General features: G+C 32.8%; 5 protein-coding genes across 5 annotated transcripts; 3 read left to right on the top strand and 2 right to left on the bottom strand.

Annotated features, from left to right (window-relative positions):
- Positions 1 to 6,257: 6,257 nt before the first annotated feature.
- On the bottom strand, positions 6,258 to 6,539 carry LOTGIDRAFT_111378 (hypothetical protein; the record flags this gene model as incomplete). The annotated part of the gene is made up of 1 exon (XM_009049079.1): positions 6,258 to 6,539. A coding segment is annotated over one exon (282 nt), but the record flags the coding sequence as incomplete, so codon positions are not given.
- Positions 6,540 to 20,781: 14,242 nt separating this feature from the next.
- LOTGIDRAFT_157322 (hypothetical protein) lies at positions 20,782 to 26,549 on the top strand (the record flags this gene model as incomplete). Its single annotated transcript, XM_009049080.1, has 5 exons — positions 20,782 to 20,841; positions 22,744 to 22,831; positions 23,964 to 24,212; positions 25,530 to 25,636; positions 26,454 to 26,549. 5 exons carry the CDS (start codon positions 20,782 to 20,784, stop codon positions 26,547 to 26,549), a joined length of 600 nt encoding a protein of 199 aa, XP_009047328.1.
- Positions 26,550 to 30,932: 4,383 nt separating this feature from the next.
- LOTGIDRAFT_157323 (hypothetical protein) lies at positions 30,933 to 33,325 on the top strand (the record flags this gene model as incomplete). The annotated part of the gene is made up of 3 exons (XM_009049081.1): positions 30,933 to 31,047; positions 32,535 to 32,709; positions 33,133 to 33,325. 3 exons carry the CDS (start codon positions 30,933 to 30,935, stop codon positions 33,323 to 33,325), a joined length of 483 nt encoding a protein of 160 aa, XP_009047329.1.
- A 6,434-nt stretch (positions 33,326 to 39,759) lies between these two features.
- LOTGIDRAFT_185973 (hypothetical protein) lies at positions 39,760 to 47,639 on the bottom strand. Its single transcript, XM_009049082.1, has 8 exons — positions 47,517 to 47,639; positions 45,778 to 45,851; positions 45,025 to 45,179; positions 43,841 to 43,928; positions 43,277 to 43,444; positions 42,169 to 42,345; positions 41,332 to 41,376; positions 39,760 to 40,446 (listed from the first exon to the last, which is right to left on the bottom strand). The coding sequence occupies exons 3-8, from the start codon at positions 45,120 to 45,122 to the stop codon at positions 40,372 to 40,374; spliced, it is 651 nt and encodes a 216-aa protein (XP_009047330.1). The 5' UTR covers positions 45,123 to 45,179; positions 45,778 to 45,851; positions 47,517 to 47,639; the 3' UTR covers positions 39,760 to 40,371.
- Positions 47,640 to 47,991: 352 nt separating this feature from the next.
- LOTGIDRAFT_64187 (hypothetical protein) lies at positions 47,992 to 50,750 on the top strand (the record flags this gene model as incomplete). Its single annotated transcript, XM_009049083.1, has 3 exons — positions 47,992 to 48,565; positions 49,555 to 49,737; positions 50,161 to 50,750. Coding segments are annotated over 3 exons (1,347 nt in total), but the record flags the coding sequence as incomplete, so codon positions are not given.
- Positions 50,751 to 51,163: the final 413 nt, after the last annotated feature.

Below are 51,163 nucleotides of genomic sequence, written 5' to 3' on the forward strand. Positions count from 1 at the left end.
TACACAATTAAGTTGACACTGAAATATAGGAGTATTTCAGTAAGGTAATGAGGACACGATACATATTTAAACAATCCACCAGTAGGAAGATAATGACCACTAGTACTGCTCTTAGAGTCTGAAAGAAAGAAAAGGCAACTATTTATCATGTCCATGATCCTATCTGGATTTTAAAAATTTTCCAGCATTTTTGGGTTTGGGCTCTAATTGCTACTGCATTTCAATTTTTTGTCTGATAATTTTCATAACTTCCAAATACCATTAACCCAAAACAACGTTTGAATCCTACAGTAAAGTGTCCAAGTTGCTAAGAGATTAAAGTCAGTTGCTTTGAAATTGAGGTATCAAATAGATAATTGTTTGATTTTTATCAGTAACTCTCTAATCAGCAAACTGGATTTTTTGAAAACCTCTCTGTAAAATCCAAGCTTAAGTTATAATTCTTCTAATATTATAGCTTCATCGGGTAATAATGCGCATTTGAAATTACAAAAACGTTCAGGTCTTTGACGGAACTTACCTTTGATATTGATTCTTAGCTGAGCTAAAATTTGGAATGTACGATGTTGTTGTAGCCACGCCCAACAGAACAAACATACTGCTGGTACTACAACAACCAACTCATTGTGAAAACCTGAAGAAAAAACAAATTTATGCCCTTAGCTTTTCTGCATTTCATTTTGTTTCTGAATACAGCTGCCTACCTAGTGTGCATAGATGCAAGACCAGTGAAGCTTCCAGTGCTAGGTATAACTTTTGTGTATAGCCAGTAACAATGGTGTCTCAATGCTTGCTCTTTTCGTATTAAAACCTTAATTTAACCTGGAACTTGGTTTAAAGATTTGATGAATACTTTTGATCTGCTTAATACTTATTTGGGTACTGGGTTACCATTAAGTAGAAACCAACACGATGTGAGTTTAGTCTTTAAAGTTTTAATTTCAGTACAATTTATACTTATGGCCGGGCTTGCCGGCCCGCTTTCTATTTAAATATGTTTCAGTAAATCCATAGAAATTGATTATAGTAATAGCACACCGGGACATCTCGCCTAGCCAGGCTGGCCCGACACATATAACCAGCCAGGACGGTTACATGTAAGAAATGCCTAAGAACAAAAATTATAGTAATATTAATTACCCGTGAAATCTAAATTTTTGAAGTTGACTTCTGCTAATACTGATACAGCAAATAAAAGGTAAAATACAACACCCATTATATAGTGGACAATACTCATTTTACTCTTAGAGAAATTATGAACATAGATACATTCATATAGTCTTCTTAATACTTGTACCTCTTCCATAAGTAATACCATCAATATTGAGACTCCACTGTATTTAACTGTAAAACAAGCAGAGAAAAAAATCAGGACCCAATTTCGTGGAGTCGGAAAGGCCTGAGATGAGTCGCCCTAAAAAAATCTCATCAACAAGAGAAACTTTGTCCCATGTGTGGTTTCACTAAATATTAGTTTTAGGCCACCTTCGACTCCTCAACCTGCGATTTTTTGTTTATGACCACATTGTTTCAGAATCGCATTTTGCTTATAATTTTTCATATGAAGTTAAATAATTGTTTTATATACAGTCAAGTAACCTAATTTCGTGCTAACCTATTCTTCGTGAATTTCCGGAAATGATTAATAATTTACATGTGCGACCTCGCGTGACCTTCGCATTTGCTTGTTTTGATAAACATGGATTATCTCTACAGTATCGGCTAGCAGAATGAATCCAGTAGTTTCAAGCAAGGTAAAATGTATTCATGTATACTTTGACAAATACAAAATGGCGCCTTTCAGTTATTACCAAACGTCACTATTTTTATCGGTCGAATTTCCTTATAATCCCAAGTGGTAATCGGAATTCCATGTGTAGTCTGCTAGAATGTATTCCAACGAATGACGTCACGTGATCAACTAGCGGATTCCGTGTCAGAACAAAATTTCTATGGAACACAAAGTGGGCCATATTCTTATGTTGTTTCAGTGACTTTTAGCATTAAATCACGCTACGTATCTTATTTTGTCAGTCACTATTCTTTTTAAAATCGTGGTTCTTTGAGGAATTGTCACTAGTTATAATGAATTGATATTAAAGATAAATACTAAGAGAAGTTAATTATACCACCGGTATCCATACAACGAGTTTTTCTCGACTTATTTATAGATCAAACATTGTACACGAAAATAGGTGACGCATTTTGCCGCCGTTGCCGAGTTGGTTGTTCATGAAATATGAAGGATTCATAAAGAAAATCGAAACAAACCAATTTTAATTATTTTGTAGAATATCCGAGGAAAAATCTAAGTCATAAAAAAAAAAATTTCGTTTTTTAATCTTTGACGCAATTCGGTGTTGAATCCTTATATGCACGAAAATAGGTTACACCACTGTATATATTAATATGGTATTTTGTTAGGGTTTATAGAAATTCCATTGGTAAAAAAAAAATAATAAGTGAATTTGATTTTACAGAGGGCAATATTGAATTCAATGTTTTACTGTTAATGACTAGTTCGACTAACTAAATGCAAAATTCTACTTAACGCACCATTCTCTGGCGGTTTATTGGGATAATTTAAAATTGTGAAGATGATTTCGGAAAGTCTTGGCCAATCTGCATCCAAATACATCACATTTATAAAGAGCACCAATACCATTGTCGTGCAAAATACACCAATAATATAGAAATGGAGGAACCATCTGAAAAATGACAAGAAACATACAAGCACATTTTAACATAATTGACCTTGTTATTGATGCAGACATTTGAAAAGTATCTAGTATTTTGGATATAACAATTAATCCCTATGGTATAGACTGTGAACGTTAGAGATCCCTCAACAGTTAGAAATCGTCAAAGGGTAGGCAATTGTTAATGCAGCAATGCATGGCGGTGTCCGTCTTCATTGGCCGATTAGGTGCAGAAAAGAAATAGGAAGTAAAAACATTTTTTTCTCAAACTCAAGAAAACAACATGCTAACGTCTAGATATTGTCAAGCGTTTACAAAACAGATTAGCCTACAGTATTATGCTGTTTAACACCATAACAATAAAAGGCTTTCGTTGCCCACGTCAAAAGCAAACGAGTCTACAAATGTATGAGTAGTTGGGAAGTTTCCACTGAAGAGATATTTTTTTAGATGTAAAAAAATTAAGAGGAAAATCATTTATTCAGTCCTCTTTCTCTCGCCCTTTATGAATTTTTACATGCCTAGTTTTGACTAATTTTTAGTCTACATTTGGAATTTGATGTCTGATATTGCGTTTTATTTCAGATTTTGTGAAATAATGAGAAATTTACATGCGGAAGGATAATTTAAAAAAAAATCGTTTTGTGTCGTAGTGACAGTCTAGGATGACAGTGACAGGATGTTGATAAAGTGTATTGGACTACTTTCTTTTTGATTAGCTCAAGATTTTCATAGTCATGAATTTTGTCCAAATACTAAATATTGGCCAGGCTTTCGTGTGAAACATTGGAAGGTTAATAACAGGATTTGTGGAAAAACTTATAAAAGGATGAATTTCTTAATTTAACATGGAAACAGATGGCAAATGAATTACTGGAGTAAGTCCATAAAGAATTCAATTAACAAAGTACTTAAAGGGAGCTAACTCCAGATTAAAATATAACGAACCTTTTTGGTACGTCTGTTTGAAATGATTTTATAGCAATTTTGGAGTTCCTTAGCTTTCCAAAATAAAACAAAGTATGTAAATACTTGTGAAGTGTCTCCGAAATTTGAAGATTCAATAATATTAACCACGCTACAATTGCAGTCGAAGTTAAAATCCATAATAAACAGCAAACTGATATCGCCATGTTTACATATTAACCCCCTTTATACTTTAGATAAGACTATCCAGTACGTACAAACTGTTGTCGAGTTCATCCAGACTTAACCAAGCATTACCAATGCAAAAACGAAAATCATATTGAAATAGTTCATAATAAGAAAAGAATTTCAGAACTGATTGTATGGGTAAAAAATCTTATAAAGCAAACTCGTCAAAACTGCATAATTGGGATTTTTCTTCGACGCTCTTACAGCCCCGTCGCCAGGAACGAATTGGTGCTGGGGCTCAGATATGCACTCAGAAATTTGAAGAATTAAAGGCCCAGAGAACTCATTTTGATAATTTTGAGATACCAAAAACATATCAAAAATATTTCTTTTTTATTTTGTACAAATACACTGTTGCAAATCGTTTCTTTCTAAAACAAAACATTGTAAATTGTACGTGAAAAGCTTTCATAAATATGTTTTTCGCTTTTATGTATACACTTGATCAACCTGTTTTAAAAGGGGCGTACTAATTGTTATTTTAGTTGAAACCTCAAGTAAAATATGGAAATTTGGCGTGGGTTTGCCATAGAAAACGGACGTTCAGATCAAAGTTGTACATAAGTTTTCCAACAAAATTCATGCTTACGTAAACTTTTTATCGCGTTTTGTTGTTCTAAAATTAATGGCAGGATACATTAAGGTTAAACTTTATTTGCTGTAATTATGGACACCCAGTTTGAACATAAGGTTTATCAAAATGGTGACATCCCCTCTTCGGACCACAGAAAAATGTATTCTACTGTCACTGCCAAAGTCGCGTTCAATGTATTCTCCACCTTCCTAAATTAGAAAATTTCCCAGGGTAAGACCCCCTAACCCTCTAAAATCACAAAGTTGGCGATGGGATGAGCTCAGTCAAGAAAATCCTTGCTACGTCACTGTTAAGTAGATAACAATGGGGAATTAACTAGGGATTACAATATTATTATAATAATTGTAGTTTCGAGGTCAACGATTTCTTCAGTTGTAGGTATAGCAAAATTAAATTTATATAAAACTGCCGGTTTTGATAATAACGATATTAAAATAAGATTAAGATAATGACCCGGCGAATAATTCCTATTTCCGGAAACGTTTCCAGAGCATTGTTGTCTATTCCCATATAACTCAAGTTGTTTACGTGGTTTTCCTGCTCTGGCCGATTATTTTTATACTCTATAACCTATGGTACCTTTGAATCAACATTCTATTATCGTAAAGGAATACTACATCTTAGAATTGACATAAAAGTGTCAGACTTGCTTCATTATAGTTATGCAACTTATGTCCAATTCCTTTGTGTTGCATTACATTTATTTTAATAACAATAAGACATGTTCAATTCAAGCATGCAAGACGTTGCTGGGAATCAGTGACAAGAATATGAATTACTTTGTACTGCCCGAGCGTGTGTGTGGTAATTAAAAAACAGTTAAATACAAAGATGATTATTATTAATGTACGATATAGATTGATCGACATTCAATACAGACATCGTCATGCATTAGAACAAAGGAACATATTATTCAAATATTCAAATGGAATTATATACTATTTTTCTGCCTGCGAGGAATGATGTTTGTGCATCAGAATGGAAATTGGTTTCAGCTAAATATTGACTTACACAATAATCTCCCCTAAATCCTGATGTACTCAACTCTTAACGGAGCTCATTCGATTTCTTTCATTTTTTAAAAGTGAAATAAAGTCCTTTGACTAATTTTGGACACTTTCAAACCACCACTGTACATGCTTAGTTTCGGAGATGAAACGTTGCCTTGGATGCCCGGTTTGAATATCGCGTGACAATATTTACTACCTACCGAAGAGGGTATCTAGTAAAGCGAAGCACGGTAGAACTATGTAATAGTTTCGGCCACGTTTAAGAGTCGATGCCCCCAAAGCACTTTTTAAAAGAATTACTTGTTAAACAGTAATTAATGAGTCGTGTGGATCGGTTATCTGAATATCGAAGATTGTCATTTTATAATATCTTTTTTTAATGTGTGATGCAAGTGTTAGGAAATCGTCCTTTTAAGCTATGGTAATTAGCACGGACTATTATGTGGCATTTAGTATGACCATGTGCGTACTTACTAAAACGTGAAACGACCAAGAACCGAGCAGGAAAACGACAGGGAACGATCTCAAACATTTTTGCGATATATTCTAAGAAAGCTAAGTAGGCCAAACAATTAATTAATTAACTTAATAACTCACAAAAACATGAAAACTTTAATTGACCCATTCTTGATATTTTTAATTCAATTATCATTATGCTTTTTTGTCTCTTTAACATCCATGTTTTTAAAACAGGTGCCGTTTATAATCTTCGCTACTATGTGTCTTAGACGAAATATGGTATAATATTTGTTGGTTTTTGAAAATTAATGTTATATACACCAAACTGGGTTATGTGCGTTATGTGTAACAGTGTTTGGAATTAGAGTAATACGGCTCTAGATCTGTGTAACAGTGTTTGGTAGTAGAGTAACATCGTTCTAGCCCTGTGTAACAGTGTTTGGAATTAGAGTAATACGGCTCTAGCTCTGTGTAACAGTGTTTGGTAGTAGAGTAACATCGTTCTAGCCCTGTGTAACAGTGTTTGGAATTAAAGTAATACCGCTCTAGCTCTGTGTAACAGTGTTTGGAATTAGAGTAATATCGTTCTAGCTCTGTGTAACAGCATTTGGAATTAGAGTAATATCGTTTTAGCTCTGTGTAACTGCGTTTGGAATTAGAGTAATACCTATCTAGTTATGTGTAACAGTGTTTGAAATTAGAGTAATATCGTTCTAGCTCTAACAGTGTTAGAAGGTATGAAGGTATTATCTTGACCTAAGCCGGAATTGAACCTTGGTTCTAGAGGAATTAAAATTGAGTTTTACGTCCATTATTTTCAAATTCAAACGGGCAACGCTTTGCACGCATTATTTATTGATCGATTATGCGATTCCCTCGGGAAATTTGAGACAAGAAATTTTCTGGTGAAATATCGTGATTTGTAAGTGATAAATCCTTATTTTTCCGATCAAAATCAATATATAGGCCTACTTGATCCATGCCATTTCCCTCGAGAGGTGTCTGAGAATTAGTATGAATGAAAAGCTCACGAACGGTATTTCTTGCATGAGACAAAATGTTTTCTGATGAATTATAACGTACTATAAATATTTGGCTGAACCACTGTTTAAGTGTAGGTTTTCCATTGAACCCTCTTCCACCACATGCCCTACAACACTCTTGGGGATTCTAGAATTTATTGTAAACCCAAAATTACGTTGTCCTGTGGAACTGCAAGATTATGGAATTACGGAACCCAAATCAGAGAATCTAAATGTAAAGAAAAAATTAACATATATAGCGAAAAATATAAACTTAAGCAATCTTGATAATTGTATTGTCATTATATTTACACCGACGCTCTGGTGTTTTTTTTAAATTTTCAATTAAAAGCTTCAGGGCCAAAATTAATGATGTAAGCTTACCGATGCTACAGAAATACCATTGCGGTGCTAAAAATATACATGCACCTTCATTTCAATAATTCAGTTTCACTTTTTGAGACAAAAATGTCTGTGTTTTAACACTTTACAAAAATTGTGATTGTTTATTATTTTAGGAATTCAATTGTGTGACGTAATTTCCTATAAGTCTAGTATTAGTTGCCATTTTGCAATAGGGATGTTGTGTTGAAATATAATCGTATACTGAACTGTTAAAATAACCACATGCAATCCAACCACCCCTGCTGACAAAGTAGGTTGGTCCAAATAAGGGGCACTACTCTTGTCGGATATGACAATCATGTAATGGAATCCTTCTTCTCAATTTTGTAAAGTGTTAAAACACCGACGTGAAAAAAAAAGTGAAATTAGAAATATTAGAATGTGGATATATGTATATTTTTAAGCTTACATCATTGATTTTACGGCTGTTAAGCATATATAAGAAAACAATCAAAAAACTTTTTACTTTGTTTATACAATAGGTTTAAAAATAGTTGGGTGTTATTTTGGCTCGGAAGTAAAATTACAATTCTTTTTAATATATTGATAATGTCAAAGAGACATTTCCTTTTAATAATAGATAAACACCATTACATAATTTTGAACCAAAGCATTGATTAAAATCTTGACGTTCTGAAGTGGAATTAAAGAGAATGTAAAGAAGATTTCAAATTTATTATGCTTATCGGGGACAATGATGGCATCAATTTGCACTATTCCAATTTACAATCAGGCTTCTGCAAATCCGCTTAAACTAAGTGTATTATGACGTCACACCTCAAAATTTGCTTATATCACATAAGACCTTTGTGGAGTTAACGTCATAAAACACTTAGTTTTAGTACAATTCCTAGAACCACAAATGTCTGATTGTAAATTGGAATGGTGCATGATGCTATCAATGTCCCCGATACACATGCAAAATTTAGAAAACCCCTTTACAATCCCTTTAACCATTAATTATATAGCATAAGTACGATATTTCTTTTCTTTTGAATTCATCTTGCAAATCAAATCCAAAGCACTTTAAAATAAAGTAACATCAGAAAAAAATGGAAAATTACCCCTTTTGGTGTTTTAAAACTTAATGTGTCTGTATGAAATAAGCTTTTATCTTCACAATGATTGAACTGCTCAATAATTGCTAGTAAACTCATTAACTTCAATAATAACGCTTTTATAATGGGCATAGTTTGGAGTCGGGTGTGGGGAGGTCTCTCGGTTTAGTTTGCTAGAATATGTACTTTGTTTTCAACACCAACCAAACATTCTAGCGACGTTGTTTACTTTTAATGGCTCGATAGTTTTAGTTGAAACCTTTAGAATAAGTAGGAGACATATTTCTCTACAATTATGCGTTTGTTTCGTTATTTTTCATTATTTTTGTATTTTTTGATATTCCATCACAAACAAACAAAAATAGTGACATTTAAAGAAGGATTTTCTTATTTTTTAGTGTCAAATTAACTGTTTGATTAATTGGTGTTTCTAATGAATTACTCTCTACTCTCAATCATATCATTATTTTCTTGCATGTAATTAAGAGTTTTAACCAATCATAAAAGTCATAAAAGTATGTATTGTCTGGATAAACTAAAAAAGGTTTTTTGACCTTTCTTGATTGGTCACTCAATGGAATTCTGCTGGTATAGCTGATTATGAATTAATTATGGACATGTGAGACAAAGTGGAATTTTTCCAAGTCATTAGAACACCTCTACTTTCTATATATATATTACTCTCTATATATATATATACTTTATTATTATATTACATGAAACATACATGAAAACATGAGAACACCTCTACTTTCTTTTCATATAAGTATTAGCATTTTCATTTTCATGAATTAAAATAAGGGAACCCATCTTTAAATGTTTACTTAAATCTTTTAACAAGTTTTAGATACTGGAAATTAAAACTTTCAGATAAGTTAAAGGTAACATTTCTCACATTTTCATAAATTTGAGCTAAAAAAAATTCCCACTTACTTTAAAAAAATCCGACTGCCTCTTAAGCCATGAATTATCATTTGTCACCCATTCCTTACATTCAGTCGTTTTAGGATGTATTTCTGAAACTTCTGATACTAACCGACATGGATAGATCCGACCATTCTCTTTAAAGCGATGCACGAAGCTTTATTATCTTTTAACACCAGTAATTGAACAACCCATGAGTTTTCTACTCTTACTCTTCAAGTCTGTAGTCTATGGATGTCACTGTGGTTATTATCAATTTAAACAACATGTATATTCCTGGAGACATCAGGTTCACTGCGTGTAAAAGACATGATGTTTTTTTCGTAGTTGGAATTTTTTTTGGCTCAAACTTATGAAAACTACACACGAAAATCTGGAGAAACTTGACCTTTAACTTATCTTACCTTTAATATTTTATCGTCAAAACTATTTAAAAGATTTAGGTCGATGTAAACTTTTTAAGCTCGTTAAGCATTTTCGTAAAAATGAAATGAATGGAGTTTTACGTCCTACTTTTCTGCACCTTGTGGGCTAATGAAGACCGGTGGGTTCGTTTTGCCGTATTGCCCAACTTGCCGCATCGTGCCCAACTGAACAAAAACGACTTCTAAAAAGAAACTAAAGGTTTCTTAACGAGTTGTTTTTGTGCAGTTAGTCACAATGCGGCATGTTGGGCAATGCGGCAAAACGAACCCACCGAATGAAGACGGGCAACGCCAAGCAGGGTGCCATGAGGGAAATTTTGCCAGGACAGCGGCATTTTTTTTATTTCCAACTGTCGAGGGATCTTTAACGTGCACAGCCTGTAGCACACGGGGCCTCGGTTTATTGTCCCATCAGAACGACTAGACGCTTTATCCATGTCAGTGCCTCTCACTTGCATTACTGACAGGGGGAAACCGGGTTGAAAAATCCGAAGGTATTATCTCGACCTATGCGGGGATTGATCCTTGGCCTTCAGGTTCATTGTAGAGAAATGTGTCTCCTACGTATTCTAAAGATCACCTAAAAATATCTTTATGAGTTCCAACACCAAAATCAGTTTAATCTGCTTACATAAAAAATAATATTCACTCCGTTTTTAATTAACCCTTTTAAAACAAAATTCAGTTTGATCAAAAAAAATACATAGATATAAATAGCATAGAATAGAAATATTTTCAGGTTTATTTTAATAGTGTTTGATAATGAAAATTTTGCATACTGCCCATCTAATTAATTAAGTTATACAACAATCTCTAAGAATCTGGTAACGACTGGACGACTGATTCGCGTGCATTATATCCTCATAAGACTTTTTCCGTCTGCTTCTTTATTTAGACTTTAAGAAACTGTTAAAATCGATACACAAGATGATATAAGGCAGTGACTGATTAGCATTGTTTTTATCAATGTGAAGATTACCCCGAGTTAATTTTCTGATTAAAATTAATGAAACTGTAAACTAAAATCTAGAGAAATGTGCCTCTTACCTTGTCGGTAAGTTTTAATTAAAAATATCTTGAAGATCTTGACGTTTACGTAAACCTTTAAAATCTATCATTGTAAAATCAATAATGTTTTCATGCAATCTCTGCTGTTGACCTATTCCAAAGACTACAATAACTGCATCAACAACATCGTATACGGAATTTGGAAACTTAATCAATTTACGTTACCTATTTGCGCAAAGAAATAATTATTTTGATTATTTTTGACGATACTTCATAATCGAAAAGCTGACAGAAATAAAGACAAAATCTCTTTTTAATAAATGTTCGAGAAAGTTGTTGCAATTGATCCCAGACGTCAGTAATCAATAAATGAACAATCTGCCTTTCTTCAGTAAAAACTATTCGTATTTCAAATTGAATGCCTATTGAGTTGTGATTTTATTTTTAAATAACATTGTGTAAATGCTGAAATTCCGATAAATTTAACATTTCGATAATGCATTAGCTTTGTGTTAAATCAACTTGCTGTAAGCAATTGATACTTCTTATCTTTTAAAGCCTTCAGAATCGATTCAGCTGAAGACATATTCATGTTTATACTGAGCACTTATTTTTGTATTTTTATATAAAATGCACAATAGTCTTCTTAAGAGACATTTTGTTTCTGTTAACTTAAACTTCTATCATGTTTTCCATATGACCGAATTTCGAATTAAAGAGGACACCAAAGACGTCGACAATTATCAAAATCATGACATGATAAAGCTTTTAATTATCTAATAGTTATAAGAAAAACAACGAACTATTGTACTGATAGTAGTTTTGAGTAAATTATAGCCGAGAGAAAATATCGACACGACGTGTAACTAACAAATTTTTCTTGAAAATCGAGGTTAACTATTTTCCAAGGTTAATATGGGCTTCAAATAGTCATGTACCAGAGCTGAACAAAACCCCATAATGTTTCATTTGCCCTACTATGGCTGATTTCAGGGGCACAGATCGCTTTTTCAATGCGGGGGGAGGAGGAGCGGGGCGGTGGCGTACGCAGGATTTATTCAAAGGGGGTAGGACCGATGGTGCGAATTCGATTGCAGAGTATAGCGGCATGAGAACGTTTCAGATGAGCTGGTGACACCGTATCTTTATAGCCTTCAGAAATATTATGGAACGTAAAAAACCTTCTTTTATGTTACTGAATTTTCCAGTCATCCAGCGGGTGCCCACGACCTAGGAGAAAATTAATTTTGATACGAAATATCACAGGATCTATAATTTCTATTGCAATTTTATGTTTTTTCATGCGGTCTGAAAACTTTTACCAAAATGGAAACAAACCCGACAAATTGGCGCAAAATTATGCATAGATCCCTCGCGTCAGTTAGTCCCCCAACTCCGTAAACGTGACACTATATTAAATGTTTGTACCTACTATTAATAACATTTACAATGTCTTATCAATGCCTGGAATGTTAAAATGTGCAACCTGCTTTTAAGAAATTATTTTATACGGAAACCCATGACTGCTATACATAAGTGTGTCATTGCATCATGCTCTTAAATTCCATCCACTTTCTTATGCCTTTACTATTTTATTATTTTCAATTTATAATTTCTTTTTCTGTTTTTTTACATCCTTGCTCATTTTTGTACTTTCAGCCTTTTACGGTTATGATTGCACCACAGTACAAGATACAAGGAATGAGAATTCTGTCATATTAATCTTCTTGCCAATAAACTTTAACCAATCAGCCGTTTACACTCAATGTTAGGACCCACCACGTGGGCGAGGCATTACATAAACTCTCTTAGCTACTTTGGTTGGTATGACATGTACTATGAGTTGCCTTCAAAATCTACTCGATTTGGTTATATATGATTTAAATTTTTTATATTTCACCGTTTCAAACATTATTCGCCTGTTCAGCAAGACTTTATTTATGCGCCAATTTAATGCCTTAAGTTGTTATATTAAATATTTAAACACATATTCAAGTTAATTTAATTATAAGGAATGACCTGAACATTATTCCAGTTTATTGATGTATAAACCGAAAAAAACCCAGGTACACTTATGTAGAAACCAATTTAAACAGTGTACACAGGTTTCTTCTGTTTATACATCGATAAACTGAAAAAATGTTCAAGTCATTCCTCAATTGTTTTGTTTTTTACTTTCAACACATTCAATAGTTTTAAATTTGATTAAAGATTTAAAGGGATTGTAAACAGGTTTTATAATTTTGTTTAATGTGTATCAGGGTCACTGCATCAATTTGCACCATTCTAATTGTCAATCAGACGTCTGTAGTTCCTATACTTCCACTTAAACTAAGCGTTTTATAACGTCACTAATCGCGAAATTCGCTTTATCACTTAAAACTCTCCGCGATTAGTGACGGCATGAAACATGTTGTTTAAGTAGAATTGCTGGAATCACAGTCTTCTTATGGAAAATTGAAATGGTGCAAATTGATGCTAAAAGTGTCACCGATACACACGGATTTTTCTTTAGAAAACCTCTTTACAATCTCTTTAAGTCGTCACTGTTTTGTATCTAAATTTGTACTTGTTTTTATGGAGACGAATTTAAATATTTTTCTGAACTTTGCAAGCGGATTTGAAATCATTTTAGATAGGAGAGAGCAGCAAAAAAGACATGCTGCATTATGTGTGTATGTCTTTCTATCGTTTTCAACACACGATTTATGGCTCTGGCGCCAATATTGATGTTTCTAGAAAATAGATTTCGGGGTAGGGACTGTTTGATTTGTACAGGCCTCGGCTGGAACACATACTTAATAAAGGAAATGGAATAAACGGTCTGGAACTGGTCTGAAATACATAAAATAAGAACTAGCTCAATGGGCGAGAAGTCAGTTTGTTACATACGAATGGGCTTTACTTTGCTATGAACAAGGTTGTCATTTAAGTTCCTGTTTTTAGAACACGCGACAATTATCCTTTGATTATACACATAGGGGATTTCTCTTGTGGATTCGCGTAATGGGCATTAACAATCTTACTTGCTCGATTGCTGATGCTTTTGAACGTGAACACAAAGTGTGATGTGCCTTCATAATAATGAATATTTAATTCGGTTGATCTTGCTTTGTTTAGTGTCTTAATCCAATGGGCTTCCCAAGCTTGACGGAATTGTGTGCTTTCATCTTTTGGCATGTCAATTACCATTCGCTCAATGGTGGTTAGGATAAGATCATCTAATAAATAGTCGTCCAGGATGAAATGATTATATTTCGGGGAAGGGAGGGTTTTTAGTCTCCCCTACATATTGTTTGGGACATTCCCTACAGCAAATTAAGTATATCAAATTCGAGGTTTCACATGTTAGATGCTCCTGAATTAGGTACCTTTTCTACGTAGAGTAAAAAATGCTTTGAGTGTCTGCGCTCTTTCAGTTTTGAGGAAATCGGTTGATCTTGTGAACATTCGATTTAATCGTAAAACCTGTCACTTAATTAAAACAGAAAAGGTATGCTTTGTGCAAGAGTTGGTGAGCATCAGTTTCCCTAAAATATAAAGGTAATTTGTTTCTGCTATAGAATCTCATTTGTAGACAGTGATATCTAGAAAATTTCTTTTTTTGAGACTAACGTTCTATGGATGGATGGTGATTGTTGAGAATGTTTTCTCGTGAACTATTTTTAACCCTACGAATATATACGAATAATAATCAGAGTCAACAAGCGACTTTTGGTAAGACGAACGGGGGAAACTGTTTATAAGCTAGCTTTAATGATACGTGCCAACTGACAGTGAACTAATGTACACGATTGAGCAGGTTTTTAACCTCTCTTCGTTTTAAAGTTTTTGCCATCATCATGACGAAGACGCAAACTCTGCGTGCCAGCGCAATTAAAAATGTCACAGGCTAGTTCGAATTTGATAATGTTTCTATAGACAATTTTTGAGTTCTTACCCTTGATTATTTGAAAATGCGCGAAAATGAACAGCTTGTGAACATGATAGAGGATAGAGGTTTCATATATTTGGGCGAATCTTGGTACGCTTATTTGAATTTATGATACTGGGCGTGATGATATGAAATGATGAGAAAATCGATTGGAAAACGTTGGTGACTTTTAAATTTGTGTTCGTAAGTCTACATTAACTATCCAATGGTTCATTAGAATTTTCAGACTTCCAAGTTTTTAAATAGATTTTTTTAGTCAATAATTTGAATTTTGAGACAAAATAAACAAAGCATTGCCCACAGGACGATTAACGAGTACTGTCTAGTTTTTGTTTATTGTTATTATTCTCCTTTTCTAAATTATTGTAATTCTAAATCTTTAGGGTCCAATGTTAGAATTTATTATTGTACTTATCCACCTCTTTTGTTATCAGAAAATCTTCAATTTATACTTAAATGATGCTCTGTTGGGTTGTTTGTTTTTGTAAAATGCATTTTAAATCAATTGCTGTAGTCCAGGTTAAAAAGTTATGTTTGAAATAACGACGTTCTTTTTACGGCTTTAGCTCCATCAATATTTTATCAACGGGTATCAGATCTTAATAGTGTTTGTTTTTTCGTGTGAAAAATTTGACATAAATCTGATAATGGCTAAGAGTGATAAAAAGCTGCTTACTAAAAGACTGTCCAGAGAAAACTATCCTCAATGCATACAGCATGGCTTCGTTAACCAAATCCGAGATCCAAAAATCCTTACTTTAATAAAAGAAAAAAAGGAAAGAAGAAAAGCTAGGCAACGTTATGCTACCTGAACACAATTAGCTATGTAACGTAGCATCTACTAAACAAGTCTCTCTGATACTAAAAGCATAATATCAAAACAACACACATTGCAGATCTTAATCCGAAACATCTGACTCTATTTCAGCCTCTGATAGATAATTTGACAGTTATCGACTGGAGTAGAGTCAGAAAAAAACAAGGCCCTGTCTTATGGGAATTGTCCATACCCATGAAAATGCGTTCTTTGTGACATGATATTAATTTTACCTTCAGATCATCGTAACTTTCGTTTAGTTAATATAACGCAAAAGTGTAACCCCCGAACTTTTGGTTGAGCACGCAGTTTTAAATGGAGAGGAGAAATCAATTTCAAATAAAACTTTGATGGAACCGGAAACGTGGCATAAATAGGAAGGTATGATTGTACTACAAAAATATTCATCTTTTGCTCAGTTTTGCGAAACCTTCCGGTTGCGGAAAACTATAATAAAGGGGCCTAGATTTTCTGTCTTTACACCAGCCTACAACTCAAAATAGACATTAGGGTAGATGTTTCGGTTTATGCAAATATGAAATTTAACCTTACTCTGAAGACTGCTAATCAAGTGTAAGAAATGTAACATTGTTTTTGTTGCCAAAAAAATTAAGATTAATATCAAAATCTCTTGCGTCAACAAAATTGAAATTAAATTCCCTCTATTGAGATGTGTTAGAATTTTAAATGGTTACAATACATTATATTATAAAGAAATCAATAAGATGAAATACGACGAATACTAACAGCTATTCTTTGATAGCACTGTAACTATGCAGTCGAACTTTGAAATAATGGCTTGTCTTGTTCTCTGGAATTTGAAGTTCTTGGAACTGAAGGATACCTGTTCTGTGCCAGGTGATTTTCCCGAACTTGACCAGGGTGTATATTTTAAATTCAACAGTTTTAAGGTTCTCGAATCTATTTCCATATTGGTATGTGTTCAAAACTGTCAAATACGAACTGCTTGTGAATCATTCAACTTCAACAGGACAACCTCTGATTGTGAACTGCTTTCAACAACAGCTGCTGGGTCTATGACCACTCTAACTTCAGATTCTAATATGTTATATTCTGAAATATCAGCATGGCCGACAGTAAGTATATTTTCAAGCATCACGATGCTGTTATTATATCTATATATCAGCATGGCCGATAGTAAGTATATTTTTAAGCATCACGGTGCTGTTATTATATCTATATATCAGCTTGGCAGACAGTAAGTATATTTTTAAGCATCACGGTGCTGTTATTATATCTATATATCAGCATGGCCGATAGTAAGTATATTTTTAAGAATCACGGTGCTGTTATTATATCTATATATCAGCATGGTCGATAGTAAGTATATTTTTAAGAATCACGGTGCTGTTATTATATCTATATATCAGCATGGCCGATAGTAAGTATATTTTTAAGAATCACGGTGCTGTTATTATATCTATATATCAGCATGACCGATAGTAAGTATATTTTTAAGAATCACGGTGCCGTTATTATATCTATATATCAGCATGGCCGATAGTAAGTATATTTTTAAGCATCACGGTGCTGTTATTATATCTATATATCAGCATGGCCGATAGTTAGTATATTTTTAAGCATCACGATGCTGTTATTATATCTATATATCAGCATGACCGATAGTAAGTATATTTTGAAGAATCACGGTGCTGTTATTATATCTAAATATCAGCATGGCCGAAAGTAAGTATATTTTGAAGCATCACGATGCGGTTATTATATCTATATATCAGCATGGCCGATAGTAAGTATATTTTTAAGCATCACGGTGCTGTTATTATATCTATATATCAGCATGGCCGATAGTAAGTATATTTTTAAGAATCACGGTGCTGTTATTATATCTATATATCAGCATGGCCGATAGTAAGTATATTTTTAAGAATCACGGTGCTGTTATTATATCTATATATCAGCATGGCCGATAGTAAGTATATTTTAAGAATCACGGTGCTGTTATTATATCTATATATCAGCATGGCCGATAGTAAGTATATTTTTAAGAATCACGGTGCTGTTATTATATCTATATATCAGCATGGCCGATAGTAAGTATATTTTTAAGAATCACGGTGCTGTTATTATATCTGAATATCAGCATGGCCGATAGTAAGTATATTTTGAAGCATCACGATGCGGTTATTATATCTATATATCAGCATGGCCGATAGTAAGTATACTTTGAAGCATCACGGTGCTGTTATTATATCTATATATCCGCATGGCCGACAGTAAGTATATTTTCAAGCATCACGATGCGGTTATTATATCTGTATATCACCATGGCAGACAGTAAGTATATTTTGAAGCATCACGGTGCTGTTATTATATCTAAATATCAGCATGGCCGATAGTAAGTATATTTTTACGCATCACGGTGCTGTTATTATATCTATATATCAGCATGGCAGACAGTAAGTATATTTTGAAGCACCACGGTGCTGTTATTATATCTATATATTAGCATGGCAGACAGTAAGTATATTTTTAAGCATCACGGTGCTGTTATTATATCTATAAATCAGCATGGCCGATAGTAAGTATATTTTTAAGCATCACGGTGCTGTTATTATATCTAGATATCAGCATAGCCGATAGTAAGTATATTTTTAAGAATGGCCGATAGTAAGTATATTTTTAAGCATCACGGTGCTGTTATTATATCTATATATCAGCATGGCCGATAGTAAGTATATTTTTAAGCATCACGGTGCTGTTATTATATCTAGATATTAGCATAGCCGATAGTAAGTATATTTTTAAGAATGGCCGATAGTAAGTATATTTTTAAGCATCACGGTGCTGTTATTATATCTATATATCAGCATGGCCGATAGTAGGTATATTTTTAAGCATCACGATGCTGTTATTATATCTATATATCAGCATAGCCGATAGTAAGTATATTTTTAAGCATCACGTTGCTGTTATAATATCTGTGTGTCTTGTTAGCAAAAAAACATCCTTGCATTCATTTAAAACTTGTGTAATAAATCGTACATGCACGAAATTATATATATATAATAATCATATTTTTGCCAGGACAGTGGCATTAGCCTGCTCTTTTTCGATTTCAAACTGTCTTGGGATCTTTAACGTGTACAGCCTGTAGCACACGTGCGTCACTGTACCACTGTATTATTTCTTTGTGGAGTATAAATAATTGATAACTTGCAACCGCCTCGGGACTTACTCTTTAGAATAATATTGAGGCAACCATAATCTCTAAAATCTTGATTGTGTCAAATATTTTAGCTAATAAACACAGGCAAATTCAATATAATGTCAACAAATTTAAAAAAATAAATAGCTATAAATAATTATTTATGGGTCGACTGTAACTGTATGAAATATATTTTTTGTTAAAGAGCGAAAGATAAAAACTTCATTGCTTTGTTTTGAACAGTATGTATGAAGCAGCTTTATTACTGCACATCCTTCAACAATAAAAACAATAACGTTTCCACAAGTTTATTGTTCCAATTTTACATCAATGATCGATTAAAGGGACAGATTTGAGTTTTGAACTAAAATGTACTAATACCAAATAATTCCTCCGTCACAAATAGTTCAAATTAGGAATTGCTTCAACTAAATAACATATCCCATTGCCCCTCCGGATATATTACGATCTATGTATTACGGTTTGCTTTTAAAAATATTTATTTTTACACAGTGTATATAATATTTTATTATTGTTATAATATATTCAATAATCCTTATCTTTGTCGTGGTCTTTATCGACCGTGTATAGGTCTCTACACAAAATAATATACAATTTTGTTGTTATGTTTTTTTTAGCTAAGCTGATCAGTAATAATGTCAACAGCTTTCGAAACTATGAATGGTTCTTACATTGAAATAACACACGCCTATGAAGTTCACAACCACTTTGAATCATTTCCTCGACTTAATAAGTCGAATTTTGAAAAAGGCTTTAATATTCCATCTAAACCTTCAATCATTAAGTCGAGGAGGTGATTTAAAATGGCTGTGAACTATGTTATTTCTATGTAAGAACCGTATACAGTTTCGTATGGTGTTGACAGCTCTCCGCCAAAATTTGAGCCTTCAAATCCACGTGTGTCCAGAATTATCTGCGTTTGAAGGTTAAAATGACGACTGTTTTTCCTCGAGACTGCGCCATATGTAGAACAGACATATTCAGAAATAGTGAGAGAAATTCCTAGTTTGAAGTATTTTTGAAGTGCAGGTCCAGTACTTCTGAAGACTATTTACACATATTCAAGACCCAAATCTACCTCTGGAAATGACAAAGCGTGGCCTCTGAGAATTGATGGTAGATATTCACTGCAGGTTGATACCTTACTTTCAGTTGTTGGTGTAAATAAGGTAGTGTGAAAGATCTTGACAGTAGAGTGGCTTTAAGAGCGAAAAGAAAAACTTTATTGCTTTGTTTTGAATTAATGTATGAATAAGCTTTAGTACCTCCACAATGAAATAAATGTCTCAACCACTTATTGTTTAAATGAAAACAAAACAAATTCGAAACAATTTACATCAATGATTCATAATAGGTCGACTGTATACTGTATAGATATCTTCTATAGGTTAATGTCTAATAGCCGCAGTATCCAAAGGCTGTTCCCTTGTGATCTCGTGGACCACAAAGACAATGAACCTTTGTTTGCTTAGAGCCTGTTCCCATAATATGGACTCTCGAGGTTGTGGCCTCATACATGGAACATGTGGTCTTGTGACCCGGAACATAAACAATGACCTTGTCCATTCTTTTGCAACTGCCTAAGAGGGAACACACAATTACGAATACGATATTGCATCTAAATTGTTGAAATTCGTTGTGGTTGTTATCAATATCATCAATATAACTGTAGATAACTGTAGCTTATTTTATTGATTTAATGGCCGGATCCAGCAGAGCGGGCTTTATCTGAAGACATGTTATATTTTTGGATGAAGGGTTAGGGAGGTTAGAAAGAACTTTATAAAATATATGCTTTAAGAGTGATAGTTCAGAAATTTTAAAGTCCTTCTGGTGGCATATTCGAGGGTTGATTTTGGCCTTGAATAAATTGTAAATGATCTTCAGAAGTACCAGAACTGAAAATCGCATAATTCCTTCAAAAATACCACAAATTTGTAATTGGGGTACGCGAAAATCGTCTTGTTGATAACGTCTATAATTGGAAATATGGTTTACGGATAATTTTCGATTATCCATTCCTTAACTGTTCTATGTGATGATTATGGCGGAGTCTTGAAAAATGTATTTTCAAACACGGATTATTATCGACGCATTTGGATTTGAAGCTAAAATTTCGGCGGTAAGCTGTAAACACTATTACTGATCATCTTAGCAGATTAAAACCAGTTTTTAACAAGGTACGATTGACCTACGAAAATGATGATCTTGCATGAACATAAGAGTGAGCGCATGACCATCATGTCCAGACGGAGGAGCTATACATCTACAGTTTCATTAGAGTTGAGCTTCATTATGTTTGATGTCATTGTCATCCACAGCTGTGTATATGATTTAAAACATTAGTTTATTGCTGTAAAAATAAAACATAGACTATTCACAAATTATTATCATGACCGATACAATTACAGAAACAATACCACACTCTATCTTGGAGGAAGGGGTGTGGTAGCTCAGTAAGGTGAAGATTGCTTCCTCTCCAAATTTCCGTTTTTTAAGGAAGGTATCCCTCGAAGAATTGCATTGGTAGGGTAGATGTATTAAAACAAAACCTGAAATAGTGCAAATATTTTGTTATTGTAGGTAGCAGGCTATAGTGTGCAGAAATACATTACCATATGGGACAGTTTAAAAAAAAAAAAATATTTCCCTCAAGTGTTTTGTTGACTTACAGTGACATTTCTTCAGTGGTACATAAGTTGCCACATTGGAATTTAACAACAACTTTTGCACATTTAGAAATAGTACATCAATACAGGCTATTTTGTTCTATACAATATGTCATAGAAGATAAATTAAGTGAAAGCACTTTCTATCTCTCAAGGGGAGGGAAGCGACCAATTAGCCAATCAATTATTATAAGCTATTATTTTATGTTTCTATATCATTTTAAATAATTCAGGTAATTGAAACTGAAATCAAGCGAATAAAATATCTTTACAAACCATTGATTTATATTAAGGATAACAAGTCATCATCTATTTTACCTTTTGAATAAATCGCTATCGTTTATAATTAATGTTGCGAATAGTATATTTATTTGTCAGATCAATTTAAGACTTAGGTAGGGGTTTATTATGTATTAAAGACAGTATTAGGCTAGCTAGATTCATGATAACTTTGATCAAATCACCTCCATAATTCTATTGTGTACAATCTGTATTTTGACCAATTTTCCACTTGGCACAATAACTGTGACCAATCCGTCAGGCATCATTACTATTACCAATTATCTATTTTACAAATAACTATGACCAATTTTTTTTTTAAGTAAATTAACCTGTAATATTGTGATCAAATGCTTGAGGATCAAAATCCCTGTTTTTAATTTGTGCTGGCCAAATTCCCTCTAAGCAAATTTCTGCTATCAAATTCCCCATGACTGAATGCCTGCTTGCTAATTTCGCTGTCACCAAATGTCTTTTTTCCATTAATATAAAGTCTGCTTGTCGAATTTTCTGTAATTTCTAGTTACCGAATTCTCAAAGACCAAATATCTTGTTGCCCAATTTTCTGTAATTTCTAGTTACCCAATTCCCAAAGACCAAATATCTTGTTGCCCAATTTTCTGTAATTTCTAGTTACCCAATTCCCAAAGACCAAATATCTTGATGCCCAATTTTCTGTAATTTCTACTTACTGAATTCCCAAAAACCAAATATCTTGTTGCCCAATTTTCTGTTATTTCTATTTACCCGATTCCCAAAGACCAAATATCTTGTTGCCCAATTTTCTGTAATTTCTAGTTACCCAATTCTCAAAAACCAAATATCTTGTTGCCCAATTTTCTGTAAGTTCTACTTACCCAATTCCCAAAGACTAAATATCTTGTCGCCAATTCAGTTATGGTCTAAAGATTGACCGATAGGGAAGACAATGTTCAAGAGACCCGTCTTTAGATTCTAAGTGAAGTGACTAAATTATAAATTAAAGCTAATAAAAAAAAAGGATACGAAAGTTTGGTCTAATTTTGATTAAACTTTCCTTATTGTGTATCATGATTAATTGTATTATTATTTTCTAGAGATTAGCAGGAGACTGTTCTCATCATACCTGTCCAGATGAAACATACTGTGTTATAATTAAACCAGGAGAGACAGCGTGTCATACAGGTTGGTATCATAATATTTGGATCTCTCAATTTGACTTCAGTGAAATTTTCAACGTCAACTATCTTGTGATTTGACTGCTTCAAATTTAAAACATACATAAATTTGGTATACATGTACATACAGTCAATAAATGCAATTTGAAGGCTTAGTTGAAATATAATAGCCTTTTTAAAAATTCAATCACAACTTCTCAAATTGTTGTGAACTAAGTTTGTGTGTATTATTTCCATGTAAGACCTTTATATATGCGGTTTTTTTTGACAGCTTAAATAATCAATTTTGTTTATTAAAGATGGGTTTCCTTATTTTTTAGTGTCAATTAAGCAAACTAATTGATTAACAAATTAAATTACATAAGGAAATAAATTTCATTACTTAAAAAGGCATTCCGTTTTTTATTGTGTAGGTCGAAACATCAAAATCTCGAGAAATGTATCCCTTAACTTATCTGAAAGTTTTAACTAAAAAATCCAGCCGTTAATTTTTTTAAGTTTACGTAAACTGTTTAACTTTTAAGTTCATTATGCATTTTCGAAGCTGGTAGAAAACTAAATAAACGCCAAATTGTAGAAAATATGCATTCAACTTGTTATGAAGGTTTCAACTAATAATATCGATCAATTATATAGCCAAACACCAAAACTAGATCAAACTGATTAAATAACAATTTACAATTAAACCTTTTAAAACAAATTAAGATACATAGATATAAATAGCCTTATACTTTAATATAATTAAAGCCGTTTTTGATATTGAATTTTAAACTTTAGTTGTAAGACAGTTTGAATTCATTGTCTTTGACTAAACCTGATTAGGTTATTTGGTTGGGTCATTTTCGATACATAACATTTGACCAAATGTGAGAGTTCTTCCATTCGTGTAACTATAAAACATAGAATATATTGAACAAGTAATTTGTACACCGTATGGCTATTTTGTTCAAAAATCCCAAAATTGGTGTCATACTACACTAGGGATCAATGGTCGCGTCTGTTACAATCTGTTAGCTAGTTGGACACGATACTTTATTTGGTTTATGATGGAAATGGCAGGTATCCAGTATACAAAATATACCGCTTTTTGTGCAAGTCATTTAATTTATTTCCTATTTCCATATGCTTCGATCTTTCAGAGACATGGCAGATGGTCACAGATACAACATCAACTACGCCCACAACCACAGTCCCAACAACTACCACAACATCATCGTACACGTTTGTAGAAAGGTCGGTACCACAAGGCGACGGTTCTTTTGTTCTAGTCAATGAATTAGTTGCATCACAGACTCTCTCTCTAGCGGAAGTAGAAAATCTTATCATCGATCACCGAGCATGCGTAGCCACCTGTGGTCATATACCCGGGGGAACGTACCAATCGTGTGGTGGGTGTGATCATTATGTTAGCTGTTCAAATGGAAACCTTATCTCTCAACCTTGTTACAGTAATCTGAAGTGGGATCAAAAAATACGTAATTGTAACTTCGAATCTAACACTTGCAACTATTAGATTGGGTTCTTTAAATTGTCAAATTCTGGTGGTATTTACGGTTTAATACACCTTGTTTAATTTTACACAACGTTTCAACAATTTACAATGTCACCATCAGGTGGAAATTATATATGAGATTCCAAATTGAAGAAAGACAAGCGTGTATCTAATCATTCCAACTTGGACGCTCATAATGTGTATTGTGTTTTATCCACTAAATTCTGTTTCTTTGAACATCAAGTTTTACTCCTCCCCACATAGACCTTCAGGTCAGCGAGCAAGCGTCTAAACCATCGAGCTGAAATATTACAAAGGTTCTTGTGAGACTCAGAAACAATTGCTAGTTTGTTTCATGTATGTTTTAAAGCATGTGGTATGTTAGATACTATCTTCAATACTATATATTTTATCAAATTCTGTTGGGATATGTAATAAATTAATTTAATTCAGCTGTAAATACTTTTATACATTATACTTAATTCTGTTGTATATTATACTTAATTTTGTTGTACAATATACCTAATTCTGTTGTACAATATACTTAATTCTGTTATATAATATTCTTAGTTCTGTTATACAATATACTTTATTCTGTTATACAATATACTTAATTCTGTTACACATTATACTCATTTTTTTATAACGTAATTCTGTTATAAATTGTACTTAATTCTGTTATACATTATACTCATTCTTTTATAAAGTAATTCTGTTATACATTATACTTAATTCTTTCATAACTTAATTCTTTTATACATTATACTCATTATTTTATAACGTAATTCCGTTATACATTATACTTAATTCTTTCATAACTTTATTCTGTTATACATTTTACTTAATTCTTTTATAACTTTATTCTGTTATACATTATACTTAATTCTGTTATACATTATACTTAATTCTTTTATAACTTTATTCTCTTATACATTATACTTAATTATTTCATAACTTTATTCTGTTATACATTATACTTAATTCTGTTATACATTATACTTAATTCTTTTATAACTTTATTCTGTTATACATTATACTTAATTCTTTTATAACTTAATTCTGTTATACATTATACTTATAATTATACTCGAAGACTCGGTGTTAATTAAGTGTAGTGATTCCCCCACACCCCAGAGCAATCATTTGAACCCCTTCAACCTCAAAAAAATATGGACATTCAAATCATTGTAAATTGTATTATTTTTCTTTCGAGCTAATTATAATGTCCCCTGGGATTCCCAAATTGACTGGGTTGGCTTTATACTTGTGGCTCTTATTCGTCCATCGCATACACCAAAAGACCTGAAACAATATCGAAAGGTAAATTCTTTTCCTACAAAAGTTAGAAACTCCCTCAACAGCCTAGTTCCACACTCAAAGATTGAGAACACATCATTAGTGTGTAACACAATGACATTAAAAGACTCGAGTATATTTAGCTAAATGAATTCGTAGTCGTTGAAAACACAGTTGCTCTCTGATTCTGTCAGTCGCAAGTTCCCTTAGATTCCGACCAAGCATGTATGATTGTTTTCTCAAAACTGAAAGAGCGTGGGTACTCTAAACGATTTTGACGAAACATAAAAAGTTCCATCTTAGCGGAGATAGCAGCTAAGACAGTGAGAGTAAGTATTGTGATATTATCTAGCTAGATTATTATGATTTCAACTGATATCATTTAATTATTAATTAGTTTATTATTACCATTAACATTAAACATTGTCTTCGATATCCATATCTAATTTGATCTGTTTGGTGCGATTTAGCAAGGAAAATCCAGCTTTTCTGTAACAGGGTATTGATGTAACACTGAATTAGGAAAGAGGACAACAAGCACGAAGTCTTGATTTTGTAGCTTGCCAAAAAAGTTGTTTTTTTTTTTCTTCTTAATTTCACACAATATTGATATAATTATTCAACATAATGGTTCAAATTTACAGAAACTCACTATTTTATATGAAACTGTACGAAGAAAAGGTACCCGATTCAAGAGCTTCTGAGAAGTAAAATTTCATGGCCACCTCCTAAAACTGACATGGACATATGCGCAGGTTCAGATGGTTTTATTTGCTTCATTTACATTCCCTTCGAGAAAGAAAGAGTTACTTTTCGTGAAATTTGATAACTCAATTTCTAGCCCAAAAAGAGATTTATCACAAGTACTGTACGAGAGAGATCAAACAAAAGTAGTCTTACGATATTTAAATTTTCTTTGAGAAAGAGACTGGACTAATCTCAGCACGCACTGATAATAACATTGGTCTACACTACAGTCAAATATATAGTTAGATACGTCTTGATAAGTAATAAAAGTTTAAATATCAAGATGTCACTACTAGAACGATACATCGCCGTATTTATTTAATCGAAACTCAATTTGTTACAAATTGTTACCAGGTAGACGGCGTTTAGTTTAGACGGTCTCGGATTTACATTTCCTCTACTTCTACAATAATGTGCTAAATATACTTAATTTTCCACGAAAACAAGAATTTTAAAGGTATGTATGGTAAAAATTTTACAAGTCTTTAAATCTATTGAGGTAGACACAATCTGTGGAAAATGTACTGAACAGATCTCTAGTTCCTTGAAGTGCAAATTTCTTTGTAAAGATTTGCAAATTTCTTCTTGAAGAAGTACAAATTTCTTAGTAAACATTTTCAAATATCTTCTTGAAAAAGTCCGAATTTTTTTTTGAAGAAGTCCGAATATTTTTTTGGGGAAAACCGAATTTCTTCGTGAAAAAGTGCCAATTTCAATAATCGTCAAGGTGTGACAGGGCCATAAGCAGTAAAATCATATTACAAATTATCTTGAGGAAGAGTCTGTCTCTCGAGACAGTGGTCTTGAGTTTGTTTCTCATGATCTCGTGAAGATATCATTAAAAATCTTCTGAAGCATCGAGATAACATGAAGAAATACAAAAAGCTCTGGAATAATTTACCAGACAGACGATTTTCAAGATAACAAATATTAGCTTTTTCAACTCTTTCTTTGTTAAACTTTTTTCATAAAATATTGTTTATTCAATTCACTTCAAGACAAGACAGTTGTAGATGTGATGTTTAGATGAATTTTTGTCATTTGAGTTGAAAATCTAAACTTATTTCCGTCAAAACCAGTTTAACTTGTGTGGATTTTTTTTTCCATTATTACAATTCCGGCCATTAAAATCTATAAATTCATTCCATTGAATAATTTTAATATATCATCCCTCTTGTCAAAGAATTGTCGGACTGTTTTTTTCTAAGAATATACTCATTCTATAATCTAGAAATCTGTCATATGTTTTTCATGGATGGTTCTATAGGTGGTTAACCCTATTCTTTTATGATTTAGGCTTTGACGTCATAATTTCAGCAACATCTGGAATAAAACAGGCTGCAAGGTGTTAATTCAGTAAGTTTAACTGAAATATACAATACTACGATGGACACAAAAGAAGTATCAGCTATCACAATGTAACAGTATATATACAAAACTACAAATAAAAATCAAAAAAGAACACCCGATACACCACTCCATTACTTATTGTACATGGTTGAATACTTTTCACTGACGGATTAGCGTAGGTTTCTGAATCCCTATTTTCACTTTGTACATATTATAATTATAATAGAAATAAAATACTGTTTAAATCAATGATCCTTAGAATGTTTAAAATTGTATTTGTGTAATGAATTATTACTTAGTTTTATGGATTTATTTGATTTTAAAGGGATACCTTTGTATAGTTATGGTAAATCCACTGATGACTCATTTTAATTAAGTTAAAAAAAAAAAAAATTTTGTCATCCTAAGAGGTAGTATACCTTTAAAGGATATTATCTGTCTCTATTGTATGTTCAACGGAAAAGGTTCTTGCTAAATCTATAAGCGACTGGAAATAATCATCAATATACTAAACACAGACTCTTCAATCTCTGGTCGATACTGAATTTCGTAATATGTCTTTATACGTATTTGTAGTAACCTATCTGGAGTTTTATCAATTTCAGTTTCTCCCCGAATATCACTGCTGCCAACTTCAAAGAAGTAGAAATCGTCTCAAATTCCCATTGCTATACCGATGTACAAGTAACAAGGCCTGCTACATAAAGTCATCACTTGAATAATTATTCCATCACCCATGCATACATTCCTTTTCTGCAATCAACCATCAATAATTGTTGTCCGAATTGTCATTTAATCTAACTTTGCAAGTTTCTAAGATTTCATTAACACACCTTCACTGGAAGCATTTCTCCTCGAAAGTAGTACCTGCAACCACTCTCGGAAAGAATACCCACGACGGACCTGAAACTTTAACAGCAATCAGTAAGGAATGTTCTATCGAGGTCTATATTAATTGTGCTACTTCCATGTACGTGAAATGGTGCATCTGTATCAAGCAACCAGCAATATGTATAATTAATAATGGGTGAACTAGCACTAACTATGGATTGAACATATTTAATATTTCCATTAACGGGCATTAAATTGATTTGTATTGTATTTATTATAGTATTTATTCTGTTTATAATTGCAGTGCCTCGTAAGTTTTCTTAGGCTGGAAACCATTATTTGTATGTTTTTGAAAATTGTTCATAATTGTCTTACATTATTTCTTAATATTTCACAATTTCTGTTTTAAAAATTTTAAAGAAGAAACAGACAATATGAAAGCAGAATTTGTCAAGTCGACTGTTTTCACAAACTATTTCGTTTTCGAAGTTTAGCTCGTCTAACAAAAAAGTTTTGACATGATGGATTTAATCAGATTGTATTGTATTATTGACCAATTTTGTTTGACAATACTTGGCAAAAAAGCCATTGTTTTCGAGAAGACGATCGATCTGTTCCAAACCAAGCGGAATAAATATATACAGACTACTTCCTGGGCTATTTTATATTGATTTCATTGAAAATAGCACTTAATAAGGAAGTAAAACAAAAAATTAAAAAGTATACGGACTTAGTACAATGGTTCTAGGTTCTAGGTCTACTTGTGAAGGCTTTATGAATCATTTTAATTCTTTTGATATGCTATGATACTTTGTAAAAAGTTATATTGACTAATTTGATCGGACATTACTTCGCAAAGTTTTATTGGTCGCGTCGAGAGTCGGAGCCAGGTTTACGGCGAAATACCTGAGGGTAACCACCACCCCCCCCCCCCCCTCCCATCCTTTGCCCCCGCCACTGATCGCGTTAATCGATCTGAAGACTACTCCCCGAATATTTTTTTAGCATTTCACTTAATAAGGAAGCAAAGCAGAAAATGTTTAAAAAGAAAGACCCAGGATTATCTGAAAGCTTTTAAGGGTCATTAAAATTCTTTTCTCCCTTTCTGACAGTAAATCGAAATTGTCAAGCGAACTGGAATAAAGTATTCAAAGTGTCGATTGTTTTCAAGAAAATATTTCTAAAATATTAAATTGTTGTTTATTTATTCGGACTACAGTCTTAAAAATATTAAAGTGACACTACGTCTTAGAATGAGCATAAAATTTAAGTTCTCGAAAAGGTTAATATTAGTCTATATTGATCAGTTAGCGTACATGGTTTCATAAGTTACAACAGAATCCCTGTCGAATCTGGAAAATTGGAAAATTAAGTAATTATTTAAAAACACTTAATCTTAATATTAAGCGTTTTTCAATTGTTAATTGCATATTTATGGATAATTAATAAGTTTTTTAGATTTATCGGATTATATAAGAATCCTGTTATGTTATTTATGACACCAGGTATATCTTCTGATGAATATATGTTCTTATTGGCCATGTTTAAAATTTTAAAATTTTATGTTAATTCTAAGACGTAGTATCACTTTAAGATCATTGAGATCAATATTGAGTTTCTTTTGTCCACAAATCACCATTGGAATAAGTGCATTCATGGTCTTACAATCATCTTAATCCACCAAGACGGTTGGCAGCACGATTCTATCGTCATTGGTTGAGTGTGATTGTTTATAGGAGTTTAACTAGTTATTTGATTGTTAATGTTAAAGGGATAGATGCCATTAGGGTGTTGATTTGAGACTTCAATATATGTAAATAGTCTTCAGAAGTAATAGAAATGTACGAAATCGCATAATTTCTACAAATATATATCAAACTAAGTGATGTATTTTCTATATATGGCAATGTCTCAAAAAAGACGACTCGTATTTTTGACTTTCAAACATGAATAATTGTAGAAACACATGGATTTGAAGGCTCAAATGTCGACGGTGAGGTGTGAACACTATTACTGATTGGCTTAATAAAAAAAAATCCCGTTTCTGAGACTGGTGTATAATTGGTCCAAAAATAGCACACCTATCCCGTTGTTGAAGTATCGGTGTGAACAAATTAAATGGCTACATTTTAAATTTTCTGCTGCAAAGAAGAACTGGAAATAAAGCAAGCTTGCGAAGCCTACCCTTTTAATATCATCTATTTCAGCGACAAATTACACGACTAAATGAATTTTATGAACATACTTCATCCCATAGAAGAATTTTTGTTTTTGCAGTCAAGGTATAAAGAAGGAAATTAGTAATAGCTTGATATTGTTAAGATGACTTTATTTTGTATATGATATTTAATCTTTATATGAATATGTTACGTTTTATCGATTCCAGCTCTAAATGACAGTCCTGTATGGTTTATATTTGATTTTGACATGTGTGAGTGCGTCTTCGCTGTACAAAAGGGTCGATATCGACAGTTATAGAACGCCGACTAAATGGGGTACTGGACCAGGTAATTAAATAATTAAATCTTTAATATCGAATATCTACATGTTTTTGTTTTCATTTTCAAAGAAGACAATTTAAAAAGCTTCTTCGAATAGTTTCAGAAAGCCAATATACGTCAACTGATGAGTGAAAGTGAAGAAACATGACCCCATAAAAATATTTACTCAAAATACATTGTATATCAATACAATTGATTTCAAGTTCTCTACACAGCACTGTAATATCTACTTGGAAAATCATAGCGTACATTGTCATATCCATCGGTATTGAACAGTGTAGTATGCACTGAAATATATCCATATAGAACGTAGTCTTACATTGAAATATCTCTTGACGTGGAACGATAACACTGAAATTTTGGTATGGAAAAATGTAACCTACAAATACAATGAATTATCGGTACAGACAATGTGGCGGTTACTGATATATCGGCATTGTACTATGTATACTGATATATCTGTTTGGGACAATGTATACAAATATTAGCATGGGACAATGTATACAAATATTGGTATGCATAATGTATACAAATATTGGTATGAGACAATGTATACAAATATTGGTATGCATAATGTATACAAATATTGGTATGAGACAATGTATACAAATATTGGTATGAGACAATGTATACAAATATTGGTATGAGACAATGTATACAAATATTGGTATGCATAATGTATACAAATATTGGTATGAGACAATGTATACAAATATTGGTATGAGACAATGTATACAAATATTGGTATGAGACAATGTATACAAATATTGGTATGAGACAATGTATACAAATATTGGTATGAGACAATGTATACAAATATTGGTATGCATAATGTATACAAATATTGGTATGAGACAATGTATACAAATATTGGTATGAGACAATGTATACAAATATTGGTATGAGACAATGTATACAAATATTGGTATGAGACAATGTATACAAATATTGGTATGAGACAATGTATACAAATATTAGCATGGGACAATGTATACAAATATTGGTATGCATAATGTATACAAATATTGGTATGAGACAATGTATACAAATATTGGTATGCATAATGTATACAAATATTGGTATGAGACAATGTATACAAATATTGGTATGAGACAATGTATACAAATATTGGTATGAGACAATGTATACAAATATTGGTATAAGACAATGTATACTGATATAACGGCATGTACAATATAGCCTACACTGAAATATCGACAATAGGGACAAATTGCACTTAAATGTCGGTATAGAATAATGTAGTTTACAATGTAATATTGGTATATTATGTTATATCGACCAGAAACAATATGGATTTAAATATCGGCTTAAAACAATATGAAGGAAACATCGGCTTGGAACAATATGGACTGAAATATCGGATTGAAATACCGGTTTGAAACAATATGGACTAAAATATCGGCTTGAAACAAAATGGACTGAAATATCGGTATGAGACAAGTATACAGTATAGCAGTATTCATCAATTTCAGCTTGTGTAATCAACTGTTGGGGTAAAGAGAATGGTGTATATCAATCATGTGATTCGTGTAAAACATATATAACATGTGATAGAGGTAGACTCTATGATAATGGTACCTGCTATGAAGATCTAGTATGGGATAATAATAGAAAGAAATGTACCTTTCCTCCTTCCTCAACATGTTGGTAAGTGGCGGCTTTGAGTTCCATTCATTCTTATCCAAAATCAACATCCGGAAGACTTATCAGATTATGGGGGACTATCAGAATTACCTTCAATGCCAAATGGTTATACGATAGTGACGACATGATCTTGACAAACTGTTCTAGATATACCGTACATAAAAAGGAAGTCGAATAGTAATTTGGAACGGTGCAAATTGAAGCTATAAGAGTCCTCGCATAACATGTCTATATAGGAAAATATTCCATGAAAGCTATGGCACTCTATTATGGAAATGTGCCCATCTGGCATTAATATGCACGTTTATTGAACTACTGAATTCTTCCTCGAAACGCAGCATATGTCACACTGAAATATTGTTATGGGGCAATGGAACGAAAATTTTGAACCAGTTGACGTTAATTTTAACCAATTTTCTTTGATAGGATGAATGGGCCATGTACATACGACTGTCGGGATAAAAGGGATGGTAACTACCAATCATGTCGTGCTTGTGACGTTTATGTCACTTGTGTGAGTGGTAAACTGTATCCAGATCAACCGTGTCCACAGGGGAAAGTTTGGGACCAGTCAATCCGAGAATGTGATTTAGCTTCTTCAACGTGTATTCAAAATTAAAGGTTTTATTCTTAAAGAGAGAATTGTCTTTATTATAATGCGATGAGTCTAACCAAAATGGAATCAGGCCCGTATATACAGGGTGACAAAGGGGGTTACAAGTTAATGTGAACTGGCCGGTGGATAAGTGCAACGACAATAGACGTCCACAACTCCACGCGGCCTAACAAAAACTAACATAAAGTAGGTTAAGAGCAAGAAGTGATTTTTTAATCATATGTATGAAAAAGGGAAAAGATATGCTAGGACAGCAATATTTTTGTTTACCAATTTTTAGCAAATTGTTGCAAAATTTGGACATCTTCACTTGATGCATTCACTTTTCCATACGAATCGACCGGAATGCCTTCTAGACTAGTCCGGTACGTTACAGATGATTCCATTTCCAATTCTGACAGAAAGCTTTTAATATCCAAGTCACAAGTCTTTAGTATATTAAGAATTATTTGGAATTGATTTACATAATAATTTTCTTATGAAAGAAAGTCATAAATATTCTACACGATGTATAAAGTACAAAGATAATGTACAAATCTGCATCATTCATAGTCTAAACGCTATACTTTAAAAATCTTAAAGGAACTATAAAGATGTTTTCTAGCCTTTTTATGTGTAACGGGGACACCTTTGACTTGTATTTGGGACATTCCAATTCTTCATCCAATGCCCGTAGTTCCTGCAGTTAATCAGAAATGACGCAGCTCCAGCAAGAGAATTCGTAGCCATCGATGTCAAAGGTGTCCCCCGATACACATAAAAATGCTAGAAAACCTCATTACAATCTATTTAATTACTGTCAGAGTGGGATGATAAGAAAACAAAGATTTTTTTTTCCCTGTGTGACCCAGACGCTTATTTACTGTCTTGTAAAGGAAATACTTTTATGTTATATTTGTTTTAAGTTTAAGACCTTTGATTTATTTTCGCTGGGTCTAGTAGATGCGATAAATTTTTAATGAAACTTGGTATACATCAAACTGAATTTGTTCTAAAAGGGTTAATTAAAAGAGATTAGTGATTGTTAATTAAGCAGTGTGACCTAGCGTTGGTATTTTTGTATGTCTTGGTAATATTAGTTAAAACCTTTAGAATACACAGGAGACATATTTCTCTACAATTGGGCGTTTATTTGGTCAGTATTAGACCCAAAACACAAGGAAATGGTGCAGTCTAACATTCGGCTCACGGGCACAATATGATGAATGAAAAAAATACACAATACCTCGATAGACAACCTGTGTAACACATGTGTATTAAATGGACAGACTATATGTTGCTATGATCATGACCACAAAAAGATGTACAAGCCATCACTATTTAACGATATATATATATATATATATATATATATATACAGAAACATACATATACACAAGTACATGTCTATGAGATGGACAAGCTTATGCTAACGTGATCAAGTACATGACTACAAGATGTAAAGGCACCGAAATACATTATACGTGATTAATTTGAAAGAAAAAACGCAAGGCACAAGTCAATGCAAGTGCTGCGAGTAGTCAACCCAACACTACTCTCTTTCATGATCTTAGGTAATGTCGGATTTATCCCTGCTCAAGGCCAGCTTTAAAATGGTTACTCATCCCCTGACATTAAGAGTTTTTGATTTTGAAATTGATTAAGTTCAGGCCAAAAATAGAATTGTTAGTGAAATAGCATGTGTATAAATAAATATGAAAGAGTACAAAATTATTGAATAAGTATAAGTATAAGTTATATTGAACCATAACTGTTAAAGTCAAGCTAACTATTAGTAAGCATGTCTATTTTTATCAAGAAGACGAAAGAGGTCCATTGACGTAACATTGTTGGGTACGATTTGATAGGTTATTAATTCATTCGAAAAATTGTATAGTTTTAGTTTTTCAATAATTATGTCATGTGACATCAAATCAAACGCTTTTGTAACATCAAAGAAAATAGAACCAACCATAAGATTATTATTTACTGCTTCAACGTTTTCAATTATATTAGTGAGAGCTGTTTGACAAGAACTATTAGATCTAAAACCAGACTGTAGCGAATAAAGTAATTGGTTATCATTTAAAAAATTTGTAACATGTTTTGAATAATATATTCAAGCGGTTTAGATACACTAGATAAAACAGATATTGGTCTATAATTATTGGGGTCAGACCTCACTATTGCTTCTTTGAATTTATCAGGGAATATATTTGCATCAATGCATGATAGATTATATATATGAGTCAAAGGACCACTTAACGTATAAGCAACACATTGAGAAATAAAGGATTTAATTAATTTAAACCAGCACTTTTAACTGCATTTAACGAAGATAATTGTTAAAAAACTTCATATTTATTAATGTTTGGAATAGAACACAAGTTCACAAGAAAAAAATCCAATTTCTTCAATTTTTTTAACGTAATAACTTTTATCAATACATGTATTTCTATTAAATTGCTTATCAATTGTGGCCTAATAATAAAAAAAAAATCATACTTCAAGTAAATAAACACATCCGGAATCGCGCTTATATCTGAAAATAGACAGCAAAGTAATATACCATGTAGGTTACTATGTGTTTAAGTCGACAAAAATGTTCATGTAGATAAGTAACTTCTGTTTAAAAACAACATCAACAACTATGAATGGAGGATTTTAATTAAAATATAAATCAACATATATAAACAAAAGTTTCAATATAACTTAAAACTAGAAAATTAATATTAATAACATGGTTTGAAAATATAGCTTGCCAGGCAATGTAACATACGCTCATTGGCAGCTGTCAGAAATGATAATCAAGTCTTTAGTGACTAATTTACGAATTTTCTCATATTTAAGATCTTCATAATTATTCGTAGTTATCAAATTTACATATAAACAAGATTCCATCAACATACACATACGTTTCAAATTTAATCAAAATTGGATTAATACTGTAGTCTGTATTTTCTCATATTTTTTTAACTAAAAAGCTGAAAAAATCGATCTTCTCAAACAACCTGGCTCAACAGACGAAGTAATTGTATGCAAAGTTCCATTTTGAACAAATGTATGATTTGCGATTTATGCCGCTGGCCAAAAATGTCAATTATGAGTAATTTAACCCGGATGTGCCACTTCTTTCTTTGGCATACGTTAATTGATATTCTGAATGCTATGTCATGTTCCAAATTTAAATCTTCTACATCATACAGGTCAAAAGATATACGTCAACAAATGTCAATAAAGGTCAAAAACGAAAATTGAACATATGGAAATTTCAAAACCCGTTCCTTTTTTGGAACTATAAAGCTGAAACAACTGACCTATTAACACAAACTGGCCAAAAGGATGAGGTAATTGTGTGCAAAGTTCCTTTTTGAACAAATGTATCCTATGCGAGTTATGCCCCTTCCCCAAAATGTAAACAAATAGTAATTCAACCCGGATGTTGCGAATTTGGCTGGTTTCGGACAGCTATAAAACCGGAAGTACATGCCGGAGGTCAAATGTCAAAGTATTAACTGATAGCTTAGGTCAATGACCTTGGACCTTGGGTCTTATAAAGGTCAAGGTCATCAAAGCCCAAGATCACGAGATATGACCCTTCAAACTTTGAAAAAATTCAACCGAAAGTTGCAGACAAGCAAAATCTAGAATCGAAAAACGGCTTCCTAAAATCATGTTTTTTTTTATCTTCTTTCATTTGACACCAAAATCATTCAAATCGGATAAACCGTTATGTCTGAATAAAGATAGCTTGCCAGGCAAGGTAATATATTCCTACTGGCAGCTTTGATTTTTGAATAGAAATATTTAGCAGTACAGTAACAATTACCAGAATGAACCTTCAGTCATACACTTCTTCTGAACTCTTTATTGAATAATATTGAGCATGAGTTATTGTCCTTGTTCTTGAAAACATGTTCAATTTTAGCTCGTGAAAAAACTAAAAGACATGATTCTTGCTGGATTTTGACAAAACTTGGTTTTATTATTCAGTCTCGCGCTGAAGATTGAATATTTGCTTTCTAGAGTTTTCACAAGCTAAAAATTGAACATGTTTTCAAGAACAAGGGCAATAACTCATACTCAATATTTTTCAATTCTTCTGATTTTCAATAGGGTTCATCCTTGGATGATTACGAACATTCATGCCAAGTTTCATCAAAATCCGTCAAGAATTGTGCCTTCTAGAGTGTTAACGAGCTAAAAATTGAACTTGTTTTCAAGAGCAAGGGCAATAATTCATACTAAATATTTTTCGATTTTTCTGATTTTCAATAGGGTTTATCCTTGGGTGATTTCGAACACTCATACCAGGTTTTGTCAAAATCCGTCCAGAATTGTGTCTTGTAGAGTGTTTACAAGCTAAAAATTGAACCCGTTTTCAAGAACAAGGGCAATAACTCATACTAAATATTTTTCGATTCTTCTGATTTTCAATAGGGTTCATCCGTGGGTGATTATGAACACTCACACCATGTTTCGTCAAAATCCGAATTGTGCCTTCTAGAGTGTTTTGTCAAAATCCGTCCAGAATGGTGTCTTGTAGAGTGTTTACGAGCAATTGTGAACGGAAGGACGGACGGACCGATGGACATGGGTGACAGCAATATACGCCCCCCATTTCATGTGGGCGTATAAAAATCGAATCATTTCAGAAAAATCAAAATGGCGGCCAATGTTTCACATCTTGTCCAGATTTTTTTTTCTTCATTTTTTTTTGTCATAACTTTGTCTACCTATCAGCATAAAATTTTGCGACCTGTACAAATGACACCGGAAGTTATTAAACCGGAAGTGGAAATCGATTTCCTGTTTAAACCGGAAATGAAGTTGAAAATCTGACTGTACCATTTTGTTTACTGTCTTAAACTGTCTTTGCTCAATTTTTTTCAGATAAATTAGACAAAAAGCAAAACAAATGCAAAATTTGGCAAAAAAAATGTCTGTGATAAATCTTCAGATTTTGTCAGTAGATTCCAAAAATGCAAACCCAAAAAAAAATCGACAGAAAAATACGACTTCTAGAGCCCATTATCTATTCTTCCATCAAGGGCAATACCTCCAAAACCGTTCATCTGATAATTACCGAATTCAAACTTGACCGAGATCTCATCAACCATATATGCATGCATACCAAGTATCATCGAAATTGGATACAAACTGAATTGACACGTTTTTTCAAAGTCAAGGGCAATAACTCCAAAACTGTTCAACTGATTACTATCAAATTCGTATTTGACTGAGATCTCATCAACATATATATGCATACAAAGTTTCATCAAGATCAAATTATAACTGTAGTCTATGTAGTGTTTATGGATGGACAGAGATGGCAGCAATATACGTCTACATTTCAATGTGAGCGCATAAAAATCACATACGTGTAATTAAAATTCAAACTGAACTTTGAACTTAAAACTATGCAGAATATTCAGCGTTTAAGCTCTTAATATACATTTCTAATTTATCAATCATTTATAGTAGACACAAAATAGTTTCAATTTTTCAAAATGCATACTGGTTCATTACTTATATTCAAAAGTATTTCAACCAAAAGTCCAATATTCCAAACATAATTTATACATAAGAATTTCAAGTTTAACTTTATTATTGTCATTCTCAGCTATCCTTAACCACTTTCAAATTGAAACTCAGATGTCCAGTTGTCTACAATTTAATACAGATAGATAGTTTGGGCAAGTATGCCAGCAGTTAAATGTTAATTCAGAAAAGAAATATCAATAGCGGAATTTTGACTTCTAAATGCTGATAAAGCAAACACATAGAAAGCATGATTTCTCTATAAGTATTTGATCCAATTGTATATTGTACAGCATCAGAAGAACAACTTTAATTAGAAACATCAAATGAAATTAAATACAGAACTGTGATAGGTGAGTCTCATTGTAGGCAACCACATTAATGGGTTTCACAATAAACCTTGATAGGAAATTATTGTTTAAATTATTGCTTAAAGATATTTGTTAAGATAATTTGCAAGAAAATGGGAATGATGCAAATCAATGCTGTCTTAGTCTCTAATACACTGAGAAAGAATAGAAAACCTCTTTAACATTCCCTGAAAATTTACCAATCAAAAACCACTATGTATAAGAAAGGTTTGAATATTTTTTCTTATCTGAGAAAAAAACAGATCTCTAGATAATTCCCTTATTCTGAACTCTGTGGTCAACCTTGTGAAATTTCTATATTCAACAATATTTTTATGTATTGTAAGCTCTCTTCTAACAGTAATTGTTAATGGTCAGCATCAAGTTTGTCTAATTTTAACAACTTTTCAGCTGAACATGATTTGAAGAATGATATTTTATTATCAGGGAACACTAGCATAGTAACCACCAGAAAAAATATAACATAAACCATCTATATCAGGGGTTATCAACCTTTTTCTTTCTATTACCTCTTTCAAGATGCTTGATTGTTTGTATTACCCCCTTCCTCTATTTAAATCTTCCTGTTTTATTTAAGTTTTCCCTGCAATCTTTTTCAATGTCAGAGAATATAGCTTGACTGAATACATTATAATTGTCCAAAGATTTTAATGGTAGACTACAAAGTGCCTCATTACTAAAAACTTCAAAACTACCCCCTTGGTGAAAATCCCTGATGTAGATCTGGTTGTCTGCTTTGAGTACTGAAATGATGTTTCTGATAATTGTGGCAATTACTCCTACAACTTAGCTCGTACACACACACTACACTCACATTTTGACTCTACTAAGCACACACATGATCAGCAACTACAAATTTACAGTATTTTCTGTACTCAAAATTAAATTCAATTAAACCCAACTCAGCAATTGAATAGAATCTTCTTTTCACTAATCCAAATTACTTGAAAAATTCTTTAAAAATGAAATGAAATGAAATTAAGGGTGTTAGACAACGCCATGCATGGTGCAATCAGAGAAATTTTGCCAGGACAGCAGCATTAACCTACTCTTTTTCGATTTCGATTTAGAAATTAAAAAAGAAAAAAGCTGAAATTTTGTAATTGCTACCATATAACAGATGATTTGAAATTTATGATGAATATTACTAATTAAGTATCACATTATAGAACACGAGGAGGCCATTCCTGGTAATTTTGGTAAACCATTATCATCAAACTCTAACCCTGGTGCCTGTATAGATATAAATATATCATCATTTGATTTTTACATGTGAATGCATTCTAGATGAAACTTCATATAAGTGAAATGAAATCAAATGGGAGCAGGCAACACGCAACAGACCTTATTCACATGACGGCCATTTTGAATCCAGGTTGAGGCTCATAATGCAAACAAACAGCACCGTGTCACTGCAGTAAAATCTCCACCTTGACGTCTCCATCACCATTTCCTCCAATCCCACTAACTCGACATCATTAAAATGGGAATTAAATAAGCTATTTAATGAAATTATAAAGGGAAGGTAGCTCATTTTCTGGCTGTTGATTGGGTGTTTAGTGATGTCATTTAGGCTTTTCATTCAAATGACGTTGCCATCTTATCAATGGATGACGTAATTTGCGTTATGACCATTGCTTTCAGTGTCTCAAAAGCGAGGCATTAATAATCTATTATTATTGAACAACAAACTCTGTGACATATTACAATATTTGAGATCAATGGTATTTATCTTGTCACAAGGTGTTAACTAGTTGAACCGAATATATGTTGAGAGTTCTCAATATTTTCAAGTGTTTCAGGCAGTATTTCTGATCTCACCAGAATAGTATTCTTATGGAATGAATTTCATTTGAACTGTAATGTAATGGCCAAAGTATTTTGTTATTGATGACACGCTGGACAGAATACATGTTCAGTGAATTAGTGATTAGAGCTCATATCATTCTGCTGATGCCGGGACCTTTCTAAAGCTATGAAAATATTGTCAACTTCTAACCAAGCATAATTTTACTTTACGTGAAGTATACGTCGCACGAAATTAGTTAGAGTTGGAACGAAAAGTATGCTTTGAATGCGGACTATCTCATGTAAATGACAGAACATTACACGACTTACCATCTCTCCAACAATGTCTTTAGGTGGTTGCCCCAATTCTTGCATCTGAAAATAAGAACCAGTTGTAGTTTCAATAAAATAAGGAGATGTAGCTTAGTGCTGGGAATCAATTTTAAAATTATCATCATAAAATAGTAATATTGATGAACTCATATTTTAGGCCTAGAAATTCAGGTGTTCATATCACTAACGATCCAAATAAATGCACGTTCTTGACAACCAAGACTAAAATACTACAGCTTGTTTTTATGAATTGTGATTATTTATAAACAGTAGTGATTATCCAATCACGTTACCTTATAAGACTTAATAGAACAAAGGGAGACAACTACAATCGTGTGAAAAATAATTGAAAGTAATGCCCGAATATCGGTACCTGTATTGAGTTAATTATAATTATATTCCTAGTAAATAATGTTTGTATTAATTTATTGTCAATGAGAAAAATTAATGATTGTTATGATCTTATACAATCAATGTAATGGATGAACATACGAGAATAAGGACTTTAGTTGAACTATTATTTTTACAGTACTTGACTGCTGAAAACGTGTTTTTATTATGGTCCCTGTGGCACTATTAGAGAAGGTTATCTTATTTTTTTGCAATAATTGATTTTGAAATGAAATATCGATAATTATTCCCAGCACTAGTGTAGCTTTCAGTGTTTACAAAGACACTTGGTAGAAATTAAGTTTCCACTAAAGCTTTCATGCAACACAAAATGAAAGGCCTTAATCATGTCATAAAGCACTTATGTTATGCAAATATAAGTATACAAACACATAAGTAGGGAAGCAAATATTCAGACTTATATTACGTGAGAATCAGACTTACTTGTTGCATGATGCCCATTAAGTTTTCAAATCTTTCTCTTTTGACGTCATCTGAATCTGTTTCCTGTTCTGCCTCATATTCAACACATATAGCATTCATTAATTCATATTGTTTATCATAACGAGTATATTCTACTTCTTCCACAACCGATTTATTAGCTTCTAACCATTTAGGATACTGTCAATATTAAATACATTCAACTTGATACATAGACTGAACCATCTGTCTCTATTCCAGCCTCTGATAGCTATTTGGACTGATGTCGGCTGGTGAAGAGACAGAAAAAATAGGCCCTGTTAAATGGGGACTTTCCGCATTTCCGCAGGTGCACATATATTTCAAAAGATGAATATTTTTTAGTTCAGTTCAATCAGCAATTTCTCCTTTACCATTTATGTAGCGTCTCATGTTCCGTCAAAGTCAAAAGTCGCAAAGTCACCTGATAGTAAGAAAATGAAAGTTACAGTACAACACTAATTTACAGTCCGTAAATTTAATATTATGTTAGAAAAAACGCATCTGTGGAAAATCCCCTTTTAACAGGGCCTATTTTTTACCGACTCTACTCCAGCTGACAACTGTCGAAATATCCATCTGAGACTGGAATAGAGGCAGATGCTTTAAGACTAACAGTACAAGTCGGTTTAAAAACGCTCAAAAATTTGATTGTGACTGACCACAAATTTACATTATACGCTCATATATAACTGACCCGCCAAAGAGTGGCCATTTCTGAGTGAGGTATATACACATAAATTTCTTGAAATTTCTATCAAAAACTTGCAAATTTCAAGTTAAAGGGACAGATAGGCCATTTTTTTTACCAATCATACTTTAGTCTCAGAAACTGAAATTTTAAAAAGATGACTCCTCAATTTAAGATACTCTGTGATATATAGAAAAGACATATATAGAAATAGTGAGTAAAATTCCTAGTTTTAGATATATTTGAAGGAATTATGTGATTTTCGTACATTTCTTGTACTTCTGAAGACTATTTACATATATTCAAGACTAAAATCAACCAGCCAAAATAGCACACCTGTACCTTTAAAAGATTAAATGTACATGAAAATCTTTGAAGAATAATAGTAGCAGGCATACTCACTTTAGAAGCTATTTCTTTCAAGGAGGGATATAAAACTTCTTTAGATAATAACATTTGCATCATTCCTTGCATAGCAGGAAAATCAGCCTCTTGACCTGGTTCACCTCCCATAGCTCCTATTCCCATACTAGCAAACACACTGTTGAGTTCATCTGGAGATGGTTGTTCCTGATAAAAATTAAATGAAATATTCAAAATGTCTAAATAAGACAAGAATATCGCTGTAACAGAATGGTCTGAAACTGACTATTGCTATTGAGATCAAGTTAAAGTTTGGTAGTGCTTAGACAGTGATTTAATGCTATAAAGCTTTTGAGAATATGTAATATTGCGCACATTAAGGTTTGGTCCCTTTTAAAAAGTAAGTTAGCTTTCAGTAAACAGGAGTTACATTTTTGACATCTCAACCAATGATTATTACAAACATCAGTTGAATAAAGAGATTAACTTAAACTAAAACTAAAATTGAAACCAACTCCAACCTGATCTTTGATGATATCTCTTATTAGTTACCAGATTCAGAAACCTGAAGATTATTGACTAACCAATCATCTCCAACCTTACCTGTAATCCCTCAGCATTCTGTGCTAGTCCAGATAATGTTTGAGTTAATGTTGCTGCAAACTCCTGTTGTGCCTCAACAGAATCACCTTAAATACACAAAACAGCCATTTTCAGCTAAAAGGATTTTTCTTTTATGTGAATTGTATATTTGTATTACAAGATTATAGATCTCAGTATTTGATATAGACTGTTGTTAAAGTCTTGCTAACAAAGAGACTTTTTTTTTGTTGTAGGAGAAACTGACATCAAGTTTTAATTCTGAAAAATGCCATAAATAAGTATGAATGAATATAGCTCTCTCTTGTTTACTTATTTGAAAGATAGTGGACTACAGCCATATACGCCCACTGCGGCATTCGGATGGTAAATATTCAAGATTTTGGGGCAAGAGCAATCACTCGGCTTCTAACGGACGAAAATAGCTCAAATTCGAACTTGATCTTCGTTTTATGAATATGTCTACACATACCGAATTTCATTTGATTCCATAAAAAAATCTAGTTATTAGAGCATTTACAAGCAAATGTTGACGGACATAGAGAGATGTGGGTGACATAAAAAATGAATGATCGATCAAAGCACTGACCATACAATTGAACATTTTTATTTTCAATGACACAAAATTGTCTTGGAAACGACAATCAAACTAAATAACAGAACACGATTTTATGGTATACTACTCCTTAGTTTTATTGCACACAATGCTTTCAACAATATACATTGTCATCATCAGGTCAAATGAAAGATGATAACACCTGTTGATGACATTGTTGAAAAGTGTGCAAAACAACTAAGGAGTAAAATACCATAAAATTGTGTTCTGTTATTCAATGTGTTCACTACCCCTAAATATCGCTCAACCCTTTCATCCCTAGCAGCCGGTTTACCGGCCACACACTAACGCAATATATACCTGAGCAGCCGGTATACCAGCCATTACTAAGTGATGTCATACAACTATATACCCGAGCAGCCGGTATACCAGCCGTTATTAAGTGATGTCATACAACATTAACGTCATACGCTCTTACTTTTATTACTTTATTATCAGGGTAGATGGCATTATATTTCATTTACACTCAGGGTTCAAAAGGTCAAGGATTAACAATTAAACTGGCTACTGTTTAGAAATTTGTTGGAATATGGAATATGATCAAATCTGAGGTTTTAAAATGGACATACCGGCCTTTCCAGCTACTTCAGAAAGTTTTTCTAATTGCTGAATCATGGTTGGATCTTGGGACATAAATGCTTTCATTGCTTCTTCAAATTGTGCAGCCATTTGATCTGAAAATTCATCAGCCAAATCATCTTCTGAAGCTGGACCTCCTGCAGCATCCTGCAGAGAGATGAACAAATATCTTCAAATTTCAATATTAATACAACTTCTCTGTTTTAAATACAATTTCTTGGTGATTTGAACAAGAGCTAACATTGAACAGGGAATATAACCCATTTTTATTCATCATTTTGTGAATTTATGCTTATAACTTTGTTGAAAGTATCTTAATTTTCAAGAATTCAAAATAATTTTGTCAATAGCTTCATATTATACAAGGTACCCAGTATACTTATTCAGTGCAGGGTAGGTGTTTTTTTTATTTAAATCAAAAATCAAAGTGTCTGTAACTCAACTGAAATATAGGTTCAATATAAAATCATAAGAGACCATAATATATAGTCTTTCTGATCAATTCAATCCATCTTCTCTTTATCAGTGACAGGGGCGCAGACCAAATAGTTTGCCAAGGAGTAGTAACACCTAGTGTGCTGTATTAGTAGGCATGATAAACTATCCAGGACAAGCCTAGGACTGGTGTATATTGATAGTCTTAGTAAATTTTGTTACATCTGATACTGTCAATAATTTGTTTTATTCTTTTCAGAATCACTTGATTTAAATCAGCCAACCCTGATTTAGTGTGGTTAAAACTTACTTGAGGAGACCCATTAGACTGACTTTCTTTCACTTCTTCTGGCTGCTTGTGTTTATCAAAGTCTTCAAGTGCACCTGAAAGGATGTTAAGCTTATCAATTTTCTCCGTTACAATTCATTTACCGGTACATATTAAGAATATTAGGGGGTAACATTGTTATTAATTAATGTTACAAAAACACAGTGATGTAGGCTTAACCTTAAGTGAGACAGTACTGTTTGTGCAGTTAGTTTGAATAATGTTTTAGAGATACCCTCTTACTGTTCAAAATAGTAGGACAAAAAAAAATTTTCTTGACACAGAGGTGATTTTCAAGAGATATACCGGTACTATGTAATAGTGGCTACAAAATGAGATAGCAGTTTAGTGGATGAACGGTAAATAAAGTGGCTATATTTGAACCTGAACTCAGCCAATAACTGTCAAAAATTAGGCTTAAGCTTTTCTATCATAAATTGAGAAAATTTGTAGGTAAACAAGACTAAATCAACTCCTAGCCCAAATCCTACTGACCCTTTTACCGTGGGTGTGCAGCCTATCCCCAGAAGTTATAGGACTGAGCAAGAACACAAGAACATCCATATGGAGTGGTACTGGTATAGTACAGGAATAGTATGGAATAAATGAGTCAGAAAGTCCTAGCCTAGTGTCTTCTCACCTAATTTGCGCAAATGGATACTTATCCATGGAACGGCCTAGTTTCTATTATAAAAATAAAGTGCAAAATGATACCCTAAAACTAAACCTAAAAATAACCTTAAAGAAGGCCATCCCTACCTAACACTAAAAAATCACTAAATCACATATTTGACATTAGCCCATTATTGTTTGATTTGATATTTTTTTTACTGCGCATGGGTAAATGAAGGTGCCGGCTAAATAGCAAAAAAAGAAACTAGACTAGACTTCATATGCCCTACTTATAATACTGAGTACACTAGATCTAATGCTACTGCTACTGTTGTGATATGGTCAGTGTGGTCTTTGGACTTTGACTAGGCATGGGCCTGGGTAGACTGAAACATCTGTCTCTATTCCAGCCTCTTATAGCTATTTGGACAGATGTCTGACTGGTATAGAGAAAAAATAGACCCTGTAAAATGGGGACATTCTGCATCTGCAGGTGAATATTTTTGTAGTTCATTCATACCATCAATTTCTCCCTATACCATTTATGTCACATCTCCGGTTCCACCAATACCATCAACAGACAGTTTCGGCCATTTAGAACTGCATGAGCAGCTAAAAGTTCAAAAGTCAAAGTGTCATGTGATACTAACAAAACAAAAGTCGTGATGCCCAACACCAATAAAACACTTGGTCTACTGGTAATTCAAGAGATGATTAGTCAACTCGTCTATATGTCAACTCGTCAACAGTTAACTCGTAAACAAACTGAGTTAGCTCGTTTACAACCTTGAGTTATCTAGTCTACAACACTGAGTTAACTCGTCTACACAAATGATTGAAATAAAGATGTTATTTTGAAACTAGTGGAGGTTTTTGTTTTAATAACGACCAAACAATCGGAAATATCTTTATACATGGCTTTGGTTGTGAGCGATCATTCAACTGTCAAAATATCTATCAGAGGCTGGATTGGCTTAGATGCATATGTTTCGGACTAAGGCCATGGGTCTTGCTCTTTTTTTGGCAGTCTGGCTATGAGCTGGGTGGGTGCTTAACATTCTCAAAGACAAAACTTGAAGGCTAAATAGATCTTGATCAATGAAACTCACTGTCTAAAAGATCGTCTAGTTCAGGATCTTGTGTTTCTTTCTTAATATCTGTGCCATTACTTGTGTTCTGATCTGTTTTTCCAGACAAGGTTGTTTTACCAACCACATGATTTTCATCGTCTGCCATTGCTAGAAAGTAAATGTCGCTGGCATCATTTAAGGTCACGAATATTATTTCAAAAGAATCGATTTAACTATCTATCTACAAAAGTTATAAAATAAATCTATTTGTTTATCAAAGTACTAATTCTTGAAATTGACCCACAAAATCACAATTTCATTCAGATGATAAATCTAAAACGAAAATAACGACAAAACCGGAAATTATTTAACAATGATATAAGCGGCTGGTTGTAACAACTTCCTGTAATGGAAGACTAACTCACGAAAACAAATTTCGATTTCACATTTTGAGATATTTGCATTTATATATTGTACTTTGACTCATTACTTTGATATCATTAATAGGGATATTATGTCGGTTTTAGTCGAAACATCTCTTGGGTCCATAACTATTGACCTGTTTACTGATGAAAGGCCCAGATGTTGTCAAAATTTTCTGAAACTGTGCAAAGTCAAATACTACAATTTTTGTTTGTTTCATTCCGTCCAAAGTAATCTGGTTGCACAAACTGGTGATCCGACAGCGACCGGCAAGGGAGGTTCGTCAGTGTTTGCACTCATTTATGGTGAACAAGCAAGATATTTTGAAATGGAAACAAATCCAAGAATTAAGCACAAGAAACAGGGATTAATTTCTATGGTAAATAATGGTGATGGTATGCATGGTTCCCAATTTTTCATTACCCTGGGTGATAATTTGGACTATCTGGACAATGTACATACAGTATTTGGAGAGGTTGCTGAGGGATTTGATGTCTTAAAGAAATTAAATGAGGCTTATTGTGATGCTGAACACAGACCATACAGAGATATTAGAATATACCATACCATTATTCTTGATGATCCTTACGATGACCCTCCAGATTTAGTAATACCATCAAGATCTCCAGAACCTACAGAAGAAATGTTAAAGAGTGATAGGATAGGTAAGTGTAGAAATAATGGAATTCGACACGACAATATCCTAAACTAGACTTTCTTTTAAGGAATATAAGTTGAAGCTTAAAGGGACAGGTGCACCATTTTGAGGGGTTTATTTGAGTCTTGAATATACTTCAGAAGTACTAGATTAAAATATGAAAATGGCATCATTCCTTAAAATATATCTCAAACTAGGAATATCTTTTCTATATAGTTTCTCAAGAAAAGACTGATAATTCTGAACACACATGGCTTTTAAGGCTATAGATGGTGAGCTGTGAACACTATTACTGATTAGCTTAGCTAAAAAAATCCCATTTCTGAGAGTAGGGTACGATTAAAGTTAAACCTCCAGGTAGTTTGATCATAGAAAAAATTTTGTCAAGCACAATTCTCTATGGCTAAGGGCATGATTGTTATAAATTTAGGGCCTTAGTCTATAGCTGAAAAGTGGCAGTGTCATATTATTTACTCCTGAGATCAATAGTAAAATGAAATGTTGTATTAAAGGGACAGGTGTAACAATCATACTTTAGTCTCAGAAACGGGAACTTTTAAGCTAAGCCAATCAGTAATAGTGTTTGAGGATTCAAATCCATTTGTGTCCAAAATTGTTCACGTTTGAAAGTCAAAAAGACGAGTCGTCTTTTCTGGAGACACTGTCATATATACAAAATACATTTATTTAAATCTATGTAGGAAAATAAATTCCTAATATGAGATATATTTGAAGGAATTATGTGATTTTTGTACATTTCTACAACTTCTGAAGACTATTTGCATATATTAAAGACTCAAATCAACCCCCGAAAAATGGTGCAATTGTTCCTTTAACTTCAATTAGTTGAGCATTATAGGTTTTTCGGAATAAATTAATGTATTTTGTAAAAATTTTGAATAGTAATGGATTGTACACATGAATTTGAATAGTGAAGCTTATTATTTAACATCATATATATCAGAATTAATCCGGGACATTGACTTGCCATTTCAGGTGCTGATGAAGAAATTGATGACACTAAGGGTAAAACAGAAGATGAAATTCGAGAAATGCTGGAACAGAAAGAAGCTCAAGCTAATGCTCAGATATTAGAAATGGTGGGAGATTTACCAGCGGCTGAAGTTAATCCAGATGATAATGTTTTATTTGTTTGTAAATTAAATCCAGTCACCACAGGTTAGGAGAATGTCACTGTAACTTTAAGAGAATGTAAAGAGATTTTCTAAACTTTTAATGTGTATTGTTTACAGAGATAGCATCAATTTTCAGCATTCAAATTTTCAGCCAGATGTCTGTGGTTCTAGCAATTCCACTAAAAGTAGTTAACAGTTGACTGGATCACTTTTTTTAATAAAAATTCAATGCATAGTTCTTCTGCAATCAAATATAGGGTTTTGGAAATTGAGGACAATTATAATCATTTTCCCAATTTAAAACCAAGAACAAATAAAGGATCAAGTTAGTGAACTAATACGATTATTTTATTTTTTTGTTAAATGCATCCAGCCAAAGTCATATCAGACAAATTTTAAGGATACAAAAAGGCCATGTTTTTAACTCTTCTTTGAATCGTTATTTTAATTATGTTTATAATTTCAGCTGAGGATTTAGAAATGATTTTCTCTCGATTTGGTAAAATAAATAGTTGTGAGGTTATTAAAGACCAAAAGACAGGAGAATCATTACAGTATGCCTTTATTGAATTTGATGAGACCAATTCATGTGAAAACGCTTATTTTAAAATGGACAATGTACTTATTGATGATCGGAGAATTCATGTTGATTTCAGTCAGTCTGTCTCTAAATTGAGAAAATCAGGAAAACTAGGTGAACTCAACAAATCAAAGGATGACTTTAGATCTAAATATTCTGTCAAAGACCAGTCTCGAAAAAGTCATGGATATGATTTAGTGTTTGATAATGATGATAATGAAGAGAGTAAGAAACATAAACATTCAAAAAAGTCTAAGAAACATAAAACAAAAGACAGTGATTCAGATTCAGAAAGTGAGAGGAGAAAGCATAAAAAGAAGTCAAAGCACAAGGAAAAAGAAAGGCGCCGTTCCAGATCAGTGGACAGAGATACCAAATATAAAAGGCAGCGTTCACTATCTCCAAGACAGAGATCTAACCAATATGAACGTAATGATAAATATAAAAGTGAACGTAGAAGAAGTCGAGACAGAAATTACCGCAGATAAAATGTAAAATTTTGAATTTGAAAATAATATTTTTTGCAAATATTTTGTGATTGAAATTTTAACATCATATTAACAAATTTTTGGGGGGAATTGCAAATGTGGAACATTGTGCAAATAGTCATTTATAAGAGTCACTGCCACTGTGTGTTCACCTACATTATAATGTAGTCGTATATTGTCGTCACTCTGTCTGTCCGTCAACAAATGGCTTGTGAACACAATAGAGACTACTCTTGAATGCTTTTTGAGTTACTGCCCTAGGCTTAGGAATAACTTTGTTTTTTGAACACAATAGAGACTACAGGAGTTTGAAAGGTATGATTAATGAAATGAAATGAAAATTATGCAAATAAGTTAATGAAAAATTGATTTTTAGTACATAAAGCTGAATATTCACATGT

Source organism: Lottia gigantea (assembly GCF_000327385.1).
Source record: "Lottia gigantea unplaced genomic scaffold LOTGIsca_13, whole genome shotgun sequence".
NCBI classification, from domain to species: domain Eukaryota; kingdom Metazoa; phylum Mollusca; class Gastropoda; family Lottiidae; genus Lottia; species Lottia gigantea.

Bases quoted from the DNA above. Each gene is read 5' to 3' on its own strand.
- LOTGIDRAFT_185973 (XM_009049082.1), bottom strand. From the start codon at position 45,122: ATGGCTGCACAATTTGAAGAAGCAATGAAAGCATTTATGTCCCAAGAT. The intron at 43,929-45,024 runs CGGTATGTCCAT...TTTGTGTATTTA, and splicing joins TCTGAAGTAGCTGGAAAGGC to AGGTGATTCTGTTGAGGCAC. The intron at 40,447-41,331 runs GTAAGTCGTGTA...ATATCTATACAG, and splicing joins AAGACATTGTTGGAGAGATG to GCACCAGGGTTAGAGTTTGA.